The 72,089-nt window shown below is 35.3% G+C and overlaps 5 protein-coding genes across 9 annotated transcripts; 2 read left to right on the top strand and 3 right to left on the bottom strand.

Moving 5' to 3' along the window:
* Positions 1-23,846: 23,846 nt before the first annotated feature.
* LOC141670721 (disease resistance protein RPP13-like) lies at positions 23,847-26,466 on the top strand. Its single transcript, XM_074476704.1, has 2 exons — positions 23,847-26,144; positions 26,285-26,466. Exons 1-2 carry the CDS (start codon positions 23,891-23,893, stop codon positions 26,317-26,319), a joined length of 2,289 nt encoding a protein of 762 aa, XP_074332805.1. The 5' UTR covers positions 23,847-23,890; the 3' UTR covers positions 26,320-26,466.
* A 1,463-nt stretch (positions 26,467-27,929) lies between these two features.
* On the bottom strand, positions 27,930-30,450 carry LOC141671055 (senescence-specific cysteine protease SAG39-like). Its single transcript, XM_074477143.1, has 2 exons — positions 28,808-30,450; positions 27,930-28,711 (listed from the first exon to the last, which is right to left on the bottom strand). Exons 1-2 carry the CDS (start codon positions 29,289-29,291, stop codon positions 28,119-28,121), a joined length of 1,077 nt encoding a protein of 358 aa, XP_074333244.1. The 5' UTR covers positions 29,292-30,450; the 3' UTR covers positions 27,930-28,118.
* Positions 30,451-32,021: 1,571 nt separating this feature from the next.
* On the bottom strand, positions 32,022-47,717 carry LOC141671054 (uncharacterized protein YNL011C). Of its 5 annotated transcripts, none has more exons than XM_074477140.1 (15): positions 47,517-47,717; positions 46,506-46,622; positions 45,770-45,902; positions 44,685-44,781; positions 44,129-44,172; positions 43,790-43,946; positions 42,880-42,951; positions 41,764-41,847; positions 40,153-40,254; positions 39,090-39,137; positions 37,651-37,776; positions 36,684-36,776; positions 33,991-35,246; positions 32,447-32,550; positions 32,022-32,337 (listed from the first exon to the last, which is right to left on the bottom strand). In XM_074477140.1, exons 1-13 carry the CDS (start codon positions 47,698-47,700, stop codon positions 35,130-35,132), a joined length of 1,374 nt encoding a protein of 457 aa, XP_074333241.1. In that variant the 5' UTR covers positions 47,701-47,717; the 3' UTR covers positions 32,022-32,337; positions 32,447-32,550; positions 33,991-35,129. The 5 variants fall into 5 exon arrangements, with proteins under 5 accessions (XP_074333241.1, XP_074333240.1, XP_074333238.1 ...); XM_074477139.1 differs by having other exon boundaries at positions 32,022-32,341; XM_074477137.1 differs by having other exon boundaries at positions 32,022-32,550.
* Positions 47,718-48,711: 994 nt separating this feature from the next.
* On the bottom strand, positions 48,712-51,689 carry LOC141675302 (uncharacterized). Its single transcript, XM_074482021.1, has 5 exons — positions 51,454-51,689; positions 50,787-51,294; positions 50,301-50,521; positions 49,132-49,330; positions 48,712-48,857 (listed from the first exon to the last, which is right to left on the bottom strand). The coding sequence occupies exons 1-4, from the start codon at positions 51,547-51,549 to the stop codon at positions 49,172-49,174; spliced, it is 984 nt and encodes a 327-aa protein (XP_074338122.1). The 5' UTR covers positions 51,550-51,689; the 3' UTR covers positions 48,712-48,857; positions 49,132-49,171.
* A 3,769-nt stretch (positions 51,690-55,458) lies between these two features.
* Positions 55,459-56,770, top strand: LOC141673667 (xyloglucan O-acetyltransferase 3-like). Its single transcript, XM_074480412.1, has 2 exons — positions 55,459-55,899; positions 55,979-56,770. The coding sequence occupies exons 1-2, from the start codon at positions 55,459-55,461 to the stop codon at positions 56,768-56,770; spliced, it is 1,233 nt and encodes a 410-aa protein (XP_074336513.1).
* The last annotated feature ends 15,319 nt before the right edge of the window (positions 56,771-72,089 follow it).

Raw genomic sequence — 72,089 nt, forward strand, 5'->3', positions numbered from 1 at the left:
ATCTTTCAATACTTTAACGCATAAGGTATCCGCAATAATCATTCACGTAATCACATCCGTATTCTAAATAACATATTTCACAGGAAAATCACAAATTCTCGTTCTCGGAGACATATTCCTTATTGAAGTAGATTCCCTTGACTTTTAGTGCATCCCTGGCTAGGGCTAGTGATTTGAAATCCTCTCCATATGCCCTTGTTTCTTTTTTTTCATGCATGAAAGGTAGATGGAACTTTTCCCGCTTGGTTCATAATACGTTGACTTTTATTTAAAAAACCCTTGCAGAGAACGACTGTACGACGAAACAACTAAAAGGATTCACAATTTTAATAAACTTAGAGTTGAAAAGAAAGAAGAAGTAATGATTTGAATATGAATGAGACAACCACATTGGTACTTAAGATGGCCAGTCTTTCATACCATATGGCATACAGCACATGATTAGGTGGCGTCCCACCCGACTCTTCTTCATTCTGACAAAGCGTCTCACCATAACACTGTTTGTCCCAATCAGAGAGCAAAACTTGAGGGGAACAATTAAATTTGAAAGGAATGCAATATCCTCCTTTTTGATATCATAGCAAAGAGTTTATTAAGAAAAGAAGTTCATACATATTTAGGAATCAAAAAGGAATATACGCGGTAATATTGGAGATAAGAATGATACCATTGGTCACCATCCACATTTCACTTGTATTCATCTTTCGAGCTTGTTCAATCATATCCCAATTGCGTCATATAACAACTTTAGAAGGTACGCTGAAATGCCTTCTCAAATTAAGCATTATGGTATATTCTTACTTGTTAAGTCTTGCATCTTTAATATTGCACCTACACGCATAATACTTTAACAATTCAATCATAATGGCGTTCTTACCAGATAAACTCGAGTTTCCTCTTTTTAATTTAGAATAACCACTAATCATATGCCATAACGATCCTTTTGTTAATATTATTCTTCTTTTAGAAAAGTCTGGAAATCTTCCCAATCTCCTTTGGTCATACTCAGACTTCTGCTAAATCAATGAATTTTTTAAACGCTGATTGTCCTAGTAATTGGATGAATAGTTACTCCGTACGCTGATTCCGTTGTTAATCTTATCAAATAATATTTGCACCTTACTGTTAGGAATAATCAACTTCTTCATAATCGCGGGTCACTTTGTTCTCTGAATTAACAATACTAAGTCTGAAACAAGCATCCTTTCAGGTAATCCGGGTCTTTTAACAAACAAGAAACTCAAGTAGTATCTTAACAATCAAGGTTTAAAACTTATTTTATTCAGAAAGGCTTTTAGAAATTTTTGTAAGGGAAAATCTTTTTCGAAAACTTGTTTAAGAATTTTGAAAATCACAAATCTGGTTGTCCTTACTATATGAGTTGGTTGTTGTCCTTCCTACCTATAACGAGATACCAAATTAAAGAAACAATCACATAAAGGTTCGTTCACTTCAATCTACCTTTTCTCCTTCATCGTGTCCATTTGCCTTCCTTAATCAACGAAAACTTCAATTATCATTGCATGTTCTCTTATTCTTAGCTTCACATCAAGGCTTCCATACTGATATACTCCCGTCATCATCATTACAGTCATTAAGTGGAACAGGTTTATCCAACAACCAACAAGTCTATTTCATAGAACAAAGTTTGCTTATATCACATCACATTACCACTTTATATATCACATTTATCATAGCACCATCATCTAATTCTATGAAAATTCCAGATCTATACTTTTCTCTCTAAATCTTTCAAAACTCCTCTAGTCCATCCCACAAGCTAATTACGAGTGGTCTATTCACTAGTGGCCTCATTTAATCTGGTAGCAGCTATCCTCCGAAACACGTGAATCTTCTTTCTAAACTCCTTCTCACTTTTATTAATATCTCATATACTTACCATTTACTGTAAATCTCGACTCCATCCTTGTAGGTACTATTGCTTCACAGGACAAGTTTTAAACTGAGGGTATAGAACAGGATGTAGGGTAAACTGAAGGGATACACTCACAGCCGAATGTCCAATAAAACAAGAATAAACAGATGGAGGTTCTTAAATAGGTAGTCTCGTATCAAGAGGTGGTAGAATAGCGTAGAATAACTTGAAGAGGTGCAACTGTCATAACAGAAGGTAGTACCATTAATACTGATGGAGGAACAAGGTGTAAATCAAATATGAGAGAAGATAACGATCTTCGAACGGAAAGCTCCAAATGACCAAATGATAAAGGGAAATCAGGATCTGCCATTGCAGTTATTTGGAAATCACGTCACAAGTTAAGAATCCTGAATCGCAATACGAACCGTGTCGGAGACCTACTATACAATCGTACTCATCCTCACGATATCTTATTTTTCTATTTCTTATTCCTAATCCTAACCCTCTACCCAATCCCGACGATCTAGGCTTGTTTCAGTGACTTATAACCTGTAGCTCTGATACCAACCTGTGGCGCCCTCCAAACCCGGGTCAGAAGTTTGGGGTCCACAACACATACACAATATATAAACCTATATAAGAAATATTATTTGAAAAGACCTTGCTTTACATAACCACGGATCGCAACAGGTTAAAGTATGAAAACAAGCCACAATCTTAAATGTTATTACAACGTACCAAATTCCAGCTAATTTAACTTACAACTGATAATGAAATTATTCTTACAATCTTACTATCTCACTACCGTATGAAACTCCTGCTAGCTCGATCCAACTCAAACTAGAATCCTAGCTCGCAATTTGGACTGAGGAACTTCACTATCATCCATATCATTTTTAACTATAAAATATATAAAAAGATTCGCAAGAGTGAGCTAACTAGCTCAGCAAGTCATAATAACAATAACTGAGGTCAATCAATGATCAAACGAGATGATTCAAAAGAATCAAGTTTCTTGTTAAACAATCATTAGAATTGGAAATATTCATTTTAAGTTTTAAAACCAAGGTTAGGCTGCTGATCAGTCACGCACTAACCCCGAGCAAGGCACACAGCTCTGCTCTATAATATGGATCCAAGGCACACATTGGCCTAATTCGACCACAAATATGGTCTGACCACGAATCTGGTCCACATAAAGAAAACCATCCAATTCTAAAGCAGTTTCGTATGATAAACCATATAATTCAATAGAACAGGATCATAATCAATGAAGATAAAACACTTGAATAAAAGCGTACTGCAATTCATGGGTATCAAGGGTATATCAGGGTATGTATGAGAAATGGTTTTCAGCCTGTAAGAGGATCAGGTATTAGACGAATAATAATTTTGCAAGGTTTAGTTCTTTGATGTTATAAAGAATGGTTGGGGTATAAAAGTTTTTGTGTTTTCAAACAATTTTGTACCAGGGTTTGGTGTTTGGTAGTTATATATATGAGGAGTAGTAACATATTTGTGTGGTTTGGTATCTGAAAAATAACAAAGGATGGTTTACAACAAATAAGGCTTACGGCTCAAAGTTCAAATAATGTGATCCGGTTTCAATGTTGTATAATTCAAAGTATTCACAATATAAAACAAAATTATTTTGAATGCTTAACAATATGTCATAAGTGAATGCTTAACAATATGTCACAAGAGAATTTAGAAATATTTACACTGTATCTCGAGAAAGGTTTAGAAGTACTTACCTTACAGGGCTTTACAACTATTACTGATCGACTCTGAGCCGACTTTGCCGCTCAGGCTTTATTGTCCAACCACTAAATCACATTGGATTCGACTTCGACATTCAGGTTTTTTTTCTGTTGAAACTCTACTGAGCTCGTCGACTGACCACTAGGTTATCTTTAGTCTAACGTCCACTTTTGGTTTCCCGACTAGAACCTACAAGGTTGAAATACTATATGTTAGACACCCAGTTATGCTTGACATATCCTCAATACCAATCTTACTCAAACGATAACCATCCTGACTCGTACTCATATATATTACTATAGTACATGCAACATACAGGATTCATATACTCAAATCTCGATTCAATATTCGCTTTCAGAGAACACATATACTTATCGTTTTAGGAAATAAATTGTCCGTTATATTTTACAGAATATTTATTTATAACTATATAACTATTTACATTCGACTGGTAGTTCCGTTATGTTACAGGGTACATTCCCGAAAATCGGGCAGCGTTTTCTTTGTTTATCGGACTACCCGTCGAATACAATCGATGTCGACCAACCACAATCAAAACCACCAGTTCAACCCAACAATCAATCGATCATTACAATCACAATTCCAATCTCCAATAATAATATATAACTACTATTTCACTTCGAACTCATAAATAAAATTTGTACATTGATTATTTATTTATATTAAAATATTAGGACTCAGATAACGATCATCACGGTCCACCATCAACTCGCCGAGGCTTATCGTCGACGGCGGCAAAATTTATTGGTACCTGATACTATTCGGGCTTCCAAATAAATTTCACTGATTAATTAATTTCCTGCACGAAAATTATTTTATTTCACAAAATCCAGTCAAATAATTTCCTGCAAAAGTAATAATAAAAATTCAGAATTAACTGAACCGAGTAACAAACAGCAATAACAGGATACCGTGCACGCGCCTCACGCGCCATCGAAACTCACCGGAAAACGGTGAGGGTGGCAGTAGGCACTACAACAAACACAATACACACACAGGGACCATTTATATACTTATATATATACAGCAAACAGGAAGTCAGGCCGGGTAATCACCGGAAACAAGCTGGAAATCGAGGAATCAAGACGGCAACCGCGGCTAACCGGAGACAAACCGGAAGAAACCAGGCGGAGACGAACTGAACACCGGAAAACAGGGCGGCGAATTGAAGTAACCGAAGGAACAAGGCGACTGGAAACAACGACACCCAAGGAGAGGGGAAACGGAAATGTATCCCAAAATAAAAAAATTGATAACTTATAATTCTTCTGCTGCCACCAACAATTGATACGTGTCCATTTCTTTATAAAATTTGGACACATGTCCAGATATTTCCTGAAACTGAATTTCTGACCCCTTTTTCCCAATTAAATGAACCGAGGTGTGCGAGGAATTACACCAAAAAATTCCTTAAATACTTTTAATATTTATCGAAATAATTAAAAACTATTATAATAAAATTTCCATAATTTTTAAAGCATTTTTAAAACGCAACTCGTACCTGCATTTCACAACTAACGAACCGAGCTACACTTAAAATAAATTCCAAAAATTACCAAAATAATTTTAAAATTCTCAGAATATTCCAAACTTCAATAAATATTAGTTTCATAATTTTTGAAGAATTCTAGAATTAAATATGGATTTTACAAATAAAAGCAATCAGAAAATCATTTAAAGATAAATAATTAATAAAATATTGATTTCTCAATTTTACAAAATCCTAAAAATAATTATTGTAATTATAAAACCATAAAAATAATTTTAGAGATATTCCAAATATTTATGCAAATAAATTTGCACTAAATCCACTTTGGAAAATGAAATCAATTCAATACGACTCTAGAATTAATCACGCGGACAACCCGGTACACCATAAATCACACATAGCTACTAATCAAACAACATATAGCGGTCAAAACCAATACACATATTTTATTTATTTAATAATTTCCATAGTTACATATTTAAATACTTCAAAAAAAAAATACACGAGTCGTTATAAACACACTATCTTATAAGTTCGCGACGCTCATAAGACGAATGCGCACAACCAATATTAGGCTATCATACAATCACCACATGCTAAGGCATCGAAACAATTTAACTAAAGAAATACATAAATAAATCCATTAGAACCCCACGATAACGATTAGCCCATGATCGGACTCATCATCAACGTGGGTTCCGATGAAAGCATGGTATAACAAACGTAGTCTTTATAACGAATAAATAAAACCAAGTACAAAACAAGAGTAAGATTCACAAGTAAGAAAACTAGCATCCAAATACAACTTAAAACAAAGATTCACAAGTAAAAACAAGATCTTCTTCGTCTTCGTTGAAACGTGCTAAGAACGGTCTTCTTACGGCTCTCCTTGCGCTCCGGTATGTCTCTTGCTTGATATCCTGAAAACGTTCTTATTTGAATATATATATATATATAGCAGCCCTAACCAATCTGAAAGTCTCCCAACTTAGAATCGAATTAGAATCAGGATTCATATTTTGCGCACCGGCGCGGCCGCGCGCTGTCACAGCGCGGGCGCGCTATCACAGCGCGGGCGCACTGCCTTTCTGGAATCCTAGCGCGACCGCGCGCTATCACAGCGCGGGCTCGTTGCCTTTCTGGAATCCTGGCGCGGCCGCGCGCTATCACAGCGCGGCCGCGCCGTCCTTCTGGGAAAAACTTAGATTTCATCTTTTTCCTTGCTGCTTCGAGCCGGCTTTCCACAAGCTTTTATTCTAACATCGCCTTGACACCAAATTAGTACCAAATCAATGCTAATTCACCTGATTCACAGATTAATGCCTGAAATGCAAAAAAGCTTATTAGAGCATTATAAAGTGTCATAAATGCCACTCAACAACTACCAAGACTAAGGGGGAGATATAAGCTAGACTGCTAAAATCATTCAGCCAAGCCACAGCTCAAACAAATCAAGATGATGTTGGGACAGAAAGACTATAGTAAGCAACTGAGGGACCCTATTTGGATAAAGAATTTGATGAATTGCTGAGGGCTCTTAGAGTTTCTCTCACCAACAACTTCTTCTCCTACAAAAAGGCTTTAAATAAAAATATCAATTTTCTAAGGGTGATAATGGTGACAAGAGAGAACTTTCAAGAGAGGAGGATTGTTGTAAACATAAATGACTCAGGTGTGGATAGATGTATGTAGGTGTCTCTTAATCATCTCATATCTAGAAGAGCATTTGAGCTGGACATCCTAATCAACAAGGTTAACAAGGTGATTCCAGAGGACACTCTCTTGATAAATGAACTCAAAAAGGCTCAAGTAGCTGCTTTTCCAGAAGCATATCTCCAACCTAGCAGGGAGTGACCTACATTTGTTCATCAATCAAAAGGTACAAACACTTCATGATTGCAAAGAACTGTGTCATGGGGAACTTGAGGCTGATAATGACACTAGAGACTAATTTGAAAATAAAGAAGATCAAGACTGTAGAATATGAAGAAGTGATCAAGATATAGGAGAGATATTTGAGGAATGCTGATAAAATGTTGCCTAGAACTCAAATTAACACTAAAGATGACTTGGATGATGATGAGCAGAAGAAGGATGAACAAAAATCTTCTAGCTCAAATCCAAGTCAGTCTTCTAAAGTAACAGACAGCAAGGTATATGAGAAGAGAAAGGGAAAGGTAGTATGCCAAGGAAATTGAGATGTTTGAACAAAGATCAAATGAGCTCAAGGCAAGGGGGATGAGTAGAATTTTAAAAGATGGACATTTTCTAAATATTCAAGTTGACAGATTTTCAAATTTCAGGGTTGGTTACCTCAATAATTACTCATTGGATGAATGGCTCAAGCTAGTGGAAGCCTTAAGAGGGACATAAATTGTTGTGAATATGTTGTGTACTTGATGATTACCTAAACAAAACATCTAAGTAGATTTTACTTAGTGAAATAATATAGCACTCGACGGATAAAGAATTATAGTCTCGACGGATAACTCATTATAGTCCCGACGGATGATTAACTTATTATCCATCGAGTGAGTAGCTTATGTAATAATAAGTTTGTAGCACAGTGTTGTATGCACCTTTGTATAGAATTCGAAGTAGCATATAAGTCATGTTGACTTTAACTAGATATGCAGAATAGGTTGATTAACTGTACATAAGCAATGTCTTGTAATTCTGTATAAGTGAAATGAAGTCAAGTGCCAAAATAGTTACCAACGGATGCTTAACAAAGCTTCGACGGATGATCAAATGACTATCAACGGATGTTTAACATAGCAGTCGACGGATGATCAATTAAGTCATCGATGGATGATCTGAAAGTCGACTGATGATCATATTAAGATTCAAACATCAGTTGAACAGTGAAAGCTGACACACAGCCGTTGAGTTGGATACAAGTACACTGTGGAAGCCCGTTAACTGGGTAATAGAGGACGAAAAGCAGCAAAGATCAAGACTGTTAGATTTATATTTGTTCAGTTCTTTTAACTTTGTAATCTTGGTAATATATAAACCAAGAGAGTAGCAAATAGAAAAATAACTGAGATAGCTAAGAAACAACAACAGAGAAATCTTTGTAAGCACTATCTTTAGCATTTCCTGTTTTTTTAGCAGTTCTATTTTGTAAGCAGCTGTGAGCATTTATGCACACAGAGTCCTCTCGATATATTAAATATATCTCTGGTGGAATTGTTTAAATCCACCAGAAAGTTTTTAAAGTCTCTTGTTTTTAATTACTTATGTTTTGATTCATTCAAGTTTATATTCCGCATTGTGCTAATCAAAACAAATATATCCATAATCGAGTTGAACATTTTTATTTCAAGAAAAAGGTTCAAGAATTCCATTCAACCCCCCTTCTGTAATTCTTGCTATATTGTTAAGGGACTAACAATTGGTATCAGAGCAAGCTCTTAATCTACAAAGAGTTTAAAGATCAAAACAATTCAGCAAGATGAACAAGAAAGATGTTGGAGTCAAGATTCCGTTTCTTGATAAAGATAATTACCATCATTGGAAGGTAAAGATGCATCTTCATATACTTTCTCAAGATGAGGCCTATGTGGATTGCATAGAAAGAGACCCTCATGTTCCTATGAGAGCTGCAACAGGAAATGAACCATCTGTTCCAAAGCCAAGGCATGAATGGTCTGATCCTGATATTGAACAAGTCAGGAAAGATAAAAAGGCCATGAACATTCTATTCAATGGTGTTGATGCAGACATGTTTGATAACATCATCAACTGCAAGACTTCCAAGGAAGTTTGGGACACAATACAGATAATATGTGATGGTACAGAGCAAGTAAGAGAAAATAAAATGCAGCTCCTGATTCAGCAATATGAGCATTTTCACAATAAAGAAAGTGAGTCACTCACTGACATTTTTAGTAGATTCCAAAAGCTACTAAATGCTCTTAAATTACATGGAAGAGTCTATCAGACCAAAGACTCCAATCTGAAATTTCTCAGATCTCTTCTAAAGGAATGGAAACTAATGACAGTCTCATTGAGAAACTCACAAGATTATAAGGAGTTTACTTTGGAGAGACTGTATGGCATTCTGAAGACCTATGAGCTTGAGATAGAGCAGGATGAAAGAATGGAAAGAGGAAAGAAGAAAGGAGGATCCATGGCACTAGTGGTTGAACTGGAAAAGGAGAAGGAAGTGAAGATGAAAGCTGTGGAATCAACTTCAAAGGCCTGTGAAAGCAAGGGTAAAGGGCTAGCTGCAGAAAGTGAAGATTCATTGAGCCAAGATGACATGGAGGACATTGATGAGCACCTAGCATTCCTTTCAAGAAGATTTGCCAAGCTCAAGTTCAAGAAGAACTTTGGAGCTGCCAAGCCAAATAGAAACATGGTGGATAAATCAAAATTCAAGTGTTTCAAATATGGCTTGGCAGGGCATTTTGCAAATGAGTGTAGAAAGTCAAATTCCAGTAAGAAAAGATTTGAGTCTGTGGATTATAAGAAAAAATACTTTGATCTACTCAAACAGAAGGAAAGGGTTTTTATTACACAAGAGAATGACTGGGCAGCTGAGGGTTTGGATGAAGATGAGGATGTCAGCTATGTCAATCTAGCCCTTATGGCCAAGTCTGATGAAACAGAGACAAGTTCCTCAAGCAATCAGGTAATCACTACAAACCTTGCACATTTATCTAAAGCTGAGTGTAATGATGCAATAAATGACATGTCTACAGAATTGTATCATTTGCGTGTTACACTTAAGTCCCTCACTAAAGAAAATACTAAAATCAAAGAAAATAACTTGTTTTTGAGTGAGAGAAATAATGTGCTTGAGTCTCAATTTGTTGAGTTTGAGAAACTAAAAATTGAGTGTAGAATTGCCAAGGAGGAATTAACTGAGTCCTTGAAAAAGGAAGAAATTTTAAAGAAGCAGCTCGATCGTGAACAGGAGGTGATTAAAGCATGGAAAACATCCAGAGATGTTCATGCTCAAATCACCAAGGTTCAAGGAATTGAGTCCTTTAGTGATGAAGCCTGGAAAAAGAATAAGGAGAACTAGAACCTATTTTGGTAGATGGATTGCTGACAGATGTAGACTCGACGGATGATGAGAACTATCCGTCGGATAACAAAAAGTGTTATCCGTTGAATGATAAAAATCATCATCCGTCGGCTGTGAGCAAACCCATTAGCAAAGACAAATTAACCAAGCTAAATGAAAAGTATGGGTCTATTTCCAAGAACTTTGTTTCAGGAGAGTCAAGTCAAGCCAAGAAAGGGAAGAAGGCTAATGTTGGTCACATGACTGTCAAACAGTTAAGTGACAGACTTGAGAAGATAGAGGTAAAAACAGAGACTAAAAGGAAAAACAATAGGAATGCTAAAGTAGGGATTAACAAACATAATAACTACACACCTGACAAATATGCTCCTAGAAAAATCTGTATCAAATGTGGTAGTGTAAATCATTTGTCTGTTAATTGCAAATTTGCCATGCCTACTCCCATGTCTGTTCAGCCTCAATTCTCTAACATGTATGCCATGCCTCCCATGCATGTTAATGCTATGCCTACACAGAACATGAATGCACAGTTTGCTAATATGTCATTTGCACCTAATCCATATTATGCTGCATACAATATGCCTCAAATGCCATTTAGCATGCCTTACTGGAATAACATGTTTGCACCAAGCATGCCATTTCCTGTTAGCCATAACATGCATGATAATTCTGTTGCATCTAGTGGTTTCAAAGGCCCAACCCAAATGATTAAGGAAGAATCTGAAATTCCTAAGTCAAATGAGTTAAGACCTAAGAAACAGAAGAAGAAAGCTAACAAGGCAGGACCCAAGGAAACTTGGGTGCCAAAATCAACTTGATTTGATTTTGATGTGTGCAGGGAAACAGAAGGAATCTTTGGTACTTGGATAGTGGTTGTTCAAGACACATGACTGGTGATTCTACCCTGCTCACAGAGTTTGAAGAGAGAGCTGGCCCAAGTATCACTTTTGGAGATGACAGCAAAGGTTATACTGTGGGATATGGCTTGATTTCAAAGGACAATGTCATCATTGAAGAGGTTGCCTTAGTGGATGGTCTCAAACACAATCTGTTGAGTATCAGCCAGCTTTGTGATAAAGGCAACTCAGTAACCTTCAACAAAGAAACCTGTGTTGTGATTAATAATCAAAACAACAAAGTGGTTCTCACTGGTGTGAGAAGAGGAATGTGTATCTAGCTGACTTCAACTCAACTAAAGCAGAATCTGTAACTTGTCTTCTCAGTAAAGCAAGTCAAGATGAAAGTTGGCTATGGCACAAGAAGCTATCCCATTTTAACTTCAAGACCATGAATGAGCTGGTAAAGAAAGAGCTAGTTAGAGGCATTCCTATGGTGGAGTTTACAAAGGATGGACTGTGTGATGCCTGCCAAAAAGGGAAGCAGATTAAAGCATCATTCAGGAAGAAACTTTATTCAGCAATTGAAGAGCATCTACAACTGCTTCACATGGATTTGTTTGGACCAGTCAATATATTGTCAATCTCAAAGAAAAGATTTTGCCTAGTAATTGTAGATGATTTCTCAAAGTTCTCTTGGACCTATTTTCTAAAGTCCAAGGATGAAGCTAGTGAAATCATCATCAATCACATAAGGCAAGTTAACAATCATCCTGATTTCAAAGTTAGAAGAATCAGGAGTGATAATGGAACTGAGTTCAAGAACTATGTCATGAGAGCATTTTGTGAGGAAAATGGAATCTTGCATGAGTTTTCAGCAGCAAGGACTCCACAACAGAATGGAGTAGTGGAAAGAAAGAATAGATCTCTTATTGAAGCTGCAAGGACAATGCTTGAAGAATCAAAACTACCAACATACTTCTGGGCTGAAGTTGTAAACACTGCATGCTACACTAAGAACATCTCTCTGATTAATCAAGCAAGATACATGACACCTTATCAATTGTTCAAGAACAAGAAGCCAACTCTGAACTTTCTTCATATCTTTGGCTGTAAATGTTATATTCTGAGAAATCAAACTGATCAAAATGGGAAGTTTGATGCTAAAGCAGATGAAGGAATTTTTGTTGGATATGATGTTGGTAAAGCATATAGAATCTACAATCTAAGAACCAATATTGTTGTTAAATCTATACATGTTGTGTTTGATGATAAAAAAATTGAAGGACTAAAAGATGGAGATTACCATGAGAGCCTCAAATTCGACAATGTTGAGATGGTCAGTGATGAAAGTGATGATGAGAGTGATCAAGAAACAGTGTCTAAGGATAATGCAGACAAATCTACTACAAATGAAGCACAAAACTCAACATCCGTAGAGTTACATAATGCTTCATCCGTCGGAAGGCAATCTGTATTATCCGTCGGAAGACAACCTGCCTCATCCGTCGGTACTCAAAATTCACCATCCGTCGGGTTATCAAAAGGAGCAGGAAGTCAAGGCAGATCACCCATAGAAAGCACCCCAATCTCAAATCAAAGATCCACAAACTCAGGGGGAGTTTCTAGCAATCAAAACTCAATCACACATCAAGATAACATTGAGGTTTCTTCATCTAGGGCTAATCTACCTCAACCAAGAAAATGGACAAAAGATCACCCCTTTGAACTAATTATTGGTGATGTTTCTTCCAGAGTTCAAACCAGGAGAGCAACTCAAGAAGAATGTCTATACAGCAGCTTCCTGTCTAAGGAAGAACCAAAGAAGGTAGAAGAAGCCTTGTTAGATCCTGATTGGATTTTAGCTATGCAAGAGGAGCTAAACCAATTTGAAAGGAATAAAGTATGGAAGCTGGTACCCAAGCCTACAGGAAAGAATCCAATAGACACCAAATGGGTATTCAGAAACAAGATGGATGAAAATGGCATAGTAGTAAGGAACAAAGCAAGATTGGTTGCTAAAGGCTATTGTCAGCAAGAAGGAATAGATTTTGATGAAACATTTGCTCCTGTTGCAAGACTTGAAGCCATCAGAATCTTCTTAGCCTATGCAGCCCATGCCAATTTCAAGGTCTATCAAATGGATGTCAAAAGTGCCTTTCTGAATGGAGATTTGGAGGAAGAAGTGTATGTAAGTCAACCTCCTGGCTTTGAAGATCCAAATTTCCCAGAGTATGTCTATTATCTACTGAAAGCACTTTATGGACTGAAACAAGCACCTAGAGCCTGGTATGACACTTTATCAAAGTTCCTTTTGGAAAATCACTTCACAAGAGGTACTGTAGATAAAACTTTATTTTTTAGGAATGTGAATGGCTCTAGCATACTTGTTCAAATTTATGTAGATGATATTATTTTTGGCTCTACAGATGAAAAACTTTGTAAAAAGTTTTCCAAACTGATGCAAAGCAAGTATGAAATGAGTATGATGGGAGAACTAACTTACTTTCTTGGTTTACAAGTTAAGCAAGTTAGTGATGGAATATTCATTAGTCAAACTAAATATATTTTTGATCTTTTAAAGAAGTTTGATCTAATGGATTGCACATCTGCAAAAACTCCCATGGCCACTGCAACTAAGCTTGAACTAAACACTACTGAAAAGTCTGTGGATATTTCAAGTTATAGAGGCATGGTTGGCTCACTTCTGTACTTAACAGCTAGTAGGCCAGATATAATGTTTTCTACATGTTTGTGTGCTAGATTTCAGGCTGATCCTAGAGAGTCTCATTTGATAGCTATTAAGAGAATCTTCAGATATCTCAAAGGAACATCAAACCTTGGCATTTGGTATCCTAGAGATTTTGGCTTTGATCTAACTGGTTATTCAGATGCAGATTATGCAGGTTGCAGAATTGATAGAAAAAGCACAACAGGAACCTGTTAATTTTTAGGAGACAAGCTTGTGTCCTGGTTCAGTAAAAAGCAAAATTCAGTTTCTACTTCTACAACTGAAGCTGAATATATTACTGCTGGCAGTTGCTGTGCACAGATTTTATGGATGAAAAATCAATTGCTAGACTATGGTTTGCAAGTTGAAAGGATTCCTATTTTCTGTGACAACACAAGTGCAATTGCCATCACTGAAAATCCAGTGCAACATTCAAGGACAAAGCATATAGACATCAAGTACCATTTCATAAGGGAACATGTAATGAATGGTACTGTAGAGTTACATTTTGTTCCAAGTGAGAAGCAACTTGCAGATATTTTTACCAAACCACTGGATGAATCCACATTTTCTAGGTTGGTAAGTGAGTTAGGTATGCTTAATTACTCTTGAATTTATCTGAATTATTTTGCAAGTTAAAAAGTAGCCAGAAATTTAACTGATTTTTAGTCTTGGATGAAAATTTTGGCTAAGTCAAAATTTGCATCTCGACGGATGACCATTATCCATCGAGTTGAGTCATCCGTCGATATACAAATTGTAAATAAAAATCAATTACTTTTCTGGAGTATTTTAAAGCTCGACGGATATCTACTTATCCTCATCCGTCGAAGTGTCTAAATCTTAACCGTTAATTCCCTGAACATTATCCATCGAGTATACTTACAGTTTGTAAGCATTACACGACGGATAATGGGTAGAATTTTTACAGTTTATTTTAAAATGGCTATTTTAGACAATTTCTATTGGGTAATTTACTTCTCTTTATTATTTTTATCAGTTGATTTTGAGTAAAGTATAAAAGCTTATTTCATTCTAATCATTTTCTTTTATCATTCTCAAATTCAACTGTGTTATTTCATTCTCTCTCAAGCAAAAATCCTCTTTCTCTTCAAGCTTTTCTTCAATGGCACCCGTAGTTAAGATCATGTCACAGACTGGGTTCATCTATGAGAAGAACAACTTCACTGCCTTGGTCAATAAGGGGATTCAGCAATCTGAAGACTATCATAAGATGATGAACTTTGTGAACAACTGCAAGTTAAGTTTTGCCATGCTGGAATCACCCACAATTTATTATGAAGTTGTTGAGGAGATGTGGACAACAGCAATCTATAACTCTACTGACAAAACCATCACTCTAACCATCAAAGGTAATGATTTCTGTATCAATAGTGATGTCATAAAAGCATGTTTCAAGTTTCCTGATGATAATGTAACTACACCACACACTGACACTGATATTGTCAATATGCTCAATTCGATTCATTATGCACTTCCTACTGCAAAACTAAGTGAAATTAGAAGACTAGGTCTTAGGAAGGAATGGAGTTACTTGTGTGATGTAGTAACTAAAGTCTTTTCTGGAAAAATCAGTAATTTTGATTCTGTGAACATTTCCATGCTTAACATGCTATACATGCTAGTTAGAGACAAATATTACAATTTCAGTGACCTTGTTGTGTATGAGTTAGGTTTTAAACTAGGTGACTTAGCCAAAAGAGGAAAGAATATTTACTATGCTAGATTTTTTATGCTTTTGGCTAACCATCTTTGTCAAGAGATTGAACTTGAGAACCCAAACAACAAATTAGCTTGTTGGGTTCAAGAGAGAAGAATCATTGCAGACTTGAACAGAGCCAACCATCACAAGGATGTGCCAATGTTCTATTTTCCTATAATGCTGACACATCAGGTATGTGAGGTAAGTTCATCCAGACCCTCAACTATTCCAATATCTTCTATTTCTTTGACTTCAGGCATAGCTATGGCAACTGTGACAATGACCAAACAGTTGCCTACCAAAGCTGCCAAAATAACTGCAATTTCTAAATTCAAATCAAAGAAAACCCCCTCTGGTATCTCTCGAAAGGTACCAGTTCAAAAATTTACCAAAGCCAAAGAGGGGAGTGTGAAGGAGGGTAAGATAGGTGAGGGAAGGGGTGAACATCAAAGAAACCCTAAGGATAAGGTTGGAGAGTTGAGTGAATCCCAGCCTAGCCACACTGCAGTTTCCCAACAAACTGTAGTGCTTAAAAAGGACAAAAGCTCACTTCTAGCTGCATCCTCCCAAAAGGATGTGGCTATTGAACAAAGCTCTCATCCAAGAGCACAGGCCAAGAGGGTTAGGGACACAAGCTCACACCAAACTTACACTAGAAAGAAGAAATCCAAAACAACTGGGGATGCACAGGACACACACTTAGTGCAAACTGGTGCTAAAGACACAGTCCCTGCACCTTCTCAAATTCAGATTGATGTGGCTCCAATAAATGTGGAGTCACAGCCAAAATCTCTCATAATAGAAGCCACAGAAACACAATACTCACCAACTAACTCACTGGAAGTGGACATGATAAACACTTCAATTCCTGATTCCCCTTCTTTAACTCTGTTGCGGAAGCCAAAATCTAGTGCAAGTGAGCATCATCTTTTAGATGATTTATTGGCTCACTTGCCAATTCTTTCTGATTCTATTGTGACATCTGTGCCTCAAATAACTTCAATCAACACAGAGTCAACAATAGTTTCTCTTCCCACCTCATTCATTTCTACTCTCTCGATGGATATTGCTCATCCGTCGAGTAGTGATTGTATCCCGACGGATAAGCTTAACAGCAGTTATCCGTCGGATAGCTTTACCACTCACCCGACGGATATCACTTATCCGTCGAGTGTCTCTGCACAACTTCAAACTTCAATAATTTCAAGTGCAGAAGATTTGGCGGTAATACAATCACTCTTAGGACTGAGAGAGGAGAGTGCATTGAGTGAGAGGCTGGGTTGCTCCCAGGCAAAAGGAGAGGAAAAGAGTGAATCTCAGCAATCCATTCATTCAGGATTGGCAAAAGTGAGTGAGAGGAGTCCCACCTTAGTAGGTGAAGGTGAGGGTGTGAGGATGGGGAGCCAGGGTGAGACCCTGATGCAACAAAAAAGAGAATATGAGAGAAAGACAGGTACTGGAGAAATAAGGATGGAACCAGCCATTGCTAGTGAGTCAATGATTGTGGATGATGCTGACAAGGAAAGACAATTTCAGCAACATTACAAAGCTGTAATTGATAACATTTCCTTGGATGCTGACACTTTTACTCACCCTGTTTTAGCCTATCAACTGTTGGCTGCTCAGGGCAATGTGGAGGCAGAGCAGACTTTGAATGTAGTGCACACCACAGAATCTCTTCAAAGAGATAAAGCTACTGTGAACAAAATGCCTTCTCAAGCTGGAGAGCCATCTGAAGAATTTGGAGTAAATTCTGATGATGATGACTCTGGTTCTTTGGATGGAAGCATGAACTTAGGGGGAGCTGAAGGCCCAAGTTCTGCTTTCAGTTTACCTAAATGGGCATGGGCAAAGGAATTTTCACCAGGGCAATTTGAGGTGTCCTTGGTAAAACAAGTAATAGCTATTCAGCAGGCCCTTCAGGAAGCTTCAGATGCTGGTACCAAGGTTGTTCTTCAAGCTCACCTAGACTCCTTACATTTAATGAAGATCCAACACTCAAGACAGAATCTCAGTGTGGATGAATTGAAAAAGGATATAGCTGACTTAAAGACATATAACTCTGAGAAGCTGGATTCAATAATGCCATATGGTACCATGCATGATCTATTACTAAGATTAAGGAGAGAATCAGATTCTGACAAGAAGATAGCCAAGCTGGAGAACAGAGTTCAGGTTATTGAGAATTCAGTGGCTCTACTTCTTCAAAATCAACAGACTCAGACAAATCTTCTTATGCAACTGGCTAAAGCACAAGGCCTAACTCCTCCACTTGATGATAACAAAAAGGGGGAGAGAGAATCAAGTAAGGGGGAGAAAGGACCAACTGAGGGGGAGAAACTTCTAGTTCAAATCAGCAAAGTAATTGTACCTTCAATTACTATCTCCAAGCCACCAGTTGCAGATGGTATAGATCTTATAAATGCAGCAACAGCAAATTTGAAAGATGCTGATAAAGGAGATTTGACTCTGATCAACTGGAAAAAGATTGATGAGGAAATACAGAAAAAGTTTCAATTAGTCAAGGAACCAGATCAGTCAGCCATCCATCACTCTCATGTCAAGCCAATCAATGTGAATGAGATGAGCATAAACTATCTGGAGAAAGGACAATCTTCCTGCATCAAGACTACAAAGGCTGAGATAATTCTTAAACCAAGGGTAAACTATCCAAAGTTATCTTTGAAGAACCCTATGGATTCTGTGTATGAGACACCCAAGCCTGATGAAAAGAAGCTTCTGTCAAGATCTATTCTCCTCTACAAAGATCCAGCTGATTCAGCCTCAAGATAGAGAATTACAAAGATATTCAGAAATGGGAAGGAAATTTGTGTGGTAGCTGGACATCCATAATTTGCTCATGCAAAGGAAGAAGAAAAATCCAGATTGAAGCAGGAAAAGAGGCAAGCTGCTCTAGATGCAAAGATGTCTAAACAAAAGAAAGAACAGTTTGCTATCTTGGCCAAGCTACAGGCTGTGAATTCTTCTCAACAAATTTCCTCTCAACCATCTCAAGCTACTGAATCAGAGAAGAAGATTGAAAAACAGAAGAAATCTCCAAGAAAGAAAGAACTGGCTAAAAGAACAAAAAGAAAGTTGGATGTTGTTGACAAGGAATTGGAAGATCAATTTCCAAAGGAATCCACTCAAGATGAAACTCAAGCATCAAAGCCCTCTGTGGTGTTTGAAGACATAAGGGTGGTGGACCCCTACAGGAACATACATGGAGAGCCTATTGTGCCAAAGGATGAGCCAATAGAGTGGGATAAATTACCAATTCCTGACTTCAACTTGCCAATTCTTACTAAGCCAAGAAGGACAAATTCAAGGGCAGTGAAGAAAGTGAAGCTGTCACCTCTCAAATCCAAGTCAGTAGTCAAAACTCAACCCAAGGTCAACAAGGGAGACTACTTGTACTTGTGTGACATCAAAGAATTCTCAGATCTAAACCTTTATCTGGAGGAGCTGGATGAGGTGAGGGCAATTGATGCATACAGAAACCTACCTGAAAGGTTGGTGTTCAAGTACAAAGGGGGAAGGGAGATTCAGTGGCCTCTTCACAGGATACTTCAAGAAAGCCAAGCTGTGTTGATCAAAGTCTATTCATCCTTCAAGAAAAACTTTGGGTTCAATGTAACTGCAAAAAGATTAGTATTGAAGAAGATTGAAGAGCTAAGGAGTGTTAGAGCCAAAGATGCACTACCCAAAACTCTTATCATCCCATACACAGGGAGAAGAGTGCATCTAAGGCCCTACTGGCTGATGGAATTCATGGATGACAAGGGTGTGAGAAGATTCTTCAGATTAGAAGACCAATTGAGTATCTCTAGCAATGAGACTCTCTTGGAAATGCAAGAAATGTTAGATCTCTCAGAATCTGATGAATTAGAATTCCACAGACAGCTCCAGAATCAAATTGAAGAAAACAACAGAAAGCTTGGAAGAAGATCCAGACCTTCAAGAAACTAGAAAAATCTGCTCAGACTAGAGGAGCATCTTGAACTGACTGTGAGCCAAACCTTGTACATTTTTGTTTAAATTGAAGCACTTTCAGTTTTATCTACTTATCTTTAAAGATATATGTTAAGGATGTTTTGTTATCATCAAGTATCTCTTAATTTATGGCTACAATTCCAGTAGACATAAATTGGGGGAGATTGTTGTGAATATGTTGTGTACTTGATGATTACCTAAACAAAACATCTAAGTAGATTTTACTTAGTGAAATAATGTAGCACTCGACGGATAAAGAATTATAGTCCTGACGGATAACTCATTATAGTCCCGACGGATGATTAACTTATTATCCATCGAGTGAGTAGCTTATGTAATAATAAGTTTGTAGCACAGTGTTGTATGCACCTTTGTATAGAATCTGAAGTAGCATATAAGTCATGTTGACTTTAACTAGATATGCAGAATAGGTTGATTAACTGTACATAAGCAATGTCTTGTAATTCTGTATAAGTGAAATGAAGTCAAGTGCCAAAATAGCTACCAACGGATGCTTAACAAAGCTTCGACGGATGATCAAATGACTATCAACGGATGTTTAACATAGCAGTCGACGGATGATCAATTAAGTCATCGACGGATGATCTGAAAGTCGACTGATGATCATATCAAGATTCAAACATCAGTTGAACAGTGAAAGCTGATACACAGCCGTTGAGTTGGATACAAGTACACTGTGGAAGCCCATTAACTGGGTAATAGAGGATGAAAAGCAGCAAAGATCAAGACTGTTAGATTTTATATTTGTTCAGTTCTTTTGACTTTGTAATCTTGGTAATATATAAACCAAGAGAGTAGCAAATAGAAAATTAACTGAGATAGCTAAGAAACAACAACAGGGAAATCTTTGTAAGCACTATCTTTAGCATTTCCTATTTTTTTAGCAGTTCTATTTTGTAAGCAGCTGTGAGCATTTCTGCACACAGAGTCCTCTCGATATATTAAATATATTTCTGGTGGAATTGTTTAAATCCACCAGAAAGTTTTTAAAGCCTCTTGTTTTTAATTACTTATATTTTGATTCATTCAAGTTTACATTCCGCATTGTGCTAATCAAAACAAATATATCCATAATCGAGTTGAACATTTTTATTTCAAGAAAAAGGTACAAGAATTTCATTCAACCCCCCTTCTGTAATTCTTGCTATATTGTTAAGGGACTAACATAAATAATTAAAGAACTTCAAGTGCTAGTAAATCTCAAGGACCTCATTAGGAAAGAACCAGGCTATGAAAAATTTACCTAATGTCTATAATGTTTGAACTGATGTAATTACTCAATGTATAAAAGTTTATAGTTGTCAATCTGTCAATTTGTATGTATATGATTTTAGCTTGAGGTTAGTCTTGTTATCAGGTATGAATTTGTGATAAGCAATCTTCTCACAAATTGGGGGAGATTGTTGTGCAAAACATGCCTGTATAATAACAAGACTAAGTCACATTGACAACCCTAAGATTAAGTTGTATGATAATCTAAATTTGTATTCTGTATTGTATTTTTTGAGTTTATAAAAATGGTTAGAAGATTAGACTGGAGAATTTTTCTGTGAACAGATTCAAGCTAAGAAATAAACTCTGGAAGAAGATCAAGCCATGATCATGCCTCAGAGAAAAGTGTAAAAGCTTGGAGTTGAATAAAGTTGTTCTATGAAAAATCTTCTAAGTCAAGATATCGACAAGTCACAAATCAAGTTATATCGAGAAGTCATTCGAGAAGTCCATAATAACTTGTAAAGAAGTCCAAAATGGCTTACAGAGAAGTCTCAGAGATATCGACAAGTCAAATGAATATGTAGAGAACTGGAGATATCGACAAGCCATTTCTGCATGTAGAGAACTCAGAGATATCGACAAGTCAAATGAAGATGTGAAGAATTGGAGATATCGAAAAGTCAACTTCTCATATAGAGATCTCAGAGATATCGATAAGTCAAAATGTGTATATAGAGATCTCAGACATATCGACAAGTCATTTCACTTGCAAGGATCTAGAGACCTCGACAAGTCAAGTATACCTATAGAGAACTCAGAGATCTCGATAAGTCATTATACTTATCGAGATGTCACTTCTCTATAGAACAAACTGGAGATCTCGACATACTTCTTAAATTCAGAATGCAGACAAGTTCAAGATTATCAGTCAACAAACGATCTATTCACTAGATTGAAAAGTCTACAAAGTAGCTGGAAGAATACAAGATCAAGGGCCAAGATTAACTAGACAAAGGGTGGTCACAGTCCTGCAAGATTCTGCACAGATTTGCTAAGCTAGAAATGTAGATAGAAAAAAGTTGCTTTAGAAAGTAGTTTAGTACATTTTAGTGCAAGTCTTGTAAACCCGTGCTGCTAGTCTATAAAGCATGCACGGGTCCTTAGTTCACAAGTAACTAACAGATGTAGATTTTCTTGTATTCTTTCAAGAAAGAAGCTGAGGTCTTATTTTCTTAAGAACACAGAAGTTGTAGCAAGACAAACTTAATTAATACTAATTAAGTGAGTTTTGAAAATATTGTGTTTGTTGATTAATTCTGTAAACATAATATCCCTACAATATCTTAACTACTTTGTTCACCTACAATCCAAACAATTTTAAAAAGGTTAAAAATCCAAGAAATACATTCACCCCGTGTGTTACATTCAATATCTAACACTTCTCGTTGTCAATAGTTGTCATAAGCGACTCCAATGTAGGTAGAGCCCTATAGGGGGGATAGGCTCCGTCGTCCGTCTTCCTTCTCGGTGGTGATCCAACTCATTTTCTTAAAAATTCGATAAAATACTCATGGCGATTTTATGGTATAACAATATTCTCCCGAGTCTGGTTGGATAGCTTAAGTGATTAACAGTTTATCATTTATCGTCCTACGTCCTGGCTTCGATCCTCATTTATCCCAAAAATTTACGAGAACAGATATTTATTTGTAAGATTATAAGTGATATTTGTCAAAAAAAAATTATTATTATTCCTGCAAAAGCATAAAATCAACGGGAGAATGTTCCTAGTACAAGTCAAAACTCAAAACGAGTACAAGTCAAAACTCAAAAGTCTTTAAAATTTGGCATATAGTAGAGAGGAACGGACAGGTTGCCTAGTGGTCCTGACCCCTTCTGTTTATTTATAAGGGTGTTTAACATTTCACAAGAAACTTAAGCCGACGACTTGTTGCAATTTCGTTTGGCTGTTATTTACTTGGAACAATCGGAGAAGGTGATTGGCATGACCATGGATCATGACTTAATGTTTATATTTAGATTAAGAATTAAGAATAATTTTGGAACTCCCAAATTAATACCCATAACTGTTAGTGAAAAAAAATTAGTACTCCGTATTGATCCCAAATATCACATATTTTGATTTAATTTATTACAACTCAATTAATAATATAATAACAATGAATTTTCTGTATTCATGTAAATACTACAATTAAAATTGTTTCAAATTATTAAGTCACCAATACTACATCATTTCATATCAAATTAATATGTTTAGTAATTCGATTTGTGTAGTTTTTGCCCATAAACACGTGTTAAAAAAGTATAATTGATGAATTGTAAAAATTCTATAGATTTTTTGCATGCAGGTCCATCATTATTAATGAATTATACACCAATATTTTATATGATCATCTTATCAAATATTAATTCTTAGCATGTGTTCACATACTAAAAAAACCCTTTTTAATAATTAATTCAAGGAGAAAGTTGAAGAATGTGATGTATGACCAAAGGCCATGACATAATGTAATATTAAAATATGTTTATAATCCTAATCGATGAATTGTTAAATGTTTAATTTTTTAACTTCATTTGACTAATATGTGTTTGATCCAACAATAAACGGTTATCCAGTGATAATAATTTTATTAATAAATAATGATGTTCGCGGGATAATGAATTTAATTATAATAGAAACGAAGTTAAAAGTCAAAGCAAACGAAACTAGTAGCCTTGTTTCTTGTAGAAATACGTTCATTCTTTCAAAATTACTATGGTCATAAACACACAATAAATATGGATTTGTTAAATAAACTCCATGTATTATTATTTAAACCCCAAATTAATATGTAAATTACATGTTTAATCATGATAGCATGGAGTTTAAACAGTAAAATTATGGATATACAAGTAATATACATATCAAAATGGAATTTAAATACTAACACCTGGAATCCCTTAATATATTTTATTGGTTCATTTTTATAATATTGATAGACCACATTACATTCATAAAAAATCACCGATCAAAATTACCTAAAATTATAAATTTATGTGTTTATTAAAAAGGCATAACCTACAATTAAAAAAAAAAAAGAACCACATTAAAAAGGCATAGGCAGCAAAAATCTAAAGCTTGAATATAGCAGCCTCATTTTGGTTTGTAGTGGATAGAGAAAAATGGTAGATGCAACTGTATCATTTGCAATTGAAAAACTTAATGATTTTATTTCTCAGGAGATTAACACCAGGAGAGGGGTAGAAGATGGTATAAGATGGCTCAAAGATGAACTGGACTACCTGCAATCTTTTGTAAGTGATGCAGAAACTAAACAAGGAATGGATCAGCGAATTTCCAAGTGGATAAGCAGCGTTAGAGATGTTGCCAATGAAGCTGTAATTATCTTAGAAAGGATTAACGTTCTCCATGAAGAACATGCAGCTCCGAAACATGGTGTTTTGGACCATCTGCATAGTTTTATTGGCTTGTGCAAAAGAGAAGCCAAGCTTTATCAGATCGGTAAGGAGATCAAGTCACTCAAGGAAAGAATTATCGAGATTAAAAAAAGACGAGAAGAGTATGGTATTGCTATCATCTTTGCCACTTCTAAGGTGCTACAGAAAAAGAGAACATTACTACGAGCAACCTCCTTTGAGAACCAGGTGGATGTGGTCGGTTTTGAGGACGATGTTAACACTTTGTTAGCTCAACTTGTTAGTGAGGATCCCTCTCTTAGCTTGATTTCGATTCATGGAATGGGGGGATTGGGAAAGACTACACTTGCCAGCAAGTTGTATCACTCTAGCGAGTTGAGTCATTTTGAGAGTCGTGCTTGGGTTTGTGTTTCCCAGGATTATAACATCAATGATCTTCTGAAGACCATAATAAAGTCTTTCATGGGACATGAATCGGGACATGAACTTGATTTGTTAAAGATGGATAAGGTTGACTTGCTGCAGCACCTACGTAAATTACTGCTAGGGCGTCATCGCTATTTGGTGGTGATTGATGATATATGGGATGTAGAGGCATGGGAAAAAATTAAAAAAGCTTTTCCAGACAAAATGAACGGAAGTAGAGTCATCATAACTACTCGAAATAAAAAAGTTGCTCAGAGAGTAGATGACAAATGTTTTGTCCATAAACTTCGTTTTCTAAATGAAAATGAGAGCTGGCAATTGTTCTGTAAGAGGGCAAAACCAACCTCGAATTTGGAGAAGATAGGAAAGGAGATGGTGGATAAATGTCGAGGGTTACCACTTGCAATCGTCGTACTGAGTGGGCTATTATTGCACAAGAAGAGCTATGAGGCTTGGTCCAAGGTGAAAGATCGTATTTGGGGACAGTTGACAGACAACTCTGTGGAGATTCAAGAAATACTAAGCTTAAGTTATGCTGACTTGTCTTTTCAAATGAGACAATGTTTTCTATACCTTGCAAGGTTCCCAGAAGACCAAACTTTTGAAGTTCACAATTTAAAGCTGTTATGGATTGCAGAGGAATTCATATCACAAGCTGATGAAAAAGATGGAGTAGTCATGGAGGATGTGGCTGATAAGTATCTGAATGAACTTATTAATCGCAACTTGATTCAGATATCAACATTGCTTTGGAACGGACAAGTATTGGAGTGCCGGGTCCATGATCTTGTGCGTGATCTCGCTATACAAAAGGCCACAGAGCACAAGTTATTAGGAATTTTTGACTCAAGTAAACAACATCCAAGTTCCATTCGTTTGCTGCAACAACCACGACATGCCATTTACAATGGAATTGGTAAGTATTTTGAATTGCTTGGGCCTAGTTCTTACGTTTTGAAGTTGCGTTCATTAGCAGTGATTAATGAAACTGGTAGATGCATCAAAGTAAAAGAAATCAAGATGATGTACACGAGATTTAAATATCTCAAAGTGCTAGATTTAATCAGTGTTAATTCAGATGGGATACCAGCAGAAATAGGAGATTTGGTTCTCCTAAAGTACTTGGGTTTAATGGGAAGTCACATTATTTCTAAACCTTTAGCAATTCCTCCAACGATAGGCAAGTTGAAAAGGCTACAAACTCTGCATGGTTGGTCGGACTACCAATTTCCTAAAGAGATCTGCGAGCTAAAAGAGTTGAGGCATTTAATATTTCCATACTTTTCGAAGAGATTAGCTAAAGGGAGTTTGAAGATTGGTAGCCACCAAACCAAGCTCCAAACTCTAGATAGTATATGGTATGAGGATTGGATCCAGATTTACACCATCAATTTGACAAACCTCCGTTCTCTGGCTATAAGAGATTCATCTTATAATGCACATGAGTACACATTGGACTCCATAGCTAATTTAACAAGTCTCCAAACACTTATCCTCGAATTCCGCACTCATGTTATTCCAACAAGCAAACCTCTATCCTCTTGCAAACGCCTCAAGAGTGTCAAGTTGTCAGGTACAATAAAAAATCCATCACACTTAATTCATTTTCCAGATTCAGTCACACATTTAACACTGGTAAATAGTGAGTTCACTCAAGATCCAATGCCTATTCTGGGGAAAATGTCGAATCTTACCACCCTTTATTTGATCAAGGCATATACAGGGAAGAATATGGTATGCAGTCATGATGCTTTTCTAAGTCTTGAGTTTTTAAGATTGAAATTTCTTTACAATCTAGAAGAGTTGCAAGTTAAGGACGGAGCTCTGCCTTCTCTCAGAGGTTTTGATATAGATGGTTGTGTTAAGCTGAAGATAACTCCACGGGTACAAAGTATTCCTCCCATACCCGATGTCTATAAATTTAGGAATTTGAATCATCGGCCAACATAAGAATAACTAGAAATGAGATAGCTGTTGTTGCTCCAGTAGTTTATCTATTTTTTAGGGAATAGCTTATCTAGTTTATCTAGTATCTCATTCTTTGTAAGATCAACTTCTGTTATTAATTCAATGTTTTGTAATAGTGATTGAGCAATTACTAACGCCTGTATTTAATATAACCTAACATCTTAAGACCAATCCTTTGTGTTAATTTTGCAGCAATCGGAATCTTGTTTGAACTATATCTTTTTTGTAGTTCCCAACATAAATTTTCAAATTGAACCATATTAATCATAAGATGTGAAACTTTAACCACCGAGGACAAGACACGAAGTATGTACAGCAGTTGCAGATAAGAGGTGCAATTGCAATGATGTACAACAACTTTCCATTAATATTAGTAATGCATCTTCTGTACATATGAAACACTAGCAAATTTTGTACATTGTTCAACTTTCACACGATCACACTTGCCCCATATACACATAACATACAACTTTAAGTACATAGGAAACATATAGATTAGGAAGGTCTAAGCTGTTGGATAGGATGCATCAATCGCGATACAAGTTCTTGCTCTGACAGTGAGATAAGTTTTCCAGTCTTAAGTTTAGTGATTCCTTCTGTGGCAGCTATTGTTGAAAATGCTCAGCAGCTTCCAATTGTTCATAATCACATTGTTCCTAAAGTTAGTCTTAAAAGTCAAGAGGTACGCAGATGAATATTTGAGAATTATATAGCTACATATTATCTTACCACACTGGCCTTGGTCTTTGATAGGTGTAACAGCTCCTTTTCTCCTCCAGTCCATACTAGATGGAACTGCAGTCACATTCTCGTACCTAAACAATGTAGTCTGTGAGGTTATTGGACTAGATTTTATCTTGTAACCATTTCGTGAGGCCTGAAACTCCTCATTCGTTTGGTCTGCAAATTTATTTAGACCAGAAGAGCTGCGGAAACTAGTAAGTATATTATGACATGTCTGGAGGTGGATACATTATACATGGCTCTGTACCTGTGTGCAAATCATTTGGAAAGGAATGTCAATTATTTCATACCATCATAATCACCTACTATATTCTATCAAATGAAATTTCGAGAGACTTCTGATGCGATTGGATCACAGGCTAGGACTACTACTAGGCCCTGATTAACGTATTAATTTCACTTAATTCTAGGCATCTATGGCAAGAGATCATTCTTCTGTTTTTAGCTTGAAAGTTGTATACCAAACTAAACTTTCATAGACTGAGTATTATTAAGATTTGTCTGTAGAAATCAGAAGCTCTTTTAAATAACATGTTGTTAGAAGTTTCCAACATGAACTGCAATTTCAACCATAATAGTCTTACTATGTAAAACTTAACCACAAAGGACGAGACACGGAGTTTGTATACCTCTAATATGCCGCAGATAAGAGGTGGGATTGTAATGATATATAACACCTTGCCATTAATTTTAGTATGTTATGTACATCTGAACTGTATTGCGCACTAGCAAACTTTGAGTACACTGTTCAACTTTTACATGATCCCACTTACGTGCCCCATATACACATAATATACAACTTTAAGTACATAGGAAATATATAGATTAGGAAGGTCTAAGCTGTTGGATAGGATGCATCCATAGCTATACCACAGAGTCCGCTTTTGTCAGCAACACCCCTCTGCATCATTATGTATCCGCTGTCTCCCCAGCTCGTGCCCCACGAGTTCTTAACTAACCAGTACTTGGTGCCATCACTGGTTTTACCATAACCAACTGCAGTGACACCGTGATCAAGGTCTGTTCCACAATCTCCTGTAAAAACCCCACTAGAGTAGAACTGGAATGAGGCTCCACTTGCATCTATAGAAACTGATATAGGCTGATTGGCAACTGCTTTCAGCAATGCTGTCTCACTGTTGGCCGGTACCTTTTCATAACCGCTAATTTTGGCTGCTCGTGAAGCTTCTTCTTTGGTATTGCAAGTTCCATCAGCTGCAGAGTAAGGGTAAGATGCTTCAGAAGCTATACCTTTGTTCTTTATAATAAATTCAAAGCCATCTTCCATGTAGCCACCTTCACAGCCTTGATCCTCCCCACTTTTGTCACAATCTACGAGTTCTTGCTCTGACAGTGAGATAAGTTTTCCAGTCTTAAGTTTAGTGATTCCTTCTGTGGCAGCTATTGTTGAAAATGCCCAGCAACTTCCTTTTGTTCATAATCACATTGCTCCTAAAGTTAGTCTTAAAAGTCAAGAGGTACAGATGAATATTTTAAGAATTATATAGCTACAGATTATCTTACCACACTGGCCTTGGTCTTTGATAGGTGTAACAGCTCCTTTTTTCCTCCAGTCCATACTAGACGGCACTGCAGTCACATTTTCATACCTAAACAACGTAGTCTGAGAGTTTCTTGAATTCGCATTCATCTTGTATCCATTCCGCGAGGTCTGAAACTCCTCATTTGTTAGGTCTGCAAATTCATTGATGCCTAGCTTGTAACTATGTTTACCATCCATATTAAATTCTTCAATAAACTTAACATTGTCGTTGAATATCTGAAAACGCATAGTCTTTTCTGCTTCATCCTTGTATTGACGACCATACTGAGTCATCCATCGCTCATGCCTTTCTAACAGTGATGCTTCAGGAAGTGTTCGCGATGTTGCTTGACAAGCCCATGCTCCGAAAAGTATAAGAGCAGCAATAATGAAATTTTTGAAAGCCATATTTGTATGTAAGGTACAAAGATACTGGACTATGAGGTTGAAGCTACTGAGGTACATGTAAGACGTTGCGGAACACGGGTTTATATAGAATACTACATTCTAATTTGAAAGGAATTGAGCTTCCAGTCTGGCGGGCAGGGCAAAACATCGTTGAGGTAAGATAGTTGCATGGAGTATCCCATCTTATTGTTTAATTTCTTAAAGCTAAATTTCAAATTTAAGGAATAATCAAAATTTTAATTATGTTTCTTAAATTATCTTAATGTATCATCCATGACGGTATATACTTTTATTGTTATGATTAAATTAATGAGTAGTATGCTAGGTACCCCAAATTTTTTATCAAATAACGTGTGAATGTATGTGGCGCGTTTTACTTTGGGGGCACATATGTATGTTGCCGTAATCCAAATCATTATTGGGAAACTTAATAATTACATACTTGATTGAGACATCAATATTAGGTAGATTTTGGGAAAATATTTGAGGTTTTTAGCATTTTTCCTAAATCAAATTAGTTCCTTCTAAGATTTGTAATAGAATATCAGAATATCACTATTTTACGTCCATACACACAGGCCGGGTGATTTTTTAGAAAACAGTTTTTTCATTATTTAGAATGAGAGTAAGCATCCTGAGCAGTATTTCTGGGCATGATTGATTGAAATTAGTTCCTTCTACCTATTAGCTCATAGCACAGCGAAGGATAATATTTTTATAAGTTCTATAGGCAAATCAAAAACACGAATAAATTTCAATTACTTCTTCCGCTTAAGTATTATAAATTCTTAAACTAAAAAACACAAATAAAGTGTTACAAATGATTCGTTGGTTGTGAAAATATCAACTCAAGAATGCAACTTCGGACTGAATCTTTAAGGTAGCATTATTTCATATATTGTTTATGTTGATTATAATTTTGTCAGGTAGCATATAATAATATAAAACAAGTATTACACGAAAATTAAAAAACACCAAATTAATGAAAAAACTTGCAAACATTTTCAAGTTCTTGAGATTTTGATTTTTAGTAATAACGGACTGCTAATACTACAAGCTCTTAACTGTTGGGTGCAAAGTGAGAAACGAGAAAGAAAAAGAAAAAGACACCAGAAACGGTTACCAGCTGGAAGCAACAAGCAGCAGGCTACCAATTGACTCCAATGAGCAGGCAACCTGCTGGCACCCGCGGAATCAGCAAGCAACAGTGCGCTATACCTGCATTGAAGCTGAACTACCTCGTGAAGCAGGAGAGGAGATATACTGCTGCGAAACTCCCGGCATTAATGCAAATATTTATCTTTGTGTCCCTTTCCAATCATGTGTACGAATTTGCGATAATTATGGATGCCAATATCTTCTCTATTAATCATCTAATAGTTTGAATTCTAATGCAGGTAGAAGCTGAAGACAATAGAGGAGAGCTTTTTGAATAACAGTTAACTGAGGACTTAAAAAATGAAGAAGAAATGAACAAGTCATCAACCACCCTGCATCATGTAATTCATGATTTCAAGCCACTTTAATACATTACACACCAAAAAAACACCAAGTTTATTAAAATGTTAGTACATACCTACACGCATCTATGCTAATGAGGGGCTTTGAATTAGATCAACTTGTAGATATCATGCTTAGGGTTCACCTGATTTAATGGACACATGACAGGGATCTAGTAAATTGAATACTGATGTATGCCAGAAGAACGGATCATATCATTTGCACAAATTTGAACGTGAGGTACTCCCAACATGCCTAAAATTTCAACTGAGAACAACGCTTGTAGTTTCTAGCATTTACCTACACTTCATCCCATGCTCCGTCCAAATTTTTGACAATAGGCTACCTCGCTAAAGCAGATTTAGCTGGCCAGTAGATGGATTATCAATGTATATATTCTTGCAAAGGATTAGAAGATAATCACAGTTCATCTCTACATAAAGAGGGAGAGGAAAAGATTTCTTATATATGCATAACAATATTTATGCTTGTGTAAATGAAGAGGGTGATGGAGAGAGTTGTGGTTTATGCACAACAAAATATATGATAGTTTGCACATCTGTTGGTGTCTTGTTAACTAATGTTATTGTTGGAGTCGCTAGAGTGAATTTAATAGCTACTAGTCCTTGTACTAATTTTCTTCACGCACAGTTCGCAATTGAAGCCTTCATTCAATGCTATCAGTTGATGGATTCTCATTTTTTTCTTCTGGGCTGATGGTGATAGTGATAAACCCACATAAATAAGGACCATTACTCATGCTAAACATAGAACATTTTAGTTCAGTACAGAACTCAAGACCATTAGTTCCCATGCTATTACATAGAACAATACTAGTTCAAGACAGAACTAGGACCATTACTCCCATGCTACACATTGAACAACACTATTCCAGTAGAGCTTCTATCTGCAAGTGTGGTACAGATTAAGCGCATTCTACTGCTTCCCATTCTGTTTAGCACTATTTATATCCTAATAGATTCCAAACTGCTATCAAGGATATTAGCTTTACAATTACATACTGAATGGGCCAATCGCCTTAAGACTAGATGAACACAAAGTGATAGATGTTAGGGTGAAGACAAGTTGGATTTTTATCCAATGTTCATATATATCAACTATTTGAAGCTGCTATATGGACTTCCAAATTGTTGTAAAATTTCATTGATATATATATTTAGAATTAGACATGTTCATGTTAGAATTACTTTCATAAACAATCGTTCTTGACAATAAAAAAATTTTAAAAAACACAAAACTACGACTTAAAGTCGGAACTCATGAAAGGGTGTGTAAAACAATAAATTCACTAATATTAACATAATACAAGAAAGGACCAGGTCCACCATTAATTAACGCTCTTAAATAAACTACTCGATTTGATGGAAAATTACTCACACTTTATCCACATCCTACAAGTTCAATATTCTAGTATCTAGATACAGTATTTAAATCAGGCAGAGAATCATACTAACTAATCTGCAACATTCTTAACGTGTGTATTAAAAAGATGACACATCTCCAACATGCTTCAGATCTGAGAAAATTTACTTGAAAGATACACATCTCAAATATGCGTACGAACATGTGTACTTTTTCATGTCTGCCTATCACAAAGAAGAACGAGAATGCTTATTCTAAGTGGATGGTTAAATCTTTCATTTACTGTATTTTGTACAACAGTTTCTTAAAATGTGGTGAAGGGCCAGTACCTACTGCAGTTTAACGGCTTTACTTCGCCGAATTAATTGATTGATGCTTGTATACTCTAAACATGTTGGCTTCTCAAAGCTACATCTTGCATCTCGAGCACTTCCTGAAGCATCAATGTCAAAAAATATAAGATCCATGTCTCACACACTAATCCCTACAATGGAATCTCGATTGATTTACAAATTAAATAATGTCATTTGGTTTTGTCATTTGGATTATGTTATCAATGTATATCTTTGTTTACTTTCTTTCCTATATTAGGTACTCTAAGTCATAAACTATGATAAAAAAAACCCATACATTCCATCAAAATTGGAGCTCTTAACTAGGGCTGAGCAAAACCGAAACCGAAAAACCAAACCGAAATCACTAATTTCAGTTTAGTTCGGTCCTAATTTTTTAAAAATTTCGGTTGTTTAATTCGGTCCGGACCGAAATACACAAGGAAATCATGTACTTCAAAATTATGCATGTAAATTGGGAAAAAAGTAAGTATTTTCAGAACACAACACCTGGCCACCTGTGCGGTCCGTGCGTGCCGGGCCGGGCCGCACACGGGTTGGGCACTCGAAATGGTAACACTGAACCGGCCTTTTAATTAACGAACCGGGCTCGGGCCGGGCTCGGGCCGGCCTCGGGCCGGCCTCGAATCGAGAAAACCGAAGTCGTAACCGCACAGGAGAATAACCGCGTACAAGTTGTGCGGGCTCGTGCGGTTAACCCGCGGGCCGTGCGTGCTTTGCAAAGCACCGCCAGCCTTCTCCCTTCTTTCTGCCAATTACTTGATATAATATATTATAAGTATTATTATATTTTTAGTGCAGGAGGCAGGAGACAGGAGGAGTAGTGCAGTGTAGGCTGTAGGCACATAATCACATGTAGTAGACACTAGACAGTAGTACATAGAAAATAATTACTGCCTTCTGCTCGACTAGTGCGGGTTAGTGCGGGCCGGGCTCGGTCCCGGTTTTCCAGTATTATATTCGTAACCGGCTCGACTAATTTAACGAATTGTGCGGGTTTTAACCGGCCCGATTCGGGCCGAATAACGGGTTTCCGTACGAACCGGTCCCGAATGTGCGGTTCAAACCCGCACATGTGGCCAGCTCTAACACCAACGCACATGCATTGCAACACAGCATGCATTGTTATAAAGATCTAAGTTTTTAACACTTTTAATTTGAGTCAAGGTCACCTTCGATTTTATTTAACTGGGTAATAGTTAGAAAGTAATTAGTTAGACGGGACAAATTATGTACGGGGTTCTCATAGGGTTCTCATACTATATAAATTGTAGGAATATTATGGATATTTACATACTAAGTTAATTAAGGCTAGAAGTGAGACGACGCGACAAGGAATCTCTATTGATTAATCGCGAGACAAGAGGCGAGGCAATCTCTTCATTAAATAAATATGCCTTTCACGACACAAATTTATACTTAGACACATCTATATTATTAAAAACACATGTAGCAGTATTTCTACAACAATTAACATAAGCATGACAAATTTATGATAGTAATCTTGAATGAAAACTTACGTGTAGCTCTATAATGTAGAAGCAAAAGCATCGCATGCCGCAACGGCCATCAAACATGAAAATAAAGATGTATCACTATTTGATTAGCAACATATACAAATTAAAGAAATTGTTACTAATACATAAGTCAAAACACATTTCAAAACACATTAAAACTAGTGAAGGCCATTAACATTCAAATAAATAAACTTAAAACACTTAAATGGGTAACTTTTAGGTGTCAAATGGAATACATAGATTGTAGGGCTTTTCTTAAGTTGTTAATAAATGAGTTTAAAATTCAAAACTTCTGGATCGAAGTTAACCAATATGTCATTAAAGTTCAAATATTATTTAAATTAGGATAATAAAATTTGTTTTGATTTTTATTAGAATTTTAAGAGAATTTCCGATTCCCTCAAATTATTGATTAATCTCGCAATGCGGCCAATGCAACCGCTTTATAATAATCTCCTCGCCTTGCCTCATGCATGCAAAGCAACATTGCCTCGCATCACTTCGATTATTTGTTGCTTTCTCTTGCCTTTGATGACACTTCTTACGTGTCACTAGAAAAAGACTTGTTCTTTTTTCTTTTCTCGTTTTAATTGAATTGATAATTTTACGTACCAGTGTTTGACAATATTTAGCTTATGTGTGGTAAAGAGCATACCTTGTAATTATCTTAGCTATTGGCAAAAGCTATTTTTCCAGCCTTCATAATATAATAATTTCCTAGTCATTTTTTGTAGTTTCTGTTTATTTAAATAGACTCTGCTATAATTTTTTCAGAAAAGAAATTACCAAATTTGAATTAATGTGCTGGTTAGTAGTATAAAATCTATATATCGAGTATCTTAGTAATACCAACAAGTGCTCCATTTTAGTGCTCTTAAGCTATCTAAATTTAAACCATCAGAAAAACCTGTTTTATCAGGGACAGTATACTATTCATGTCTAAAAATATCTATAATATGTAGAATAATGACCTGGTTCAGAATTTGGGATTTTTAGTTATCAGGTTAGAACAACCGGCAACAAGAAATCTTGAAACACAATTCAACTAGGTAGAATATATACCTTTGACATCCTGAGCTAAAATAAAAAGAATATTTTTTCAGCTATAGCTTGCCAGAATGCTGATCATTGGAAACAATCACTCACTCGACCATGACACTCCTCTCACACTTTCTTACCAGACGATCAAGAGCTTCTATCAGTGATCTTGGGTCAAAAATTATGCCCACTTTTGGATCATCCACCGTATCAACAGTAATCTGCGAGACAAATACTTTGTAAGAAATTCGGATACTCGTAAATCATGTATTAAAAGACCCAAATGAATTCATTGCATTAAATGTTGCGTTAAACTTGTTTACAAGTCTATAAATGCATCAACGAGCTACAGAACAATTGAATAGAGCTTCGTTGAAAAGGGCAAGGATACATGACTACTTCCATGCCCTTTTTAATCGCTACAGCATACAATGGAAGTGATAATACCTAAAACATCTAGCTCAGACATGTCTTTGACAAAATCGTGACTGTAAAACCTTAGCTTATCAGAAGCACCGAGCAACATTCTGACTTTCTCAGTCACACAAGGTATATTAACTGTATCTCTAAACTATGTAAAATGACACCAGTAACTCTTATATCACAAGGTTCAGGGGGAATAAACAAGCGAGAGGGCACAGGAAGTACCTGATCCATGATGTGGTTCACCAAGTATTAGAGAAAATGATGAATTAGTAGTTTGCTGATTTAAAATCTATCAGTGACCTTTTAGTATCGATTATTCACAACATTTTAGTCTAATAGAAGAGACTGTGGGATACTGATTGCTGTTAAAAATTGTTGTGCTAAAAAGTGCTGGTGAAAAAAGTGTTGTTGAACAAATCAGATGACTGTTTGGTAATATTTCTAATATGTATATATTTTGATGTAAAAAATTATAAAAAATAATGCTTTTAATGAGGTTTGATGGTGAAATCAGCATTTGTTTCCCGCAAAAGCTGAAAAGCAGCATTTTCGAAAAGCATGGGGGGACTTGCTTTCTCTAATGGCAGCTTTTATGCCAAAAGCACTTTTCAGAAAAGCAGCTTATAAATTTTACCAAACAGTTTTTTAACTGCTTTTCAGCAAAAAAGCTGTTGCAGCCAAACGCACCCTAAACCAGATACAGAGGATTACAGATTTTAGCCTTTTCTGTTGTGGCTATCAGTAACTCGACCACTTGGGATAGACATAGCTTAAGCTATCACTATCCTTCGGTATAATGTGGACGGGATACTGTTTGCCCCAATCATCTAATAACCAGCTAATTTGATAAAATCAAAAGAGATGTACTTGTGAGCAAACTCTGAGTGACTAGTCACACAAATTTGAGCTTATTCTGTTAATTTAGCATTAGAATTAATATTGATGCCACACTTTCCCATCTTAGATTATAATAATATGTTGTTTAGGTTAACAAACAGCTTTAAGAGATACACTAAGGATCTAAGCACATTGCTACTGAGGAGAATCAGGCACAACTGCAACAGATAAATGTCCATAGATCACTTATCTGTGAAGCCACTAATCTATTTAGGATTTTGGAAGTCATGCCATTGAATAATGGATTCAAAGTTTTGTATAAAGGGGTGTTCCCAACAATAGTTGGGTCTTCGTAGATTGTCAATTACTGTAACAGAGAGCAGAAGCACAATTACCACTTCAAATATTCCTTGGGTAGCCAAATGCTGACTATCTAAAGGAATCTGACCGCCTTTAGGTACCATTAGTGTATTGATGTAGTCACTGGGCTGCAAAGAAGAAAGAGTCCCACATAAATGATCACTTTCAATTTATTGCTAAATTAGTTCCTGACCATAAGCAAGATTCTAAATAAACATTATTATCTGTTTGTATTCTCTCTTTTTTTTGACAAGAAAGAGTTGGGAAAACCAACCCCTTGTATCGATAGAATCACTCCTCACTTGGAGGTACAACAAGAAGAATATAATTTTTCCGCCTACATACAGGAGGAGAAAATTATACTCTGGAGATTACATTAAATGAAAAGTAATTCTACAAACTCTCGAGAAACTACCGTGTAACATCAGAAAATCTAACAAATATTGGAAAAAGGCACGAAATAGTTCATCACAAGCTAGAGGAGGAGCCACTAGAAATGAATCGATTTCAATCAGATATAATGTTGGATAATGGGAGATCCAAGAAAGATGAGAGTATCAAAAACCCTAAAATTATATTACATATGAACATAATTACTACAAGCTTCAACCGAAAAATCCTAGATCTAACCACTAAACCGCAAACAAGAAAATTCCGGTACGTTCTCAAATCAATAAACTACCAAGATTTAAGCCATGCCAAGAACATCAAACTAAAAACAGGAACCGTCTGAATCGATGAAATCAGAACCAAAGAAACTCCAAAAATAGGGTAAAGTTATAGATCTGTTTGTTTTGGTCTGATACATGTCAACTAGTTGATTTTACTGGTGAATATATCACTAGTAAATTCTAAACAGACGGACGAGAACGTCGTGCTACACCAAAGACATTCTTTACCTAAAATTCAGGTATCTCTAATTGCTAAAGTTGAAAGAGTACGCATAATATCATCACTAGCAATTTCCTTATCTTTCAACTGACTGTATTTTAACAAACTTACAGGGTTATCTAGACAATTATGAAGACTCCCACAGGTCCGATTGAGAGCATCTGTAATTGCAGTAACAAAACAAGAAGCAGAAAAACCACTAGTTTCTCTGTCAGCCAGACTATTCAACAGAAGTACCTGGTACAAGAACAATACTATTAGACAAAGACGATATCTGATCATAGTACTAAAAGAAAGAGTAAAGCAGTAAATTAAAGTTATTAAAGCATCTAAAGCTGGAGCTGCAACTTATGTACATTTTAACTGCATTTGTACAAGGTACACAATACTTGCTTACAAAACATAGTATATACATTGGGAGGTTAAAAAAAGCTATTTTTTAATGATTCAAATTGCAGCAGTAATGGAAGGTGCTAAGCTACATATTGAATTCCCCTAGTACACGACTGGTACTTAGCATTTTCTGTTATTTAAATATATTCATGTCAGAGTGTTGAAGAGTATAAGATCCTCTTGGGACCTTCCCCTAGTATGCGACTGGTTACTTAACAATCATTTCCCTTTATGGCTTACCAGACTGGTTAGGAAATCATGAAACATAATAGGTTAGCTTGTTATCTTGTAAAATAGTTTATTTTCCGCCAAATGCAGCAAATTCAAATTTTAAATACATGAAGCACATGTAGGTATTAGATATTAACTTATATATAGTAATATCTTATTTCTGTTTGGTAATGCTTTTATATTAAATTTATTTCATTTTTATTAATAACCTATACTATATTATTGAAGGGGAAACATCAAAAGTTTTTTTTTTGACTAATTAGGCTTATACAATTGAGTATCGGAAAGATCAAAAGTTTGGTTGGTTGGCAGTTGGGTACGGTTAGGTATAACCATTAGATCTTTTAGTGCAAATATACGAGAATCGTTAAATCAAAGAATGTTCTATATTTTAATATCTAAATACTAGCAAAGCTTTAAGGTATAAATCCCGTTTACAACATATTGAAACTAAAAATTAATATTATTAGTTCTAAAGATACAAACAAAACATATTAATATATTCTATTTCATTTTAATTTAAAAGTATAATTTATATTGATATTAGAATTTTATTAGAAAAATATGTAATCAGTACAACATGTGTGTGTGTGTGTGTTAAAGAAGACCCCTGCATTGCAAGAGTTATAAAATTGTATAATTACAAATTTCATAAATTAAAAATTTACAAAAGGTTGCTCTTTTAGGGTAAGATTCTGGGTGAAATGGGTTGGACTTATATTTGTGGATGGTACAATTTTTACAGAAAAATAGTGTGTAAGAGTTACACTATTTTGGTGTTACGAGCTGGAGATTGATGGTCTAATATCCAGAAGAAACATTCAAGAAAGGGAATCTGCATATGGTTTTTCTATATAGGCAAACCTGTTAATTTCACCTTACTTTTATTTAAAGAGCAAACAAAAAACATGCGTACTGTGAATTACCTTAGGGCAAGACCTTGAAGAGATGATCTCCCCAACTCCAAGCAAAACCTTGACAGATGCTTAAGAAGAATTATAAATTGCGCAAACTTGTAATAATATATATAAAAAACAAAGGCAAGAATATATGCAATTAGAGAGTACTTTCACAATAAAATGGAGAGCTACATAATTCTATAAAGCAAGAAATTATCAAAAGAAGAAAAAGAATGAAAAATACTTCTAAAAACAAGAAGAATGAAAAACATATATTGTCAGTAATTCATGAAGGCATAAAATGGAGCTAAACCTACAACAGGACATACCGAACACTTAGTTGCAACTAATAAAGACAAATAAAAATTTCCCTTTTCAAGTATAAATAAAGGTGATTAAAACCACCTTAAGTAAGACAAAAGTCAAAACGCAAAAAAGTATCCCTTAAGGTGAAATAAACACAACTAGAAACTTAAAAACCAGTCCAACAAAGTAAATTATGCTGTATTCATCCACAGACCACAGAGGCTAGACCATAGCAAGATTTATGATGAAATATGATAAAGCAGTACTGTATTCATATATCATACTGAAACTTCTATAAAAAAACAGGTAAACTATACTATCACATGGATGAGACACAAAGAATTTACATCATTTATAAGCAAAATAATAAGCAAACTACAGTTCATATAACTGGAATTTTTTTCTTGGACAGATATAATAAGTCGTGACCGGTGTTGTCTGTTCTGGCCTTCTGGGAACTGGCATTGCACTCATTACTCTATTCCTTTAATATTGTTGTGGACATTTTTACAGGGTGCTAAACAAGAAGTGATACAATGCTATTTCTGCTAACAGAAAGTTGATGGAGGAGAATGAAATTAAAGCATTACTTCGAAACTGGCAAAATTGGCATCAATTTAATTGGCCTCCTACCTGACACTCAAGTACATTAGGTTACACTTACGAGTCTCGATCTATTTGCTGCATTTACGATCAACCATAACAAAAAAAACATGGAAGAAAAACAACCTATACTTTTCGACCAAGTCTCACATAATTTGATAGGAAGGGTTTCCAAGCTTACCAAGGAGGGGCAAATAGAAGTAAAAAGTGATCCCATAGCATATATAATGCAATCCACACTTATTAACTGCTTCAACACTTCCTGGTTTACATTTGGAAAAACCTGTAAAATAGAAAACCTTAGAGCTTTCAAGGACCTAAATATAAATATCAAATATAAAATATGTCAATGCCAATAATTTGTGGTCAATCAGTATTGTAACTGATGTACAAAACATTCAGCAATGTCATTAAACTATCATATACTTTCAGCCTTGATCATTTTTGGAACAAATATATAAACTTTAATATAGATAACTCAAAATTTCTCTAAAACATACAAATTACTAAAAGAGTACATAATATAATTAGACAGAGCAAGTAGGTGGCTGCAATATGTCTGCTAATGATTAGAGCCATACCAAAAAAATTCATAAAGCAGCACCATTTTCAAAATCAAAAGAATATAGAAATTACTAAGAGTGCAAGAGATTCTTTAGGAAAAACAAAACACTTACATTGAACATTGAATTGGTTAATAGGATCTTACATATAAATACATACATACATACATATAAATACACATACATACATATATATATATAATGCTACTCTAATATAAACGAATTAATCCTATAAACTAGAAACTAAGGGTATGTTCGTAATTATATAGAAGTTAGGATGTGAACTGAAAATATGTTGATCTAATATCTTTTTTTAACCAGCTCTGATCCGATGTTTATTGACTACCACAGTCGTCGTCCCCTTCACATCGAAGAATCACCTGGCGCTGACGTAAGGAGGCAGAGAATTTTGATTGTTGTTGTAATGATTATTCGTTTGTGTTTTTGTGTGTATACATGGGAAATGAAGGGTGTGATAAAAAAAGGTTGTGTGGTCAGTGATGAAGTGATGGCGTCGTTGAAAATGGAGAAGATGGGACGGTGATGGAGGTTATGAGGGGGTTGAAAGTGGTAGTTAAAGGCAGGGGTCAGGGATGAACAAATGGGTGGGGAGGTATATATGATTGCATTTATATTCTTAATCTGTATGTATGTTGAACGAATAGTTTAAAAGATTAGTTTCTAGGATAGGGATATCCACTTGGTTAAGCATTGCTAATCAAGCAATATTAACATTTATTAAAGCTAAAATGTAATGCTGTATCAGCCACCAGTAGACGACACTATTTCTTCTTGATGTAGAATTAGGAGGATCATCCTTTATTTTTTGTGCAAAACTGATATGGATCTTTGACAATCCTTATCAATAAGGTTTAATATGTACAAAAAAACACCTTAATAAATATCTATCTACGCATGTATGCACTTTTGACATATAATTCTAGCTAAACACCTTCAAGATGACTCAATGTATTAGCTGTGCAATTTAGTGGAGATGTAGAATTTAACCAATAAAAATATGTAATATGCAACTGCGATGACACATAATAATTCCTAAATCTTCAACAGGGAAGCCGAAAATTTGAGAACTTCCTGAACCCGAGAACAAAATTTCCGATCTTTTTTGCTTTAATAATTGTACAATACTTGTGCAGTAAAATTAAAAAAAAACCTATAAGGGAAATAAGGGGAAACAGAATAAAATCAAATTAGTAAATAACTAAATATACCTTGTGTGATAAACTGCATCCTTCGCTAGACATGTAAAATACTTGCTTTATTCTTGAAGGAAGTGCAGGTACAGTAGAGCCTCGCTACAAATGAGGGTCCAACAAACAGGTATTATCAGTAACTATATAATCTGCCAAAAAAATGTAGCAGAAAGAGGACAGGCAGATACTTTGGCAAACACGTACATATTTTAAAATAGTTAATAAAAACTGCAGTCACATGATTTGTCAAACTAGGGGAGTAGAGAGCAGATCAAATCAGTACTCTTAAACTTAAATAATTTAAAGAGTTCAGAACAAAACATCACTTAACACGGATATAACTCAAATACTGCTTGAGATTTGATACAAACTAGAATGCAGACAAAAATGAAATACATGTATGATATTAAGCTGACTGGTCAGCATTTATAATTGCTTATCTTGAGTCTTCACCAATTATATGCTGATCATTAGTGACTGCGGAAGATCAGTATACACACAACATTCACCTAGATAGTCATCAAACTACCCCCCGACACTTTTAGCAATAGCATACGACTCTCTACAGCACCTATAAAGTGGTGGAAACATCTACATATCGGTGCTAAAATGTATGGGGACATATAATTAGCATACAAAATTCTAAGAATGTCACTAAAACATTGTAATCTATAAGTCAAAGAATTAAAATGAAAACGTTTAACTATTTCGATAATTCGACAACTCAACTATTTAAATATTTTAATTATCCAGGAATAATATTTAACTCAATTAAACAACACCTTGGGAAATTTTTGTGTTCTTTTGCGGAATTTCAAGCAATGTTGGTGAGACCATAAAGTCCAAGTAAGTTATCATATACCAATATAACTATCCCAATGGCATCTCTTTAAAGATTTCCATTAAAATTTATGTCCAGAACCATCAACAGTATCACGGAATATATTAAGTTGGTAGAACTATTACAGCAGCTGACCCACTAGTAAAACAAACATAGCAGTCGGCCAACAACTGAAACTAACATAGAAAATTACATAACTTAACATATGTGTCTGCAGTTGAATACAAAAATTACACGAAACACTTGAGACTTGAGATTACTAGCAATAAAAAATTGAACATAAATGTTATTACCTTGTCTACAGGTTCTGTTGACACTTTAGTTGGATGAGATATTTCATTTTGACCACGTATAATTGTTCCATCCTAAATGTAAAAGATAAAACAAAACAGACGGTGAACAAAAAGTTGAGAGCATCAAGATTCAAATCAAAATTTTGAAATCCATATACAGAATTCAAAAGTTCTAACAATATCTTTTACTCTCCTAAATGCTATTTCTGATGTGTATCTTTTCACACCTTCTCTTTTCCTACAGGTTATATCAGTGTTACGATAAAACTTTTCATGAAACATCAGAAAGCAAACTGACTAAAGTGAAATTATACAAATAAATTGCTTTTGAGGATAGAAAACAGCAGCAAAAGTTAGACAAGAATGTCATGGACACTGCAACACATTTTCTTCTGTTAGAAAACCAATTTTTATTTTATTATCACCTATTTAAAGAACAGTGGCAAGCTACATGATAAGGCTAAATATGATTAGGTGGACAATGTGAAATCTATGATCTACAGTCATAAGGACGGGCAGATCTACTGGAGGATTGTGCTTCAGATAAAATTTATCTACAGTTTCACAATGATGTTTTATAAAATAAAAAAATTGAATTTGTGACCTCAGAATAATTTAATTAGGGGTAAATTAAGCATATTAAAAGAAACCTTTTGTTCAAATTCGTTTGTCTAGTGGAGCAGCACAATATATTAAATCTGCAAAATTTAGTAGTTATGCATACATAATCCAAGATACACCACTGGTTGTATGATCTAAAATGATGTGTGTGGGTGTGTATCTTGTATTGCTAATCTAATTTTTAGTGCGCCTCGCCATAGGAATAATCCTAGATACGCCACTGGTTGTATAATCTAAGTGATCACCCAAAATATGCAGGCAACCAAAATCCGAGAGGGAACACCATTACCTGTAATTCACAACCCAAAGTTAGCCTATCATTGGTTGATATGACTGGAAGAACCAGACTCTCTGTAGGAATCTTTGAAACACGGGAAAATAAAAATATCGCAGCATCTAACGACCCGAAGAATATTCTTGCCCCTGCAAAGAAAAAATTTCCTATGCTGCAAAGTGACCAGAGTCTCTTATTATTTACGTTATTGTAACTAATTAATAAAGTAAAAAATAATATATCTATGATACTAAAATGTAATAATACTCTATTCAATGAACAATATATACACACTTATAAACTGTTAGGTTGTGTATAAAATTTACATCATCGAGCTGAAGGGTAGTTAGATACCTTCCATTGCTGAAACAGAAAGACATGTCAGAGTGGCGCAAAATCTGCAAGGGGGAATTGAAATTAATATTATTAGCTTCCATGTTGAACAATAAACTTAAATATTACTTTCGAGAATTTCACACTAGTGCAAGGTGATGTTCCAGGAATTAGCATGAAAAACCATGGACATAGATTCCACTGGGTTGTAAAAAACGAAAAACTCTAGAAACCTTTCTTGCAAAGTTATATATCGGCAGATACATTATGATACAATCTATTACCAACGTTATGATCAGTTCAGTACAATTATCAGGACAAACTTCACCAACATTATGATATAGTACCATATGTATAAACATAATTTTATTAGAGTAACTGGCATGTGAACATTTCGTCATCTACAACATGCATTCCTACTACTGAAAATTGTGACTAGTAAGAATGACTACATACGAAATTTCTCAATCCTAGGGAGAGAATACATACAGAAAAGAACCACAATAACTTAAATAATAATCAAAAGAGACCCTTCTTCACGAACGGGTGAAATTAAAAGAGATTAAAAACCACAAACCTGGTTTTGAAAATAAGCTAAAAGAACCCGAATCAAATCTCTGTATGGTTTTGAGACGCCTTCCCATAGAGAATGATGTCCTTCCACTATAGCATACCTGTCAAAACTGATAACTTTAGCAGAGTAAAAATAGATAACCCTACTATATAGCTGTTAACCATTCATTTGTGACTACTACCAGAGACAACAAAAACAGGTTAGAGAAGCAGGGTTTATTGTTGGTCCAGAAATTAATGTATATACCCACTTGCATACAATCCTACATGCATTTGGAACCCTTAAGCTTTTATGGTTAAACATGACTATTTTTCTGTAGGCTTTTATAATCATCTAATAATAGAGCTTTATTATTGTGCCAGATGATAATGCAAGTAAACCAAGTAAAGTACTTATAGAGCCTGGAAGAGGAGCTAAAACAAAGCAGTAAAAACAGAAGAATCTGGTTCCAGTTCCATAATTGACAGAAAATTGAGCAAAATGATCCAGCATACATTTTGTAACGAAAAAGCACCCCAATTACCAGCACCACTGAATAAATCAAATTTGTACTACTGGATGCGTAAAAATATGCATATGCTAGTCAATGCAAATTCAGTATCATTCAATTCCGAGCACATTGAATAATGGCGTGCCATAGGGGTAAAGGTGCCATAAATGCTGAAATCACCCAATACATAATAAATTATATTATCAGTTGACTCGATAGTAGGAGTCAGAAGACGATTCAGAGAATAGATGAAAAGAATCTAACATTGTGTATCTTCCTCTTCAGTACAAGGTCAAGGTATGGTTGATAGGTAGAGACAAAAAGTTGGCAAGATGGAGACTAAAGATTACGACTGCATGTAATAGCTTTATGGTAGATAGCAAACTTGCAAATAGCCTGCTACAATGAACGGTGGGTGGCGCAGGGGTGAGAAGAACAGTGAAGGTAGGGAGGGAGGGAGTGGAGAGAGTGGAGGGAACACTGACTACAAGACTTCAAAAAAGACCTCTACTAATGAGTAATGAGCTTCACACCGGATATCTCTTTAAAATTTTCATTAATGGATAAAATGCATGAGAGTGAAATAATGAAGTCATACCATTCCGATTTCGCTGTTTTTGCATCATGTGGTAATCGATAGCCAAGTAATGTTCTTACTGCAAGAGCCTCCAAAGTACTTTCATCAGACAATCTCAAACATCTTGACCTTATGTCACCAACAGCTGGACCTCCTGAATATGTATTATGAACCATATTAATTTCAACTCAATTAGGAAAAAAAAGATCATTCAGGTGGATGATAATATTTGATGTAACAGATAAGTAAACAAATTAATTAAGGAAAAAAAGACAAAGCCTAATATTAATGTCAAAAAAGATCTGAATTTAACTGTTTGCTTACAGCTAAGTAGACGGTATTAGAATATTACTGTTTCTTCCTCTCTTAAACTGGATGACATTTACTTCGTAATTGAGAGTTTGTTAAATAAGTCACGTGTTATTTTATGTTGCACTTAATGATATTGTTTCCCTCTGTGCAATGTACATCATAAGTTCCACTCAGCAAACAGAGTAAATCAGTGTCACTCTATACTCGGTAAAGAGCACAGAAGAGAATCAACTCTCTAGCAATGATGGAAAATAAACTCCACTACTACTGGGATATAGGGCTCTAAACTATTACTCATTTCTAGGTTAAAATTACTTTGCTTATTTTAATGCCCAAACTATTTGCGCTCTATTACAGACTATGTATCACTTGAATGCATAAACTTAGTAGAAATTTCTGAAATATAGAGAGGGGTAAAAGATTGTTATATGATAGGGATACTTACCAAGAACACGAACAATCTCAGCCGTGCTTCCACCATCATCTGAAACAGGTAGGACATGTGCAACACGAGTCGTTAGTTCCTTAAGCTCTTCCACAACACCATTGAATGCTGTTCCCCCTTTAAACACAAATCAAAATATAAGTATACTCCAAGGATATATATTATATAACCGGGGGACTACTAGATACGAAGACAAACTTCCTATATAACGTCCAATAAAAATAAACTTCTTGATACCAAAATTTTCATCCAAAATTGAATCTTTTCCATTTTATCTTAAACAAGGAAAGAACGTAAAGACACATAAAACAACACCATCAGTAATCAAGAATCAATACAAATAATTTCAAAGATTCCTCACTAATTTTTGTGGGTTCTGCCTGTTTAGGTCTAGAATTAAGCACAACAAACGAAAATTACCATAAAATCCAAACATACCCATTATTAACTAAATTAATCATTTTCAAGATACATTTTCTTGACAGCCAAATATTATTGAAAAGGGAAATCTTGGTACCTGAGAAAAAAAGCAAAGGGGGGTTCGAAAAGCAAACAAAACTAGTGCGTACATTTTAATTCCCCATTCCGTCCAAAAAAAATCTGTCCAATCTCATTTCACACAAGGAAAAAACATAATTAAACACAAAACTGTACCATCACCATCACTGATCAAGAATCAGCTATATTAAGCCCAAATTTCCTCACAAATTTTTGTGGGTATTGCTTAATAAGGTCTAAAATCAATCACAACTAACAAAAAGCCTCACAAATTACCTCCATTTCTCATTAATTTTTGTGGGTTTTGTCAATCAAGCTCTAAAATCAATCAAAACCAAAAAAAAAGTCCCAACTTTCCTCAAAAACTTGCTTCATTCTCATTATATTTTTGTGGGTTTGTTCTTAAACCTCATAATCAAGAAACAAACACAAACCCATCAATCAAATTCACAAAATTCAACACACATTTTCCTCAATAACCAAAAAAAAGTGAAAAAGATAGAATCTTGATACCTGAAAAGACGAGCAAAGAGGGCTGATAATTGTTGTCAGCAGGAGGGGTTGCATATTTGCAGCAAACACAGTGCTTAACAGCAGTGGAAACAGAGGACATTGTATGAAAACGCTGGAATGGAATTGGAAATGGAGAGTGCTGTAGAACTTTACATAAAGGTGGGCCCAAGTAACTGTGAGCCATTCTAGCCCAAATTTAGCATTTTTTCTTATCAAACTGTATTATAATGTATTGCAAATCTTTTTGCCTATTTTAATTTTCTATTAAAAAAAAGTGACATATATCTGCATAATAATATAATCCAAAAATATTTTCAAATAACATGTACCGTAAACTGTTTGCATTAGATTTTTTTTATCTGGAAGAGAATAATCAATAATGTTTATTTAGAGGGGTGTATTAAAAGATTGATAATAATTCATGAATTTTAAAAGATTTTTGTTGATTTTAATTGTTGGTGGATTTTAAAGGAGTTAATAAAAAAATCTTGCACAGTCTATCTGATTTTGTGAAATTTCCAAAAATTCTTCAAAATCTCATATATTTTAAAGAAATTTTAAAAGATTAAAAATAAATTAGCAAATCCATCAAAAATATTTTCAAATAAAAAAATCAATGGACTTTTGAATAACATCATATTTTAATGGACTTTTAAAAATCCAAATTAAATACCGTCAGATTTCAATGGATTTTTAAAATCTAAATTGAACACACTAGGATTTTAAAAGAATTTTTTTAATCTTTACTAAATATCATCAGATTTAGAATTTTTTAAATTCTAATTGAATATTTGTTGATTTCAAGAATCCAAAAAAATTCTTTAATACACCCCTCTTAGTATTTTAATACGGCAATGATTTTCAAAAAAATAAGCACAATCATATTATTTCCCATTTTAGACATGTTTTTTTCTTTAAAGGGAACATAAATATTGTTTTATAGCCGAATTTATTTTTGTCTCATCCCGATAATTTCTTAAAATACATACTATTTATAAAGTTATAAGCTATATTAGTTATTAAAAAAAAATAGAGATCGGTGATCGTTAATCTACCGATTATAATATTACCTGTTAATTTATTCATAATGACTTAAGGAAATTAGAGAGATTTTTTTCCAAAACGAAGCAAAACAGTTGTGCTACTGCACAACAGGCAAATCTGCTAAACACTAGCAGAAGCATGCAGAGGAACATTCTCAATCAAAAAATCAGAAATACACTTATTAAGAACAATTGCTTCAATTCTTATGCACAAACTTTTAAGACACTAGTTTCGCAGACAAAGTATGTCAATATCTGTGACATTGTCGAAATCTGTTGCATGATGATCCATTCATTCCTGTAGAAGTTGGGAGAAACATAGCAAGTCAAACAAAATATGATATGCTCTCACAATTTATCGTAACAGGACGCTTGCAGAATATAAAACATAATCACTATGCGATTCCATCAATAGATCATATAAATTTAGTAAGATATTCAGAATTTAGATTATTTATAGACAAGAAGAAAGCATCAGAGTACAGTACTCCAAAATATTAACGTGAAACCATTTGTATTGTTTGTAAAAATATTCCAAGTAAGATATGGGCACAAAGAGTTTGCAATCATACTTGTAAGAACCATTTTGGCCTATAAAGAGAGCTGCATTATCTAAACAACCACCCAGTCATTCTCTGGAAATTCCTCATCCTGCTGATTTAATTCTGCTGCGGACAAGGTCGGAGCAAAACTTCTCTCTTGTACTTGATCTTCCAAGCACACATTTTCATTAGCTTCTACAGACTTCGTTTTTGATGTTCCATTATTATTCTGAAAGTATATACAAACAAAACAGTAGTTCAGCAAGAAGCTGCCAACAGAATTGTATAAAACTAAATGTTTTGCATTTGTGTAACTAGAGTCACACATCAATGCCGATAGAAACCAGAAATAATAGACAAAAGTAGCCAAGGAACCACCATTTTTCACAACAGTTGTGTTCATAATGGAACAGAAATAGAGGTGATATTATCATGGTAACAGAGTCTTCCAGTTTTGCAGCAGTCAGATCGATTCACAATAATTATCAATGGTGCTTACCACCCTTCAATTCTGCATTTGGTTATTGCTTTCGAAACTTTAATTTTCTAGCTTTACTACTTCTCATGATCAACTATTTTAGAATGATATGGAGAGACACTATTTGAAAATATCTCAGATATGGTTGTCCATCAATCGAACCCTGTAGTTAACTGGTATGATTTCCCAAGGCAGCCTCTTGCAATTCCCCAAAGTACTCATATTGCTCATCGTAAACTCTCAAAGGATGAATCCTATCTAAAGAATGTATGCTTACATTTAGAATAAGGACTATATCATCATGTACCGCATGAAATTTTGCAGGTGAAACTTTTTTTTTAAGGCAGCTACTCTGTGGGTATCATTAAAGGCTTCCTTCCCTATACCATCTTCATTAGCAATTATAGTGAAACATTGTACTTTTCTACCAGTTAATTGCTTAAAGGGTAAATACTTAAACTCGTATTAAGGAAAATCCATTATACATTGAAGCAAGGGAATGCAAGATTTATGCTACACACCAATTTGTCTAGTCGAAAAAATCTAGTTTGCTCTGTTTATTCTGCAAGCAGAATGTGATTCCTTATGTGCATGGGCTAGAGTAGTCATTAAGCTTAATACGTGTAAAGGAGGTCCCCTAGACTTCTTTGCAATCTTTTCATAATATTATATACTTGGAAAAAAAAAAGAGAATAGACGTATTGTGAGACTAATCTTTTACCTGCGAGCCCCGAATTGTAGATAAATCACTGGTATTAACCCAAAAATAATCTTCATATAACTCTGGCTTGGCAAGTTGTAACTGAGTTGCATACATAAACCCTTCAGTAACCAGAGGACTATTGCCCCCTGCTGTACTCCACTCTTGATGAATAATTTCTGTTTTTGCATAATAATCCTCAAGATCCATAACATTTTCAGTACCACTAGCATCTGATTTGCCTGTAACAAACCAGTTAGTACAAATATTATTATGCAACTACTACAGCATCAGGAGGACGAGCATGAAATCAATGCATGAATATAAAGCATGATGACTTGAAACGAGCTTGCTGGCTTGAAATGAGATACTTTCATTTTTTATGTTCAGAAAAGATACAAGCACATATCCAATACAAGTTTCACCCTAATTCTATCTGTTCTTCTAATTTGTTTAGACGTGGAAACGTACAAGTCAGAGGAGTATATTAAATAATTAAGGACATACCTAATGACAGCATTGACAGGATATCATCAGACTCCACCCCTCGATCTGAAAGTTTAGCTTTAGGAAACTTACTACAATGAACAGAATCATCAGCTTGTCGATCACTTGCTACTTCAGTATTTGTGTCCGCGTGATGCCTACTAACTTCCCATTCAATGAAAGAACCAGATATGCTTTCAAATGATCCTAGGGAAGAATTTTTTGCTTCATCGATAAAAATTTCCCTATTGCCTGCATGTGAGTTATCATACATCCCCATAACTGCATATTCCCAGGGGGATATTTCTCGTTGCAAATGGTCATCAAAGACCCCAATATTTACTTCAGGAATAGGACACATGCTAATGTTAATCTTTTCATCATCTACAGCTGCAGTTGGCACTTGAGTATTGGAAAAGATAGTAACATCCTCTTCTTTAAGATCTATGAAATTTTCGGGGCTCTTAGGAATTTTATCTTGCACAATCTCAGACCAGAATTCTTTAATATGGGCACCAACTGCTAATAACTGGTTTTCAATATACTTTAGTGATACTTATTACGTAGTTAATTTATAGCAAACAAAAAAAAAGAAGAAATCTTCACTAGTTTCTGACTAAAGATAAAATTAATTCATACTAAGATTACGACACTAGATGGCAACTTTTAAGCAAGGGAATACTAATACCTTGCAGCTAATGGCTTCATCGACTTCAGAACAAAAATTATCAAACTTCTCTGATATTTCTCCGAACAATTCCTCACCTATCTTTCCAAAATCCATTTTAACTCAAGCAGCCACGTTTCTACAGAACAAGAAAATATTCAGCTCCTACGCATTACATAAACAGCCTATGACTGTCAATTTATGGTAATATACTTGTTGCATTCCACAAAACTCAAAATTAATGTAATTATTTTCTTTGTTATGTACTCGCATAACGGAGACAGTCGACGTGCTGCTCCTATAATGTAAATGCAACTTTACATCTGCAATGTCAAAATTAATTCATAAAGAGCTTCGACGGAAAACAAACTCCAGAAGTAGTTAAGCCAGTGAATGGTTGTGAAGAATTATTACAAGTACTAATGAGAAGAAAATCTCAAATACTTTTTCACGTCTTAGCATATACTATATGTTCCTGCACTCAAACCTTTATCTTCACCCCTTTTCTATAAATTTAAGCTTCCATATTACATAAATTGCATCCATCATAAAAAGGTCTTACCTAACATTACTCCAAAATATCACTAGGGTTTAAGAAAGGTCCCAACCTACACAACACTACCTTCACCCTCAGGGACGGAGGCAGGGGGTGGCCGGCGGGTGCGGCCGCCACCCCAAACTCCCGGATAATCGTGAAATTAGTATTAAAATTTATGAAAAAAAATTACATATTTATATATTTAGTAGTAAAAAAAAAAAAATTCGCCCCCTCAAAAATATATAAATTTTATGAATTTAGTACTAATATTAGTGATGTTTACAATAGTTATGAATTTAGATACACGAATTCAAGTATATTTTGTACATTGAAATTGTTAAAAATAATAGTTTAATATATAATAAATTAAAAATATAGATTAATTACTCGGAAAAAAAATTCGACACCCCAAACTGGTTTCTGGCTCCGTCCATATTCACCCTGATATCACATCCATATAAAAAGTAACAAAGACAACGACAACATTATCTACATAATAATTTCTTCAATTATGTTTGTAATCTCGAATTCCGGTGCTTGGTAATTTTTTTTGAGTAACGGTGCTTGGTAATTAAAATCATAGCTTCACATGTAACACACACAACTCAACAGTACAATGCATGTATAACAGGCTAATAGCACCGCCTCAAAAACATAATGATATCACTATTGTGATTGTAATAACAATTAGTTTCCATCAATACAGGCATAATAGTATAACAAAGATCAAAATTAAATAAATCCACAGATAATTTGAAACAAAACATGATCAAAGCATAAAAGGTGCTCGAATAAGTGTGCATGTACAAGAAACCAATAAAATCAAATTAACAAGTTAAAATTACACTTTGATCATACAAGATTATCATATGAGTGAAAGAGTTTAGTTACAAACAATGGAAGAATGAGAAAGAAATTTTAAAGTATTATTTAATACCTTGAAGAAAAAATGTCTGGGAGAAAATAAGAAGCGAGAGAAACGGAAGGGAGAGTTACAAGTAATTGTGGTTTCATGTTTGCAAGTAACAAAAAGAGAGTCATAGAGACTGGAAAGACTTCCATTCCTGTTAGTAATAGATTTTTTCTGCCTCTTCTCGGAAACCGTAAAAAAATGTAAATTACAGATTCTAATATTCTTATTCTTCAAGAAAATAAGCCATTATTATATTAGAAAATAAGCAATTATTATTAATATTATTATAATTTATTTCAATTCGAGAATGACTATCGGATAAATTTATTCTGGTTATATCCCAGTCTTCGTTTTGAATTTTCTCAAGTAAAGTTGTGAGCATCGAGATAATAATCTTGAATTAATTATAAAAATAAAAACATTGAAGTTTGCTACAACCTTATCTAAATTTTAAATTATAAAATATAATAGAATTCAGAATTGAGCAATTATAAATTTATAAACAATTATACCACAATCAAATTTAAAATCAAATATAAAATTATATTTTAACATAAAAAAAATCTAATAATATCGACATTTAAGTCAAATATTAATGAATTTATATAAGATTTTTGAGCTTTTTCCAAAAATACATTAAATTGGAGTTTTTCTTTCAAAAATACAAAATTTTAAAGTTTTAATCTGCAAAAATATGATTTTTAATTTTTTTTTTCAAAATACGATTTTGTAACCCTATGTAATCTCAAACGCAAGCCGATACAATCACATATGCAATCAAAAAAAATTATTATTTTTTTCTGAAAAATTGTATATGTTATTAGTTTTAGTTGCAAACCATATTTTTACAATTATTTTCAAAACATGATAATATCGTAAATAAATTTAGAAAAAGTAGTATTTCCGATAATTTCTCTACATTTTTTTATGTTGTTTATACTGCTCTTTTTACTTCTGTTTCTTAAGAAGTAGAATCATATTATTTATAAACGAGCCCGAGCCAAACATTAGTCTGTTCACAAATAACCGGGTTGAATCGAACTTGAGTTGAGTCGAGTTCTCCACGAATACTTCGTATATATTTTTTAATCGACAAATCTTAAAGTATAATTTATAATTTTTAAAAGTTATATTGAGATCAAATACTAATTTTATATATCTTACAATTATAAAAAATGTTATTTCCAGATTACTTTTTTTATTTTCAGAGCAAAAGATAGTGAAAAGACCAAATTACCCTTGTATTGATTTGTTGCAAGAGTTATTATGTGTATTCAGGGTGTTAGTTATGCCATTTCACCCCTCACAATAAAAAAATGGCTCTGGAAATAATATTTCCTCAAATTATATACGTATACTCACACTCTACACTTATTTCTTAATCGATATCATTTTATTTTTCAAGATGAGTTTTAGAAATATTTTCAATTTTATTTTAAATTAGGGAGACATTCATAACTTTAGAAATCGTACATTACTTTTTAAAATGCCGATGTCCAAATTTTATTATATTTTGATATTTTACTTAAATTTGGTTTACGTAAATTACAAGTTATTTAATGGTGTTTATGAATATGTGAAGAATTGAAGATGCGTATATCATAATTATAACAATAACTCATAGTTTGCATTACAAAAAAAATTAAGTGTTAAATTTACAAAAATAAACTAAAATTTTATAATAATTAAATTATTAATAAATGATAATAAATGTAGTAATAAAAATATTTGAGTAAATAATACAAAATAATTATATGTAATATATAAATTTTATTCGAGTTCATGGAGGGAGTAACTCTATCAATTTGATTTGTTATCAAATATTTTTTATACGGAGACCGAAGGATTAAAGAATGTAAAAACAAGATACATTGCTTGGGTAATGGTTGGAAAAAATTAAAATAAGATAATACGATGTCAACTTTTGTTATAATAAATAAAGTTTGCTATTTCGAAAAATGCAAAGAAATTTTGAAGGCCCAAAGTAAAGCGAAAGAATTTGGCAGGCACTTCAGTGAACATCATAATCCATGACTCAAGTGAACATATATAATTTAATACGAATAATTTACCAATCAATGTGAAGTAGACTACTTCTGAAACCACTTCCCAGACGAGCTTCCCTAGTTTCCATCTCCAATTCTTACGGTGCAGTGCAAGTACACTCATTTATTTGTTTACTGAGATAACATGGAACCTTAGTTTATTAATTAGTGGAGGTTAATTATATGTATGCAACTGTAATGAGTAATCTGTAACCTCAAGCTAAGCACAGGGGCCAAAATTTATAACCACATTTCTGTAGTACTTGCTCCGTATTAACTAATCGCCTAGTTGTACCTAATTAAAGCACCAACTTGTTCGATTACCTAATTCCATTAGTACTGCTCACATGGCCATGGCCTGGAAATATGTATTAATTCCCATGAATAGAAGTAATCTGACCTTAATTGTTTTTAAGTAAAATTTACTTGGGATTTGATTCATGCACATGCAGAGTTTAGAATACTTACTCCTTATACCTCTCTAACACTGACTGTATGTTTCTTCCATATCATTAGAAAAAGAAACAAGAATGGAGGCAGTGAAGAGAGGAAATAGTGTGGGAATACTGTTCATGCGCTTGTTAATCTCGCTAGGAATTATTAGCTTTCTCGTCTTCTATTCACCAAAAACTTTCACCTTCGATCAAGGCTACGGAGGTATGGACATTCATTTCCCTCTGCAAACTGAAGACAAGTGTGATATCTTTAAAGGGGAGTGGATTAAAACAGGCGAAAACGAGTCTTTGTACAGCAGTACTAAATGTGCATGGATTCCGGACTGGAAGAACTGTTTTAAGCATGGAAGGGAAGATATTGAGTTTGTAAATTGGAGATGGAAGCCTCATGCATGTGAAATGCCAAGGTTTGCTGCCAACAAATTCTTACAGATTGTTAGGAATAGAAAGATGATGTTTATTGGCGATTCTGTTGCTCGTAACCAAATGGAGTCTCTACTCTGCATCTTGTCAAAGGTAACGATTGTCAATTTGAGAGCTATGCTTTATGACATATAGGAAGATAATATTATACCTAACATTCATTTTCTTACAGGTAGAAGTGCCTACTGAAGTTGAAAAAGAAGATGATGAAGCTGGCAACTGGACACTCTATTTCAGCTCCTACAACTTCACTATCACGTTTGTCAGATCGATATTCCTAGTGAAGAGTGAAGAGATAATAATTAATGGTTCTTCATCTGGTTCTTTTAACATCTATCTTGATAAGGTCGACGACAAATGGACAGAGAAACTTCCCAGCACAGACTACGCAATTATCTCTGCTGCTCATTGGTTCTTCAGAAAGAACTACCTATACGAGAAAGGGAATCTAATAGGATGCGTTCATTGTAGTGAACCAAATGTCACAAATTTGGGACTTGGTTTTGCAGTCGGAAAGGCCATAAGATCCGCGCTTGAGTTCATTCATGGCTGTAAAAACTGTCATAGCTTGATGACAATATTACGGACATTCTCACCAACTCATTTTGAAAATGGTACTTGGAATAATGGAGGATACTGCAACAAAACAAGTCCGATAAGTAGTGAAACAGATATCGACTTGGGAGGTCCTGCGTGGGAATTGAGAAATGTTCAAAAGGCAGAAATCGAAAGAGCACGAAGAAAAGCAACAAAGAGTAACAGTGATCAAAAGTTCTGGATTCTAGATGTGACTATGGCAATGCTTATGCGTCCTGATGGACATCCAGGATCACACTGGGGCAACCAGTGGATGAAGGGCATAAATGATTGTCTACATTGGTGTTTGCCAGGTCCTATCGATGTTTGGAATGACTGGTTGCTCGAACTAATGAAAATGAAAGCTAGATCATCACCTGAGCTGTAATTGCCTTCTTTCGATCTTCTCAAGGCAGATAGAAGAATTTGACAATTTACTGTTATACCATTTCAGATTTCGCAAAGTACTTGGCTTTCTATTTTCCGAAACTCATTTTATTCTTATATTTTCTTGTTGAAATGAAGGGGTAAAAGTAGTACCCTTATGTAAAGAAGCAACATTGTTAATCTAAAATAGACATCAATCAAAATATCTACACAAAGGAGAGTAGGCTATTTCAGAACAATCAAACACCCACTAATAGGCAATGCCTGTTTAAACTTATCAAACCACGTATCACTTTATTCAAAATCAAGTACTTATCTTTGAAAAAAAGGCCATCAAAAGACTATGAAGTTTGAAGAGTGTAGATGGAAGTGAGTTATATGTGACACTTGATAGAAAGTTGGAAAAGTATGACTTTGAAAATTGTAAGATAGATGAAAAAATTGGGAAGGGGTGTGAAATTTTAGATAAGCAGGGTGCAGCCAAGAGTGCACCAAATCTATTTAACTTCACACATGATTGATGTAATTCTGCAATAATCTATACAATGAAAATAATCCATCTTCTTTTTGAATAATTGTTTCAAGCAACTCAAAACACGAAAGAATAACAGACTCAATGGGAGGCAGCAGTTCTACAACTGTTTTTATTACTTGGTCATTCTGCTTCTTCTTGTTTTTATTTTCACTAAGCTCTACATCAGCAGTAGACAATTTAAGGGCCAACCAAACCATAATGGATAGGAGCACCATTGTTTCAAACGGGGGTCATTTCGAGCTCGGTTTCATTAATCCTGGAAGGTCCACAAATCGATATGTTGGTATATGGTACAAGAAAATATCCAAAAAAGACTGTTTTGGCATGGCAAATATTTTTTAATAATTTTATAATTTTTTAATTATTAATTCTATTTAATAATTAATTGCTTAACACCCAAGTTATCCTCTCTCTGAAATAAGAAAATAATCAATCTCAATAAATCAATAACGGAAAATATTTTTCAACGATATTCTTCAAATCAGGAAGATATCACGATGCTCAGATAAAATCAGATAAAATCGGTAATTACCACATTAACGAAACTTGTCCCTAAAGTCTCTTAGGGATAAGCCCAAATTTTATAGAACTGCGTAGGCTTGATCCAATATAAATTGGTACGCAGGCATCTTGGCAAAGGAATCCGATACAACGAGACAAATCGAGACACCTCCCAAGTCCAGCCTCTCTTTTTCATAAACCCTAATCTCACAATTATACACAAATCACTCAATTATTCCAGCAACCCTCCGATTTCGTGTTGTTACGAAATTCCTCCAACAACATTTGGCGCTAGAAGGAAGGCTTTATTATTCGAGCAGGACGAATAATATTACAAAACTCCTGGGATTTATGGTTCATCCATACAATGGGAGGTTGACAGTCAATTACCGATGGTGAAAAAAAAAGCTCGTGGCAGATATATCTTATATGGATGTATAATAACACACAATTCAGCGGAGTCTAGGCGGTGCAACATGGAGCAGCAAAGGCAGTCTCATGATGAATAACAAGACTCGGCGGCGGCATGCAAACTTGGCGAAAAAAAATATTTTAACATGGAGCGACCCGTGGCGTTTAAGAAAACCAACGACCAGGCGTTTGGAGTCACACACGGACGAACTTGTCAAGGTGATATACACGCGCGGACAAGGAGAAAAAAAAAAGGAAGCAAAAATGGAGTAAAAAGAATGACGAATGAGCATGTCATGTTGAGATCGCGGGGCCAGCAGGAAAAAGAAAAGGACAAAAAACTTGAGGAACACTAAAACGCACCATAGAAAAATGGCGACACTCGGAAATTCACAGCCTGCTATAAGCCGAAAATAAAGATAAGATTTATTTTTCTCCTGATTTATTTCTCCAAAATTTATTATTACGTGATGAATGCATAGATATTATGTTTTTCTTCTAATTTTTTATAAGAAAAATATTTAGTGATAAAATTCGTGCGAGTCAAATATTTTTATGATTGTAAAATTATTGCACCATCCTAATTTTGTACGACACACATATTTTGGGAAAATATCGTACGAGATATTTATTTGAGAGAATTGTGGATTTTTAGAAGATCGTACGAGCTGCATCTTTTGGAAAAATAAATTATATATGCGAGATGCATAATTTTGAGAAAAATGTTGAAGAAAAAGCATTATTTTGGGAAAAGTAAATATCGCGACAATTTTAAATTGGCATATTTATTATGATTGAATTGTGTTTAAAATATTTTGCATATACTGTCTCGATAATACATATATGTCGAAAAATATTTTCAGACTTGTGAATGAGAATTGCTATGTTGGGTAGCTGAGACAACCACTTGGAATGATATACACTACCGATTGTGAACTTGTATTGTTGACACTTTACGCCTAGATAGGCAGAAAGATTACAAACGGAAAGATTGAAGGTATGAGCTCACCTTATCTCAAGTATGGAAAGAGATTCAAGGTGCGAACTCACCTTATCTTAAGTACAGAAAGAGATTGAAGGCCGGGAGTTCCACCTTATCTTTTGTTGGAGGCATGTTTGTTAATCTTGTTACATTCATATAATACTAGCAGTTCACCTCAATAATACAATTTTATAATCGGTTGTTATATCTATCTTGAAGTGTGTACGCCAAAGTCCAACTTAATAATGATATTCACAATGATTTTTAAAATTTGTGTTCGCTCAGCCACAAACAAGGGAAATATGTGTCCTTTTCGGATCTTACATGGTCTCGCACGTGCATATGCATAATTGTTTTGAGCACGAAGGTGCTCTATGTTATGTACTAAACTCTGATTTTTAGTTGTTTCAGCGATCGAAGAATATTTAGTTCTTCACTGCAGCAAGCTACACTGAAGAACTGGGGGGTAGTTGTTATGCCACGTTTTGGCATGACAAATACTTTTTAATAATTTTATAATTTATTAATTATTAATTCTATTTAATAATTAATTGCTTAATGCCCAAGTTATCCTCTCTCTGAAATGAGGAAAGAATCAATCTCAATAAATCAATAACAGAAAATATCTCTCAACGATATTCTTCAAATCAGGAAGATATCGCAACGCTCAGATTAAATCAGATAAAATCGGTAATTACCACATTAACGAAACTTATCCCTAAAGTCTCTTAGGGATAAGCCCAAATTTCACAGAACTGCGTAGGCTTGATCCAATATAAATTGGTACGCAGGCATCTTGGCAAAGGAATCCGATACAACGAGACAAATCGAGACACCTCCCAAGTCCAGCCCCTCTTTTTCATAAACCCTAATCTCACAATTATACACAAATCGCTCAATTATTCCAGCAACCCTCCGATTTCGTGTTGTTACGAAATTCCTCCAATAACAAAGACAATTGTATGGATTGCCAATAGAAAAACACCTCTTACTACTACATATGGTCTCTTGAAACTTAACAGCAAAGGAAATCTTGTTATTCTCAATGGTTCCAATGATGTAGTTTGGTCATCTGTGAATAATCCTGTGGTGCAGCTATTAGATTCTGGGAATCTTGTCACTAGAGATGAAACTAATAGTGGCCCAGAAAATTACCTGTGTCAGTTTTGATAAACCTGGTTATATTCTTTTACCGGGTTGTAAACTCGGTTGGAATTTGGAAACTGGGCTTGAAAGGTACCTCAGTTTTTGGAAAAAGGAGGATGATCCATCTCCAGGTGAATATACATATCACATTGATCGTAATGGATTTCCAAATCTAATTCTGAGGAAAGGCTTTGTCATAGATTTCCGACCTGGGCCTTGGAATGGTGTTCATTTTCTGGCACGCTTAACTTGAAACACAACCCAATTTCTCAAGTCTGATTTTGTTACTAATAATGAGGAGTTGTATTTTAATATAAAACTGCTAGCAGTTCAGTTTCTACAAGGAATATATTGAATTCACTTAATAATATCCAATCATGGATGTGGAATGAAAAATCTGTAATTTGGAAGCTTTATCTTATTGCTCAGAGGGACGAGTGTGATCGTTATGCATTATGTGGTGCTTATGGGAGTTGTGACATCAATACTAGTTTGTTGGAATAATCTTAAATTTAATTATTAATTATTTGGGCTATTTATTTAAGTTATATTTATGATAAGATCTGTGTTGTGGATATGTTGTGAACTTGATAATTTCATTAACAATATACCTTGGTAGATTTTACTTAGTGAAAAATGTAGCACTCGATAGATAAGGATTATAGTCCCGACGGATGACTCAATATAGTCCCAACGGATGATGATTTATTATCCATCGAGTGAGTAGTTTGTGTAACAATAAGTCTATAGCACATTTTTACATACATATTGTTTAGATTTTATAGTAGTACTCAAGTCATGTTGACTTTAACTAGATATGCAAAATAGGTTGATTAATTGTACATAGATGATGTCTTGTAATTCTGCATAAATGAAATGAAGTCAAGTTCCAGATAGCTACCCAACGGATAAACAACAATGCCACTCGACGGATGATCAACAAGGCAACCCGACGGATGATCATGAACCCGACGGATAAAGAATTCAAACATCTGTTGACAGTGACAACACAGTCGCATGCGTCGAGTGAATGCAAATGGAATGTGGAAGCCTATTCAACTGGGTTTTAGAGAATAAAGAAGCATTGCCATTTCTATGCTATTATGAAGATATTCAAAGATGCTGGAATAGAGTAATGAAGTAGCACAATATTAGACTTGATAGTTTTTGTTTTATTATCTTGTCTTATTACTTTGTAATCTTGGTGTTATATAAACCAAGAAGTAGCAAATAGAACAATAAGCAACTGAGCAAGATTATTATTCTCAGAGAAACATTTGTAAGCTGTATTCTTATCATTTCTCTGAAAACTTAGTTGTTCAAATTTGTAAGCAGCTGTGAGCTAATTGCTACACAGAGTTCTCTTGATATAATATATATCTCTGATGGATACAGTCAAATCCACCAGAAAGTTTTTAAAGACTTGTGTTTTTAATTACTTGTGTATCGATTCATTCCAAGTTATTATTCCGCAGTTTGCAAATCAATTCACACAGTTATATATTATTAAGATAGAACATTTTATATGAGTATTTTCATAGTGAAGAAAGTGAGTCTCTCACTGACATCTTTAGTAGGTTTCAAAAACTACTAAATGCTCTGAAGTTGCATGGAAGGGTCTATCAGACAAAAGACTCTAATCTTAAGTTCCTTATATCTCTTCCAAAGGAATGGAAACCTATGACAGTCTCATTGAGAAACTCTCAAGATTACAAGGAGTTTACTTTGGAGAGACTGAATGGCATCCTGAAAACTTATGAACTTGAAATAGAGCAAGATGAGAGGATGGAGAGAGGAAAGAAGAAAGGAGGATCCATTGCACTAGTTGTTGAGTTAGAGAAAGAGAAGGAGATGAAGATGGAAGCTATTGAATCAACTTCAAAGGTCTGTGAAATCAAGGGCAGGGGGCTGGTAGCAGAAAATGAAGATTCTTTGAGCCAAGATGACATGGAAGATATTGATGAACATCTAGCATTTCTTTCCTGAAGCTTTTCCAAGCTCAAGTTCAAGAAGAACTTTGGAGCAGCCAAGCCAAATAGAAACATGGTAGATAAATTTAAATTCAAATATTTCAAATGTGGCTTGGCAGGGCACTTTGCTAGTGAGTGTAGAAAGTCAGATTCCAACAAAAAGAAGTTTGAGCCTGTGGATTATAAACAGAATTACTTTGAGTTGCTCAAACAAAAGGAAAGAGCTTTCGTTACACAGGAAAATGACTGGGCAGCAGATGGTCTGGATGAGGATGAGGATGTCAGCTGTGTCAATCTAGCCCTAATGGCCAAGTCTGATGAAACAGAGACAAGTTCTTCAAGTAATCAGGTAATCACCACTAACCTTGCACATTTATCTAAAGCTGAGTGTAATGATGCTATAAATGACATGTCTACAAGATTATATCATTTGCGTGTTACACTTAAGTCTCTTACTAAGGAAAATGCTCAAATCAAAGAAAACAATTTGTTTTTAAGTGAGAGGAATAATGTGCTAGAGTCTCAGTTCATTGAATTTGAAAAATTAAGAATTGAGTGTAAAATTACTAAGGATGAATTAACTGAGTCCTTGAAGAAAGAAGAGATCTTGAAGAAGCAGTTTGAACGAGAACAGGAGGTGATTAAGGCATGGAAAATATCTAGAGATGTTAATGCTCAAATCACCAAAGTTCAAGGCATTGAGTCCTTTTGTGATGCAGCCTAGAAGAAGAATAAGGAAAAGCTGGAATCCAATTTGGTTGAAGGATTGCTAATATATTTAGACTCGACGGATGATGAGGGTCATCCGTCGGATAACAAAAAGGGTTATCCGTCGAGTGATATAAATCCTCATCCGTCGACTGTGAGAAAGCCTGTGAGTAAAGTCGAACTGGTCAAGTTAAATGAGAAATATGGATCAGTTTTCAAGAATTTTGTTCCAGGAGAATCCAGTCAAGTGAAGAAGGAGAAAAAGGCTAACGTTGGTCATATGACTGTCAAGCAATTGAGTGACAGACTAGAAAAGATTGAGGTTAAAACAGAGGCTAAAAAGAAAAACAATAGAAATGGTAAAGTAGGAATTAACAAGCACAACAACTACATACCTGATAAATATGCTCCTAGAAAAATCTGTGTCAAGTGTGGTAGTGTAAATCATTTGTCTGTTAATTGCAAAACTGCCATGCCTACTTCCACATCCGTGCCACCTCATTATCCCAACATGAATGCCATGCTTTCTATGCCTATGAATGCTATGTCTACACAGAATATGAATGCACAGTTTGCTAATATGCCATTTGTACCTAATCCTTATTATGATGTATTTAGTATGCCACAAATGCCATTTAGCATGCCTTAATGGAATAATATGTTTACAAATAGCATGTCATTTCCTGTTAATCAAAATATGCATGTTAATTCTGTTGTAATGAATGGTTTCAAAGGTTCAACTCAAATGACTAAGGATGAATCTGATATCCCTAAGTCAAATGAGATAAAGCCTAAGAAACAGAAAAAGAAAGCTAACAAGGCAGGACCCAAGGAAACTTGGGTACCAAAATTAACTTGATTTGATTTTGATGTGTGCAGGGAAATATAAAAAATCTATGGTACTTAGATAGTGGTTGTTCAAGACACATGACTGGTGATTTTACCCTGCTCACAGAGTTCAAGGAGAGAGCTGACCCAAGTATTACTTTTGGAGATGATATCATTGAAGAGGTTTCCTTAGTGGATGGTCTCAAGCACAATTTGTTGAGTATCAGCCAGCTTTGTGATAAAGGCAATTCAGTAACCTTCAACTCAGAATCCTGTGTTGTGACTAACAAGAGGAGCAACAAAGTGGTTCTCACTGGTGTGAGAAAAGGAAATGTATAAATAGTTGACTTCAACTTATCAAATGCAGAATCTGTTACTTGTCTTCTCAGCAACGCAAGTCAAGATGAAAGTTGGTTATGGCACAAGAAGCTATCCCATCTAAACTTCAAGACCATGAATGAACTAGTAAAGAAAGAACTGGTTAGAGGCATTCCTCGAGTGGAGTTTTCTAAGGATGGATTGTGTGATGCCTGCCAAAAAGGAAAGTAGATCAAAGCATCATTCAGAAAAAAGCTTGATTCAACAATTGAAGAACCTTTGTAACTGCTACACATGGATTTGTTTGGACCAGTCAATGTGTTGTCCATCTCAAGAAAAAGATTTTGCCTAGTAATTGTAGATGATTTCTCAAAGTTCTCTTGGACATATTTCCTAAAGTCTAAAGATGAGGCTAGTGAAATCATCATCAATCACATAAGACAAGTCAATAATCATCCTGATTTCAAAGTTAGAAGAATCAGGAGTGATAATGGAACTGAGTTCAAGAATTCTGTCATGAGAGCATTTTGTGAAGAATATGGGATTTTGCATGAGTTTTCAGCAGCAAGAACTCCACAATAAAATGGAGTGGTAGAAAGGAAGAACAGATCACTTATTGAAGCTGCCAGGATAATGCTTGAAGAATCTAAATTACCAACATATTTCTTGGCTGAAGCTGTAAATACTGCATGCTACACTCAGAATATTTCTCTGATTAATCAAGTAAAATGCATGACTCCCTATCAATTGTTCAAGAAAAAGAAGCCAACTCTAAATTTTCTTCATGTCTTTGGCTGCAAATGTTATATCTTGAGAAATCAAACTAATTAGAATGGGAAGTTTGATGCTAAAGCAGATGAAGGAATTTTTGTTGGATATGATGTTGGTAAAGCATACAGAGTCTACAATCTAAGAACCATAATTGTTGAGGAATCAATACATGTTGTGTTTGATGATAAAAAGATTGAAGGACTGCAAGATGGAAATTACCATGAGAGCCTCAAATTTGACAATGTGGAGAGGGTTAGTGATGACAGTGATGATGAAAGTGATCAAGAAACGAAATCAAAAGATAATGCAGAAAAATCTACTACCAAAGAAGCACAAAATTCAACATCTGTCGAGTTGCATAACGCTTCATCCGTCGGGAGACAATCTGCCTTATCCGTCGGGAGACAACCAGCCTCATCCGTCGGTACTCAAAGTTTACCATCCGTCATCAAAAGAAGCTGGAAGTCAGAATATGTCACTTACAGAAAGCTCCCTTTTTATCAAATCCAAGATCCATTAACTCAGGGGGAGTTTCTAACAATCAAAACTCAATCACATATCAAGACAACAATGAGGCTTCTTCATCTAGAGTTAATCTACCTCAAAAAAGGAAATGGAAAAAGGATCACCCCTTTGAGCTCATCATTGGTGATGTATCTTCTAGAGTTCAAACAAGGAGAGCAACTCAAGAAGAATGTCTATACAACATCTTTCTTTCCAAGGAAGAACCAAAGAAGGTAGAAGAAGTTTTGTTGGATCCTGATTGGATTTTAGCTATGCAGGAGGAGCTAAACCAATCTGAGAGGAATAAAGTATGGAAGCTGGTGCCCAAGCCTAAAGGAAAGAATCCAATTGACACCAAATGGGTATTCAGAAACAAGATGGATGAAAATGGTATAGTGGTCAGGAACAAAGCTAGATTGGTTGCTAAGGGCTATTGTCAACAAGAAGGAATAGATTTTGATGAAATATTTGCTCCTGTTGCAAGACTTGAAGCCATCAGAATCTTCTTAGCCTATGCAGCCCAGGCCAATTTCAAAGTCTATCAAATGGATGTCAAAAGTGCCTTTCTGAATGAAGATTTGGAGGAGGAAGTCTATGTCAGTCAGCCTCCTGGTTTTGAAGATTCAAATTTTCCAGAATATGTTTACTATCTTTTAAAAGCACTTTATGGACTGAAGCAAGCACCTAGAGCCTGGTATGACACTTTGTCAAAGTTTCTTTTAGAGAATCACTTCACTAGAGGTACTGTGGACAAAACTCTTTTCTTTAGAAATGTTAATGGCTCTAGTATACTTGTTCAAATTTATGTAGATGACATTATTTTTGGCTCTACAGATGAAAAACTTTGTAAAAAATTTTCCAAATTGATGCAAAGTAAGTATGAAATGAGTATGATGGGAGAACTAACTTACTTTCTTGGTTTGCAAGTTAAGCAAGTTAGTGATGGAATATTCATTAGTCAAACTAAATACATTTATGATCTTTTAAAGAAGTTTGATCTAATGGATTGCACATCTGCAAAAACTCCCATGGCCACTGCAACTAAGCTTGAATTAAACACTACTGAAAAGTCTGTGAATATTTCAAGTTATAGGGGCATGGTTGGCTCACTTCTGTACTTAACAGCTAGTAGGCCAGATATAATGTTTGCTACATGTTTGTGTGCTAGATTTCAGGCTGATCCTAGAGAATCTCACTTAGTAGCTATGAGAGAATTTTCAAATATCTCAAGGGAACACCAAAACTTGGCATTTGGTACCCTAGAGATTCTGGTTTTAATCTAACTAGTTATTCAGATGCAGATTATGCAGGTTGTAAAATTGATAGAAAAAGTACAACAGGAACTTGTCAATTTCTAGGAAACAAGCTTGTGTCCTGGTTCAGTAAAAAGCAAAATTTAGTTTCTACTTCTACAGCTGAAGCTGAATATATTGCTGCTGGCAGTTGCTGTGCACAGATTTTGTGGATGAAAAACCAATTGCTAGACTATGGTCTGCAAGTGGAAAGAATTCCCATTTTCTGTGATAACACAAGTGCAATTGCCATCACTGAAAATCCAGTACAGCATTCAAGGACAAAGCACATAGACATCAAGTATCACTTCATAAGGGAACATGTAATGAATGGTACTGTGGAACTACATTTTATTCCAAGTGAAAAGCAGCTTGCAGATATATTTACCAAGCCACTGGATGAATCCACCTTTTCAAGGTTGGTAAGTGAGTTAGGTATGCTAAATTACACTTAAATCTTTTCAGATAATTTGCAAGTTGTAATGCAACCAAAAATTTAATTGATTTTTCAGTCATAGATGAAATTTTGGCTAAGTCAAAATTTACATCTCGACGGATGATCACTATCCATCGAGTTTGATCATCCGTCGGTATACATTTTATTAATAAAATTAATTATTTTTCTAGAATATTTTATGACTCGACGGATAACTGATTTATTCTCATCCGTCGAATTGTCTGAATCCTAGCCGTTAATTTCCTGAACATTATCCATCGAGTATACTTACAGTTTGTAAGCATAACACGACGGATAATTGGTGGAAATTTTACAGTTTATTTTTTAAAAGGCTATTTTGGGAAATTCTTATTGGTTACTTTATTTCACTTTATTATTTTTAACAGTTATTTTTGAGACAGTATAAAAGCATAATTCATTTTCATTGCTTTTCTTTTATCTTTCTCAAATCATCTGCTCTAAATTCTCTCTTTCTCTAAAGCAACTACCATCTCTATCTCCGCAATTTCCACTCTCTAACAATGGCACCAGTAGTCAAGATCATGTCACAAACAGGATACATCTATGAGAAAAACAACTTCACGGCTCTAGTAAATAAGGGGATTCAATATTCAAGTGACTACCACAAAATGATGGATTTTGTGAAGAACTGCAAACTCAGCTATGCAATGCTAGAATAACCCACCATCTTTTTGTGAGGTTGTTGAAGAGATGTGGACGACTGCTACATACAACTCTACTGATAAGACCATCACACTCACTATTAAAGGTAAGGAATTCTATATCAATAGTGATTTAATTAAAGCATATTTCAAAATTCCTGATAATACTGTGACCTCACCACACACAGATACTGATATTGTTAATATGCTTAATTCCATGAACTATGCACTATCTACTTCTAAGTTAAGTGATATTAGGAGGTTGGGTCTTAGGAAAGAATGGAGTTTCATGTGTGATGTAGTTACCAAGGTCTTTTCTGGTAAAATCAGTAATTTTGATTCTGTCAATATTTCTATGTTTAACATGCTTTACATGCTAGTTACAGATAAGTTCTTTAATTTTAGTGATCTTGTTTTGTTTGAGTAGGGGTTTAAATTAGGGGAGTTAAACAAGAGGGGTAAAAATGTTTAATATGCTAGATTTTTCATGATGTTAGCTAACCACCTCTCTGAGGAAATTGTGCTTGAGAACCCAACCAACAAATTAAATTGTTGGGTTCAAGAGAAAAGAATTATTGCAGATTTGAACATGACAAATCATCATAGAGAGGTGTCACTCTTCTATTTCCCTGTAATGGAAGCACCTCAGGTAAGTGAGGTAAGTTCATTTGTCTCTACTATTCCAACCTCACAAATTTCTTTGCAATCTAGTGTAGCTATGGCAACTGTATCAATGACCCAACAGTTGCCTACCCAAGCTGCCAAATCCAAAATTTCTAAATCCAAGTCAAAGAAAGCCCCCTCTGGTATCTCTCAAAAGATGCCAGTTGCAAAATCCACCAAAACTAAATAGGGGAGTGTGAAGGTGGGTAAGGTAGGTGAGGGACAGGGTGAACATCAAAGAAACCCTAAGGATAAGGTTGGAGAGGTGAGTGTTTCCCAACCTAGCCACACTGCAGTTTCCCAACAAACTGTAGTGCTTAAAACGGACAAAAGCTCATTTTTAGCTGCATCCTCCCAAAAGGATGTGGCTATTGAACAAAGCTCTCAGCCAAGAGCACAGGTCAAAAGGGTAAGGGACACTAGCTCACCCCAAACTTATGCCAGAAAGAAGAAACCAAAAACCTTTGGGGATGCACAGGGCTCACACACTGTGCAAATTGGTGCTAAAGTCACCGTCACTGCACCTTCTCAAATTCAGTTTGATGTGGCTCCAATAAATGTGGAGTCACAGCCAAAATCTTTAGTTATAGAAGCACCTCACACACCAAATTCTCCCACAAACTCTCTGGATGTGGATATGATCAACACATCAATTCCTGATTCCCCTTCTTTAACTCTGTTGGGGAAGCCAAAATCTAATGCAAGTGAACATCATCTTTTAGATGATTTGTTGACTCACTTGCCAATTCTTTCAGGAACTGTTGAAATATCTGTGCCCAAAATCTCATCAATCTGCACAGAGTCCAAAATAGTTTCAATTCCAAGTTCACTCATTTCTACTCTCTTGATGGATATTGCTCATCCATCGAGTAGTGATTGTATCCTGACGGATAAGCTTAACAGCAGTTATCCTTCGGATAGTCAAACTGCTAACCCGACGAATATCCTTTATCCGTCGAGTGTCTCTGCACAGCTTAAAATTTCATCAATTATCTCAAGTGCAGAAGACTTAGTGGTAGTATAGTACTCTTAGGATTGAGGGAAAAGAGTGTTATGAGTGAGAGTCTAGGTTGCTCCCAGGAAAAAGGAGAGGAAAAGAGTGAAAATAAGCAATCCAGTTCTTCAGGATTGGAAAAAGAGAGTGAGAGGAGTCCCACCTTAGATGGTGAAGGTGAGGGTGTGAGGGTGGGGAGCCAAAGTGAGACCTTGATGCAACAAAAGGGAGAACATGAGAGAAATGCAGGTACAGGAGCTATAAGGATGAATGTTATTGCAAGTGAGTTAATGGATGTCCAGGATGCAGACAGGGAGGGACTATCTCAACAACCTCAAGCTGTTATTGATTCCACCTCCCTTGATGCTGAGATATTTACTCACCCTGTTCCAGCTTATCAACTTATAGCTGAACAGGACAATGATAATGCAGAAAGGATGCTCAACTTGGTGCACACCACACAGTCAATGCTAAGGGCTAAGGATGCCATCATAGCTTTGCCCTCTACAGCTGGTGATGTTGATTATGAGACTGATGGTTCAGCAGATTTCTTTGGAGATGAAGGTGGAGATAGTGAAGAAGAGCCATTGGACATAGGGGGAGAAGTAGGTTCCGGCTCAAGATCAGGCATGCCATCATGGGCATTTTCAAAGCATTGTGATGAACATTACTTCAAGACAACCCTGATTCAACTCATAAATCAGACAAATTCTACTCTTCAAACCACCACAAATGCCAACACCAAGAAGCTTCTTCAAGCACATCTTGTTTCTCTGCAACTACAACAAATTCAAGGCTTCCAACATGCTAGAGATATCAACACCATCAAAGGAGATATTGATGAGATGAAGAAGACTATTTCTGACAAAATGAACTCTAAGCTTCCAGAAGCTACAATGCTTGATATTAAGAGACAGCTCAGGAAAAATTCTGATCTTGCCACAAAGATAGATGCCTTGGATACACGGATGACATCTATGGAAGCATCTCTTACAGTAATTCATCTGCATCAAGCTCAACAGACAGACTTGCTTCAGAAACCGGTGGCTGCACAAACCTCCTCCTCTACTCAACTTGATGATAACAAAAAGGGGGAGAAAGGACCAAGTGAGGGGGAGAAACAACTTAACATTCAAATCAGTAAAGTAATTGTGCCTACAATTGCTTTCTCCAAGCCACCAGTTACAGACAACATTGATCTGATAAATGAAGCAACAGCCAATATAAGAGCAGCTGAAAAGAAACATTTGAGTCCAATCAACTGGGAGAAAATTGATGAGGACATTCAAAAGATGTTTGGGCTAGTAAAGGAGCCAGAAAAGTCAGCCATTCATCACTCTCAAGTCAGGCAAATCTCTGTGAATGAAATGAGCATGAACTATCTGGAAAGGGGACAACCATCCTGCATCAAATCTCCGAAGGCTAAAATAATTCTGAAGCCAAGGGTGAACTATCCAAAATCATCATTAAAGTACCCTTTGGATACAGTGTATGAGACACCTAAGCCTGATGAGAAGAAACTGTTATCAAGGTCAATTGCCTTCTACAAGGATATAGCTGATTCAGCCTTAAAAAGGAGAATTGCTAAAGTTTTCAGGAATGGGAAAAAAATTTGTGTGGTGGCTGGACATCCTCAATTTGCTCAAGCAAAGAGAGAAGAAAAGGCAAGATTGAAGCAAGAAAAGAAGTAAGCTGCTCTAGATGCTAAAAATGTAAAACAAAAGAAAGAGCAAGCTGCTATTTTGGCCAGACTACAAGCTGTGAAACCAACACAACAAATTCCTGCTCAGCCATCTGAAATCACTGAATCTCAAGATCCAAAGAAGCAAGTTGAACCACAACCGAAGAAACCTCAAAGATACAAGGAATTGGCCAAAAGAACCAAAAGGAATTTGGACTTTGTTGATAAGGAATTGGAGGATCAGTTTTCCAAGGAATCTACTCCAACTACAACTCAAGCATCAAAACCCTCTGTGGTATTTGAAGACATTAAAGTCGTGGATCCTTACAGGAACATTCATGGTGAACCTATTGTCCTAAGGATGAACCAATAGACTGGGAGAGTCTACCAATTCCTGACTTCAATTTGTCATTCCTCAGCAAGCCAAAAAGAACAAAGTCAAGAGCAGTCAAGAAAGTGAAGTTGTCTCTCAAATCCAAATCTCTAACTAAAGCACAATCCAAAATCAACAAGGGAGATTACATGTACTTATGTGACATCAAGTAAATCTCTGATCTAAATCTCTATCTAGATGAACTAGAAGAAGTGAGAGGGATTGATGCCTACAGGAATCTACCTGAAAGGTTAGTTTTCAAGTACAAGGGAGGAAAGGAGATTCATTGGCCACTTCACAGGATCCTTCAAGAAAGCCAAGCTGTACTGATAAAGGTTTATTCATCATTCAAGAAGAACTTTGGATTCAATGTAACTGCAAGAAGACTGGTTCTAAAGAAGATTGAAGAACTGAGGAGTATTAGAGCTAAAGATGCAATCCCAAAGACTCTAATTATTCCTTACACAGGGAGAAGAGTGCATCTAAGGCCCTACTGGCTGATGGAGTTCATGGATGACAAAGGA

Source organism: Apium graveolens, chromosome 7 (assembly GCF_009905375.1).
Source record: "Apium graveolens cultivar Ventura chromosome 7, ASM990537v1, whole genome shotgun sequence".
In the NCBI taxonomy this organism is placed as follows: domain Eukaryota; kingdom Viridiplantae; phylum Streptophyta; class Magnoliopsida; order Apiales; family Apiaceae; genus Apium; species Apium graveolens.

Excerpts from the sequence above, each read along its gene's own strand:
- LOC141671054 (XM_074477140.1), bottom strand. The coding sequence starts at position 47,700 with ATGGCTCACAGTTACTTGGGCCCACCTTTATGTAAAGTTCTACAGCAC. Across the intron at positions 46,623-47,516 it reads CTCTTTGCTCGTCTTTTCAG|GGGGAACAGCATTCAATGGT; the intron begins GTATCAAGATTC and ends TTGTGTTTAAAG. Across the intron at positions 35,247-36,683 it reads CCCAAGGAATATTTGAAGTG|ATTACTGTTGATACGGTGGA; the intron begins GTAATTGTGCTT and ends TTTGTCTCGCAG.
- LOC141675302 (XM_074482021.1), bottom strand. The coding sequence starts at position 51,549 with ATGGATTTTGGAAAGATAGGTGAGGAATTGTTCGGAGAAATATCAGAG. Across the intron at positions 51,295-51,453 it reads ATGAAGCCATTAGCTGCAAG|TTATTAGCAGTTGGTGCCCA; the intron begins GTATTAGTATTC and ends ATTGAAAACCAG. Across the intron at positions 50,522-50,786 it reads CCTGTCAATGCTGTCATTAG|GCAAATCAGATGCTAGTGGT; the intron begins GTATGTCCTTAA and ends GGTTTGTTACAG.
- LOC141670721 (XM_074476704.1), top strand. The coding sequence starts at position 23,891 with ATGGTAGATGCAACTGTATCATTTGCAATTGAAAAACTTAATGATTTT. Across the intron at positions 26,145-26,284 it reads CAAGAGTGTCAAGTTGTCAG|GCATATACAGGGAAGAATAT; the intron begins GTACAATAAAAA and ends TATTTGATCAAG.
- LOC141673667 (XM_074480412.1), top strand. The coding sequence starts at position 55,459 with ATGGAGGCAGTGAAGAGAGGAAATAGTGTGGGAATACTGTTCATGCGC. Across the intron at positions 55,900-55,978 it reads TACTCTGCATCTTGTCAAAG|GTAGAAGTGCCTACTGAAGT; the intron begins GTAACGATTGTC and ends ATTTTCTTACAG.
- LOC141671055 (XM_074477143.1), bottom strand. The coding sequence starts at position 29,291 with ATGTACCTCAGTAGCTTCAACCTCATAGTCCAGTATCTTTGTACCTTA. Across the intron at positions 28,712-28,807 it reads CAAAGACCAAGGCCAGTGTG|GAAGTTGCTGGGCATTTTCA; the intron begins GTAAGATAATCT and ends TATGAACAAAAG.